Below are 72089 nucleotides of genomic sequence, written 5' to 3'. Positions count from 1 at the left end.
CTCTACCACTTGTAGTTTTTCCCCTCCACAAGATATATCCACATTTGGCCTATTCTTCTTCCTTGTTGTGACAATTATTTCACTTTTCTTTGCAGAGAAATGCATTCCATATTGTACTGCCGTTGCCTCCCATACATCTAACTGCTCTTGCACCTCCTTCTCGCAATTTCCCCATAACATCAGGTCATCGGCAAAAAGCACTGCTTTCATTTTATGATCTCCAATTGCATCTGATACTTGCTGTAGGATTTCATCCATAACAATAATAAACAATAAAGACGAAAGTGCACTTTCCTGTCGCAGCCCATTTTCCAGTACGTTCCCTCCCCACTTTCACACAACTCTCACTTCCCTCATACATTTTTCTGACTTTTCGTGTTATCTCTTCATCTATCCCTTTTGCGTTCAGCACATCCCAGAGCTTGTCCCTATAGATACTGTCATACGCCTTCTCAATATCTAAAAAGGCCATGATTAAGTCCTTCCCGTGCTCATAGTGCCTTTCCTGCAGTTGCCTTACCGCAAATATGAGGTCCGTTGTTGATCTTCCCGGTCTGAAACCATACTGCTGGTAAACGTAATGGGCAGCGGTTCTTCATCGGCTTCTTCATCGTACAACACCAATACTTTTTTAACTAAAGTACGACCATAAGGAGTATCATTTGAAAATTTGTGACTTGATTGAGGAGCTTTGGTAGTGAGAACGAATGATGTTAGCTTCGATAGAACGTCATCCACAGACGTAGCTTGGAGAGTGCGCCAGAGTATTTTGTCCGGACCTTTGCTCTTCACGTTGAACTATAATCACCTGCACATTAACTGTTATCTTTCCCTTTCTGCGGATTGTGTCGTATCTGTAACGGGGTACTGTCTGAAAAATGATGCACAAATATTGCCAGACCTGAAAATCTCGAAGTTCTCCACAGTAGGAAATTTCCTTTAAATATTCAGAAATATAAAACGCATGTAAAAATTTATAGGGATTTGAAATGGAAAGCAGATAACAGACTTCGATTTACTGTGTATGGATGCCGACCGGAGACATCTTTAGATTGTTAGAATGGTGTTGTGGACGCTGTAAAGCGTCTTTCGGTGCCAGTAAAACACACTTAGTAAGTTAATATTTATTCATTCAAATTTACAGTTCTGTGTCTTCTCGTTAGTCTCGGCTGACGTCTCGTGCCTGTGAGACAAAGGAGTTCAAAACTGGTTCAAATGGCTCTGACCACTATGGGACTTAACTGCTAAGGTCATCAGTCCCCTAGAACTTAGAACTACTTAAACCTAACTAACTTAAGGACATCACTCACACCCATGCCCGAGGCATGATTCGAATCTGCGACCGTAGCGGTCAAGCAGCTCCAGACTGTAGCGCCTAGAACCGCTCGGCCACTCCGGCCAGCGACAAAGGAGTTCCGTTGACTCCTGTTGTCGACTCGGCTGGCAAGGCTGCTGCTCCAGAGGTTTGGTCGGTCTCGAGGACTTCCGGATGGCAGGCGAAGCCGTAGCGCGAGATTACAGACCCACACTGTGTTAGAGCGTCCTCGATCCCGCTCTAGAAAATGACAGTGACTTGCGGTAGCCCATCAGGATGTACCATGCTGTCGGAAGCCGCGTAGTCGGATGATCCTGGTCCCACTGTACAGGTATGCCCTGGAACCCGGAAGTGCTTGCAGTGGTGATCAGGAACAGGGCCACTGGATGGCTCTTTCACCCAGCAGTGATGTTAATGTTAGTGCAACAAGCACTGCGAGATGTACCGGTGTTTGATGACCCTCAATCTTTGCATCAGCGATGTAGTAAGCGGCCAATGCGAAATTCCACGATTGGCAGATCGTGCTTACTTGGATCTTGTCATCTCGGGAATAGCAAACAGGTGTTCACCAGAAGTGCTGGAACGTCTAATACGTGGATGTCACTACACCGCAATAATCGTTGAATCGGGTGCTTCCGTACGAACGCCATCATTCCTAAAAGCCAGCTGAATTCAGAGTTGGAGAACGAGGCTATTTATACAGACTGGCGAGGAACAATGACGTGAGGCTCTTTTCTAACCCAATGTGATCTGCTTCTTTACTAGTGGACAGCGGTCCTTGTTCCGCTGTTTTCCGAAAGGTGTTGCACCATCCGAGGTATAGCTTGTTGCACCACGTCTCTCTCTCACTCTCTCTCTCTCTCTCTCTCTCTCTCTCTCTCTCTCTCTCTCTATCTATCTATCTCTCTCTCTCTCTGAGTGGACAGGGAAAAGTGTGTGCTCGTGTCCGCAACTGACTTAGTCTCCTACATAGCTATGTTACCCCTTCTGCCAGGTGTCGGGTGTGCCTGTGGTAACGTGAACTTAAGAAAATTTTTAATTTCTTCCCCTTTTCTTCCCTGCAGTGGAACAATTGGTACAATACTGGGAAAATGCAGTCAGCCTGCAAAGAAGGATATCGTTCGATTGTGTAGGACCAGTACCGAATCTGATCCGCTGGAACGCTGGAAAATCTGAAACGGAAGACAGTTGAAAATAGACATCAACTGTCTCTACGAAAACCAAGAATTAATATTGAGGTATGTTGGAATATTATGCAGTCTCCAATGTAGCGCACCCATAGGATCAGAGGACACAATATTACACTATCAGCAGCAGTAGACCGGCATTTCCAACAGTCACTCGTCGAAGGTGCTATGCTGCGAAGTGTAGCGCATTTCAAAGCCGTTTGCAGACGAAGATTTTCAGTGGTGAACCCCAGCAGCAACACATTGTTGCCCAATGCTATTGACTTTGATATGTGTATTACTTAGTAAACCTCCTAATTAGGGATGTGGATCTTGAGACATAACGGATACGCACTGCCCTGATGTGAACAGCTAGCGCATACAAAACATCGGTTCTCGGACAACTACACAACCACGTTGAAAACAACAGCTGTTCATAAGAAATCTATAACTGACGAGATTCTAGAAGACTTAATCAACACCACACGAGTGATATTCTAAGACTATATAGGATACTGTACAATGAAATGAAACAACCACTTTTTTTTGTTTTACATTTCTGTTTTGAAAGTTCTGTAATTCCAAATGGTATCTAATAACTGATTTCGTGCAATATATTAAATTTTATAAAATTTATGATTCCATTTGTGTACTGGTTAGTCAAGCTTACCCAATACATGTTCCCAATATTTTACATTTACAAATGAAGCCATAATTAAGAAAATTTAGGTTAGGATTGTTATCTTTCAGTATTTTATAAAATATGATGTATATCCTATGCAAAAGTCTTTTTTTGTTGTATACGCCAGTGTCAGCATAAAATAAGCGAGGTTTTTTGGACAGTTACTCATAAAATTGTTAAACTTTTAATTGTCAATTTAATAAATTTGCACTGTAGCTTTGTTGACTTGGGCACAGTTTCGAGACGCAACCACTCTATTGTACGTCTGTGCAACAATCTAATTGTTGTAATACAGTATTGTGACTATGTAGCCCGTTATGTGGAGTGAGCTCCCACTAAGAAGAAGTGGTGCAGTTTGTCATAAATAAGCCAATTCAAAACGATTTGGTACCTGGATTATTTCATGGAATTCACACAACTTGATCCAGTTAGCAGATGAAATGGACCGAGGCAACGACTATTTCAACAGCAACAACAGCAGCGGCGGGAAGAAGCAGATTACTCCGAGTTACACCGAACTAAGATACGTATAAGAAATAAACTGAACTATATATGTGTCACTGCACAACTAATTACTAAACTGTAATGTTTTGGAAACTGTTCTATTAGTAAACATTTACATTTGTCTCAAAGTAAGTCCTTGAGTGGTGGAGGCCAGTGTGATCAGTAAGCAACACCCCAATGATCACACGTTTCCTGAATGTCTATGGAACACAAGAATAATTTTTGAGCTTTTTGTGGTTAAATCAAATAATCTCTCTTCGATGTTAAAAATTTCGCCCCTGAAAAATTTCACTGCCTCCCCACGTAACGTAACAAAGAAGTTTCGTTACAACCACAGTCAAGTCCAGCAACACACCACCTTCAATAATACTGGAAAATATAGCACCAGGTGTTTATAATTTATATGCAGCTACTTACAGGGGTGCAGTTTCGACTGTAATTATCGTGTGGCAGCGAAACTTGGTAGATATTCTAATGCGTTAATGTAGAATCGACTTTTGCTAGAAAAAAATTAGTTTCAGTTTTGGCCACCAGGTGTAGATCTAGCTCTGTGACCTTAAAAAGGATGTTTAGAAGTGTTTCCATATGCACTGGTAAGCCAAAACGTTACGACCACTGTCTATAGCGACTTTAGATGTCACCTGGTGGCATTGCGGGCAGGTGACGCGGTAACGGAAGTATGTTAGCGAAGCAGACACGGACGGGGGATCACTCTAACGAAGATGTGGGTTGCAAATGAGGAAATCCATTGATAGAAGCGACTCTGACAAAGGACAGATTATTATTACGCAGAGCATGTGAACGAGTATCTCGAAAACGGCGTAGCTCGTTGAATGCTCGTGTGCTACTATCGTGTACATCCTTGAAAAGAGTTAGAAGGACAGCGAAACTACCACTAGGCGCCAAATGGTTGGATATCCACAACTCTTCACAGAACTTGGGATTCGGAGAATTGTCTCTCCTTTAAAGAAGGGTGCATAGTGAACTGTAGCATTTCTGCCAAAAGAACACAACGCTGGTGCACACACAAGTGTTTCGGAGCACACCATTCATCGTACACTGTTGAACATGGTGCTCTTGAGCAGACTTGCCCTAAGTGTTCACATGTTGAGCCAATGACATCGTCAATTACGATTTCAGGGGGCATGAAACCATCGGGATTCGACCGTCGATCAAAAGAAATGTATTGGCTCTTCGGGTAAATCGCATTTTTGCTACACCAGATCGATGGTAGCCTCCACTAACGCTGTCATCGAGGTGCAATGTGGCTCGAAACGTGCAGCGCGCCACGGACACAGGTGGTTGGGAGCACTATTATGCTATGGAAAACGTCCTCCTGCACTTGTATGTGAAATGTGGTAGTAATCGAAGGCACGCTAACAGCAGCGAACCACTAGCATCACTTCATGCTTGACGTCTTCCCCGAGGGAAATGTCGTATTTCAACAGTATACTTGCCATGTCTGGGAGCCAGAACCATGCTACAGTGGTTTGAGGAGCATTATAGTGAATTCACGTTGCTGTCTCAGAGACCAAATTCACCTAATATAAATCCTATCAGGCGCCATCACCGCGTAAGCAAATCAGCGGCCCGTTATTTACGCGAATTTCATGACCTGTGCGTGTACATCTAAAGCCACATACCTCCAGAAGCCTACCAACAAACTGTCGGTTCCCAGATACGCAGAATCAGTGATGTATTTCGTTCCAAAGACGGGAAAACAAGCTATTAAGCAGGTGCTCATAACGTTTTGGCTGATCGGTGTATAATGTAATAGGAACAGGACAAAGACAGAAAATATCAAACAAGTGAGAAAAGCTTGATGTTGATTTTATTTCTAACTGACATTTACGTAATTTGTTTAATACGAACACCGGAGACGTCGACGAAATGCTGTGCATTCGTCTCTGCTCCGCTTAGAGGCTTTCCGTACACTGTCATGTGTCCACAATGTCTCAAGCCGGCATTCAAATGCTCAAATGTGTGTGAATACCTAGCGGACCAAACTGCTAAGGTCATCGGTCGCTAGACTTACATACTACTTAAACTAACTTATTCTAAGAACAACACACACACCCATGCTAGAGGGACGACTCGAACCTCCAGCGGGAGGGGCCGCGCAATCCATGCAAGGCGCCTCAAACCGCACAGCCACTACGCGCGGCAGTCGGCATTCAATCTACCACTGAGCAGAGGATTAATGTTTTGGCTCCTCATTTACTCTATTCTTGTCGATCTGTAATATTAAGTTGTATCCTGTATGTTTAGTTATAAGCGGTACGTCTCCTTGTGTGTCTGGTGAAACCACTAGCATGCAGTAAGGTGTTGAACATCCCCACTTTCTCAGAGAACGTGAAGTTCAGATGCTTGTCTGCTATGTAAAGCGAGATAGACGGCGAAGTGTGGCGAATCTGACAACAGAGTAAGATGGATGATCAACAAAGACAGAATCCTTTTTTACCTGTAGCTTCTGTGATAGTTTTCTATTTCGACCATGAATATTTGAAAGAAGAGCGTTTCTATACTACTGGCCATTAAAATTACTACACCACGAAGATGACGTGCTACAGACGCGAAATTTAGCCGACAGGAAGAAGATTGTGATTGCAAATGATTAGCTTTTCAGAGCATTCACACAAGGTTGGCGCCGATGGCGACACCTACAACGTGCTCACATGAGGACAGTTTCCAACCGATTTCTCATACACAAACAGCAGTTGACCGTCTTTGCCTGGTGAACCGTTGTTATGATGACTCGTGTAAGGAGGAGAAATGCCTACCATCACGATTCCGACTTTGATAAAGTTCGGATTGTAGCCTATCGCGTTTGCGGTTTATCGTATCGCGACATTGCTGCTCGCGTTGGTCTAGATCCAATGACTGTTAGCAGAATATGGAATCGGTGGGTTCAGGAGGGTAATAAGGAACGCCGTGCTGGATCCCAATGGCCTCGTATCACTAGCAGTCGAGATGACAGGCATCTTAACCGCATGGCTGTAACGGATCGTGCAGCAACATCTCGATCCCTGAGTCAACAGATGGGGACGTTTGCAAGACAACAACCATCTGCACCAACAATTCCACGACGTTTGCAGCAGCATGGACTATCAGCTCGGAGACCATGGCTGCGGTTAACCTTGACGCTGCATCACAGACAGGAGCACCTGCGATGGTGCACTCAGCGACGAACCTGGGTGCACGAATGGCAAAACGTCATTTTTTCGGATGAATCCAGGTTCTGTTTACAGCATCATGATGGTCGCATCCGTGTTTGGCGACATCACGGTGAACGCACGTTGGAAGCTTGTATTCGTCATCGCCATACTGGCGTATCACCCGGCGTGATGGTATGGGGTGCCATTGGTTACACGTCTCGGTCACCTCTTGTTCGCACTGACGGCACTTTGAACATTGGACGTTACATTTCAGATGTGTTACGACCCGCGGCTCTACCCTTCATTCGATCTGTGCGAAACCTTACATTTCAGTAGGATAATGGACAACCGCATGTTGCAGGTCCTATACTGGCCTTTCTGGATACAGAAAATGATAGACTGCTGCCCTGGCCAGCACATCCTCCAGATCTCGCACCAATTGAAAACGTCTGGTCAATGGTGACCGAGCAACTGGCTCGCCACAATACGCCAGGCACTACTGTTGATGAACTCTGGTATCGTGTTGAAGTTACATGGGCAGCTGTACCTGTACACGCCATCTAAACTGTGTTTGACTCAATGCTGTTATTACGGGCAGAGGTGGTTGTTCTGTGTACTGATTTCTCAGGATGTATGCACCCAAATTACGTGAAAATGTAATCACATGTCAGTTCTAGTATAAGATATTTGTCCAATTGATACCCGTTTATCATCTGCATTTCTTCTTGGTGCAGCAATTTTAATGGCCAGTAGTGTATGTATACTGTCCACAGCACTCTAATATTAGCAGGTTTATAGTAATGCTTTATTTTTTATATACTCATTGCATTTCACGTACCAATTAATGGAGGTGACATGAGAGGAGCAGTATGGCGCAATAAAATTCTGTTTTCGTTCAAACAATTTTCCACTGAAAGTTAAAAGCTGCGGCAAGCATGCGGCGAAGATGCGCTACTCATGTAGTGTTGTTTGGATGGATCAAAGACTTCAAAGACGGTGAGCTTGTCTGTGGTAAGCAAGGTGGGTCTGGAGCTGGAGTTTCGGCTACCGCTGTGACTAAAATAAACATGAGCATAGGTGCTGTGATAGTCCGTGAGGATCAGCGGGCAACATTACGTAGCTTCAGTGAAGTGTTGAGAATTTCATATGACAGGGTCTTTACAATTATGCACAATCAGCTCCATATGACTCGCGTTTGTACCTTTGGGTGCCACATCTGTTGATTGCCGAACAAAAGGCTGTGGGAATGGAGACAAGCCATGCGCTGCTACGACCCTAACCACATGGAATGTATGCGCTTCTGGAATAGATTATCGCCGGTGATGAGTCATGGATCATTATGATCCTGAAGGAAAACAAGCCAGCACAGTGTGGAAATCGCTACGTTGTCCAACACTAAATAAGGTGAATGTTGTTCTATCTGCAGGCAAATTGATGGTGGCTCTGAGCACTACGCGACTTAACTTCTGAGGTCATCAGTCGCCTAGAACTTAGAACTAATTAAACCTAACTAACATAATGACATCACACACATCCATTCCCAAGGCAGGATTCGAACCTGCGACGTAGCGGTCGCTCGGCTCCGGACTGCAGCGCCTAGAACCGCACGGCCACTCCGGCCGACGAAATTGATGGTGGCCACATGTTTCGACTGTCTTCGAATGACAGTTCCCTCTCACACTAGCTTTGCAGCAGTATGCTACACGTCAGTATTGGCTAAACTGAGGAAGCACGTTGTAAGGAATCGAGCAGAGCTCTCTGGTGGCCTCACCATGACAACGTGCGGCCTCACATCGTAAAAAAATCATACATTTTGTAGCTCAATTCAGCATTATCTGTGTACCGCATGGGCATTGTAGCCCCTATCTTGTATCCTGTGATTGATTTTTTGTTCTCATCTCTAAAGGTAAAGCTTCAGCTCATTCGATTAGAGAACTCTGAAGCAGTGCTCAAGAAAAAGGATTCTCAAGGCTCTAAGAATGAGCGGCCTGCACCATGTGTTCGAAGACGGACGGAGACGCAGTTAAAGTGCATTCAGTTAGGAGGGGAGTGCTTTGAAAAAGATCATGTAAAGAGTGAAGTGGAGTAATAAACAATTGTGGAGAAAAATGCTCAGTCATTGTTGATCAGACCTCGTCCAACGCCTGCTCTGGCAAAACTCTAACGGAGCACACTTGCATGGATACATGGGTGAACATTGTGAGGTAATGAGCGAGTTGTGGCGTCCTGAAAATACTCTAAGTTCGGAGTTGACGTGGCCGCACAAGACGCTCGGCAAGCCGGGGCTCGTCAGCAACCGCGAGGTGCCGAACGTCAGCCGGAGCAAGAGGGGCAGTCCCAGCGCGTGGTCCTGGCCGACCGCGTAGCTGGGAATTCCATGTTAATGCTGTGTCGAGGACTGTGCTTTGTGTCGATGAAGGAGATTTGTATGCTGCGAGTGCCAAAGATGGCGGACTTTGTGAAATCATAATGGCAGACATTGACAGTTCATGTAGAAATTAATAATACCCAGAGGAATCATGATACCTTAAAAAGAAACATTACCATTATTTGCACGACGATTCTGATGGTACAATCAGATTTTGAATATCTTTATTAGTTCAAAGTTTAGTATCTGATTGTAAATTATACAAGTAACACCCAGCAACGAATTTACAAAATCTAAACGGTTCATCCGATTTTGTAGACAACGTGTCTTTAGAAAGGTAGTAGTGTAAACCTAAATTGGTATGAATTACAGGCATGTAACTTGAATAGTACATGAGTTATTGGAGGTAAAAGTGGCCGATTACTATTGATCGTGTCAGGCCATAAGTACCCAACAGTTACACAAAATACGGTAGCAGCATGCTTATAAATATATTTATTCGTCTATGTCTTTGTTTGTATCCTATATATAATATTCACGAAGAAATTGGTCAAATGTTTACTGCGTTTTAGAAAGCACAGAGACATTAGGCTACTGGCATACTTTTGTTTCTACTCCTTTGATAAATGTTTATTTAATTTGTTTATGTAATTAATAACGTGTGTTAGAGCGTGTTTATGGTCCAGCTGTAGGAATATTTATTAAATTTCAAGTAATTTAAGTTTAAATCCAGTATTTCATATGTGTTTTAATATGTTTGTGAGTGTACATTGGCTTGGAGACATGTCGGGAGCGCTCTAGCCAATCACAGCGCTCGTTACTACGGTACGCGACTACCAAAGAAAGGCGAGCCTGTATGGAAGTGGGGGAGGAGCATCGGGTGGCACAGGACACGGGGCAGTGCTGGACAGCAAGGCGCGACGGACGGTCGCACAGGACAGAGGGTGCGCTGGACGGGAGGCCGCGAAGGGACGGTCGCGGGATGTACTTGGAGAGTGTTGAGCAGTTTGCGTGTGGTCGTGGGAGATAGAAGTATTTCGTAGTGCCGACTTGTGCACTTGTGAGATTTCCGTGGCTTCTGCAGTGAAGGCGTGGTATGCATTTAGAAGTGAATATCTCGCGAGCTATGTTGTCGTTCATAACTAATTACGTGAAGTAGGAATCTATTGTTTACCTGTTATACAACTTATATTTTATTTATTTGCTGGACCGTCACCGCCAATAAGTGTTTTGCAGTAATAAACAGCATTCTTAAAGGTACTTCTGCTATTGTACTCATCATTTAAAGTTGTTAGAAACAGTACCTGCAGATTTTATTTAATTGAAATAGTTCATTTATAAATTTCTGTGTTACATTCAAAATTCACAATCGCCCAGTGACAGGAACAGTCCACCATTCGATTCATATGTATATTCATATTGTATACTGTAGACTCAGCAGTATTTGGCTTGTAATGCAGTAACTACGTATCCCAGCCCCTAGACAACGAAACCAGCCTAAACTTTTAACATTTCAACTCTGTGTTTGAGGGTACGCAATTGAGGGCCACCACCTCATTTGTAATTGAAAGCCCGCAACATGGGTCTCCCGGTGTCCTCCCATGTGGGCCGAACGACATCTTCAGTTACACTGGGAACGACATCATAGGTCTGGAGCGTGGATCAGCATAAACATGGCACGTTATCAGAGGAAACACATTTCTTGCTACACCAGGTTGATGGACGTGTCGAGAAGCGCTGTGATTCAGGCTGCTCGAAATGTACAAGGCGGCACGGACGCATGTCGATGGGGACAGCTTTGTGGTACGCTGGACTTCAACGTGGGCTTCCAGCGAACGTGTGGGGGTAATCGAAGGCACCATGGCAGCTGCGGACCATGCACATCCCTTAGAGCATGACGTCTTCCTGAACGGTAATGGGATCTTTCAGCAGGATAACTGTCCGTGTCACAAGACCAGAAACGTGCTATGATAGTTTGAGCAGAATGAAAGTGAAATCAGATTTATATTTTGGGCACCATATTTGCCTGATTTTAAAGCAATAGAACGATTCTGGGACGCTGTCAGGCACTAGCTCCCCGCCAACAAAATGCCTGCCCGTAATTTATAGTAACTATGTGACCTGAGCGTACACTTGCAGGTTCCTCATATCATCGGAAAATTGCCAAGGACTTATCGAATGCATCTCACACAGTGTCATTGCTTATTTTATTCCAGAGGTGGAATAACACGCTATCAGGAAGATGGCCTTAAGTGTTGGGCTCATAAATATAGGTGTAAAAAAATAACAATTACGTTTTGGATACAGACAAAACAGTCTCGGTTGCGCAAGACAGATTTATTTAATCTTCACCTGTGGCGCGTTTTGCCTGTTTTAGGCATCATCAGGCAATCTGGGGAAATTAAAAACTGCTATATGTATAAATTGCTCTTATAGACAATAATAAACGAATAAATTAAAAATAACAGAAGGAAAACAAGCATGGATTGGACTTTACAGCACAGGGCAACATGTTTGTTTCAGGGTTGGTAAATTTCAACTCATAAATTCTTGGACCATGGAGGAGCTTACCGAATAAAAACTATTTCTGATCGTGACCGAGGCGTCGAACGTAATTAAAAGTCCCTAGGACTGGAAGGTCACAGCCAGATGGACACAGTCGATGCTTAATTACATCACCGGAAAAATTCTTCCTACTCGAACCCAGGTATCAAACGTGATCAAAACTCCTACAGAACTGGAAGGAAACAACAAGACAGCCACTGTCCATGATTGTTTATATCACCTAGAAGCACACTAAACAAGGTAATGACAGTTGTTGTTGTTGTTGTGGTCTTCAGTCCTGAGACTGGTTTGATGCAGCTCTCCATGCTACTCTATCCTGTGCAAGCTTCTTCATCTCCCAGTACCTACTGCAATCTACATCCTTCTGAATCTGCTTAGTGTATTCATCTCTTGGTCTCCCTCTACGATTTTTACCCTCCACGCTGCCCTCCAATACTAAATTGGTGATCCCTTGATGCCTCAGAACATGTCCTACCAACCGATCCCGTCTTCTGGTCAAGTTGTGCCGCAAACTTCTCCCCAATCCTGTTCAATACTTCCTCATTAGTTGTTTGATCTACCCATCTAATCTTCAGCATTCTTCTGTAGCACCACATTTCGAATGCTTCTATTGTCTCCTTGTCCAAACTACACTCCTGGAAATTGAAATAAGAACACCGTGAATTCATTGTCCCAGGAAGGGGAAACTTTATTGACACATTCCTGGGGTCAGATACATCACATGATCACACTGACAGAACCACAGGCACATAGACACAGGCAACAGAGCATGCACAATGTCGGCACTAGTACAGTGTATATCCACCTTTCGCAGCAATGCAGGCTGCTATTCTCCCATGGAGACGATCGTAGAGATGCTGGATGTGGTCCTGTGGAACGGCTTGCCATGCCATTTCCACCTGGCGCCTCAGTTGGACCAGCGTTCGTGCTGGACGTGCAGACCGCGTGGGACGACGCTTCATCCAGTCCCAAACATGCTCAATGGGGGACAGATCCGGAGATCTTGCTGGCCAGGGTAGTTGACTTACACCTTCTAGAGCACGTTGGGTGGCACGGGATACATGCGGACGTGCATTGTCCTGTTGGAACAGCAAGTTCCCTTGCCGGTCTAGGAATGGTAGAACGATGGGTTCGATGACGGTTTGGATGTACCGTGCACTATTCAGTGTCCCCTCGACGATCACCAGTGGTGTACGGCCAGTGTAGGAGATCGCTCCCCACACCATGATGCCGGGTGTTGGCCCTGTGTGCCTCGGTCGTATGCAGTCCTGATTGTGGCGCTCACCTGCACGGCGCCAAACACGCATACGACCATCATTGGCACCAAGGCAGAAGCGACTCTCATCGCTGAAGACGACACGTCTCCATTCGTCCCTCCATTCACGCCTGTCGCGACACCACTGGAGGCGGGCTGCACGATGTTGGGGCGTGATCGGAAGACGGCCTAACGGTGTGCGGGACCGTAGCCCAGCTTCATGGAGACGGTTGCGAATGGTCCTCGCCGATACCCCAGGAGCAACAGTCCCTAATTTGCTGGGAAGTGGCGGTGCGGTCCCCTACGGCACTGCGTAGGATCCTACGGTCTTCGTGTGCATCCGTGCGTCGCTGCGGTCCGGTCCCAGGTCGACGGGCACGTGCACCTTCCGCCGACCACTGGCGACAACATTGATGTACTGTGGAGACCTCACGCCCCACGTGTTGAGCAATTCGGCGGTACGTCCACCCGGCCTCCCGCATGCCCACTATACGCCCTCGCTCAAAGTCCGTCAACTGCACATACGGTTCACGTCCACGCTGTCGCGGCATGCTACCAGTGTTAAAGACTGCGATGGAGCTCCGTATGCCACGGCAAACTGGCTGACACTGACGGCGGCGGTGCACAAATGCTGCGCAGCTAGCGCCATTCGACGGCCAACACCGCGGTTCCTGGTGTGTCCGCTGTGCCGTGCGTGTGATCATTGCTTGTACAGCCCTCTCGCAGTGTCCGGAGCAAGTATGGTGGGTCTGACACACCGGTGTCAATGTGTTCTTTTTTCCATTTCCAGGAGTGTATTTATCGTCCATGTTTCACTTCCACACATGGCTACACTCCATACAAATACTTTCAGAAATGAATTCCTGACACTTAAATCTATACTCGATGTTAACAAATTTCTCTTCTTCAGAAAAGCTTTCCTGGCCATTGCCAGTCTACATTTTATATCCTCTCTACTTCGACCATAATCAGTTATTTTGCTCCCAAATTGCAAAACTCCTTTACTACTTTAAGTGTCTCATTTCCTAATATAATTCCCTCAGCATCACCCGACTTAATTCGACTACATTCCATTATCCTCGTTTTGCTTTTGTTGATGTTCATCTTATATCCTCCTTTCAAGACACTGTCCATTCCATTCAACTGCTCTTCCAAGTCCTTTGCTGTCTCTGACAGAATTACAATGTCATCGGCGAACCTCAAAGTTTTTATTTCTTCTCCATAGATTTTAATACCTACTCCGAATTTTTCTTTTGTTTCCTTTACTGCTTGCTCAATATACAGATTGAACAACATCGGGAAGAGGCTACAACCCTGTCTTACTCCCTTCCCAACCACTGCTTCCGTTTCATGTCCCTCGACTCTTCTAACTGCCATCTGGTTTCTGTACAAATTGTAAATAGCCTTTCGCTTCCTGTATTTTACCCCTGCCACCTTTAGAATTTGAAAGAGAGTATTCCAGTCAACATTGTCAAAAGCTTTCTCTAAGTCTACAAATGCTAGAAACGTAGGTTTGCCTTTCCTTAATCTTTCTTCTAAGACAAGTCGTAAGGTCAGTATTGCCTTACGTGTTCCAGTGTTTCTAAGGAATCCAAACTGATCTTCCCCGAGGAAGGCTTCTACTAGTTTCTCCATTCGTCTGTAAAGAATTCGTGTTAGTATTTTGCAGCTGTGACTTATTAAACTGATAGTTCGGTAATTTTCACATCTGTCAACACCTGCTTTCTTTGGGATTGGAATTATTATATTCTTCTTGAAGTCTGAGGGTATTTCGCCTGTTTCATACATCTTGCTCACCAGATGGTAGAGTTTTGTCAGGACTGGCTCTCCCAAGGCCGTCAGTAGTTCCAATGGAATGTTGTCTACTCCGGGGGCCTTGTTTCGACTCAGGTCTTTCAGTTCTCTGTCATACTCTTCACGCAGTATCGTATCTCCCATTTCATCTTCATCTACATCCTCTTCCATTTCCATAATATTGTCCTCAAGTACATCGCCCTTGTATAGACCCTCTATATACTCCTTCCACCTTTCTGCTTTCCCTTCTTTGCTTAGAACTGGGTTTCCATCTGAGCTCTTAGTATTCATACAAGTCGTTCTCTTATCTCCAAAGGTCTCTTTAATTTTTCTGTAGGCAGTATCTATCTTACCCCTAGTGAGATAAGCCTCTACATCCTTACATTTGTCCTCTATCCACCCCTGCTTATCCATTTTGCACTTCCTGTCGATCTCATTTTTGAGACGTTTGTATTCCTTTTTGCCTGCTCCATTTACTGCATTTTTATATTTTCTCCTGTCATCAATTAAATTCAATATTTCTTCTGTTACCCAAGGATTTCTACCAGCCCTCTTCTTTTTACCTATTTGATCCTCTGCTGCCTTCACTACTTCATCCCTCAAAGCTACCCATTCTTCTTCTACTGTATTTCTTTTCCCCATTCCTGTCAATTGCTGCCTTATGCTCTCCCTGAAACTCTGTACAACCTCTGGTTTAGTCAGTTTATCCAGGTCCCATCTCCTTAAATTCCCACCTTTTTGCAGTTTCTTCAGTTTTAATCTACAGGTCATAACCAATAGATTGTGGTCAGGGTCCACATATGCCCCTGGAAATGTCTTACAATTTAAAACCTGGTTCCTAAATCTCTGTCTTACCATTATATAATCTATCTGATACCTTTTAGTATCTCCAGGGTTCTTCCATGTATACAACCTTCTTTCATGGTTCTTAAACCAAGTGTTAGCTATGATCATGTTGTGCTCTGTGCAAAATTCTACCAGGCGGCTTCCTCTTTCATTTCTTAGCCCCAATCCATATTCACCTACTACGTTTCCTTCTCTCCCTTTTCCTACACTCGAATTCCAGTTACCCATGACTATTAAATTTTCGTCTCCCTTCACTATCTGAATAATTTCTTTTATTTCATCATACATTTCTTCAATTTCTTCGTCATCTGCAGAGCTAGTTGGCATATAAACTTGTACTACTGTAGTAGGTGTGGGCTTCGTATCTATCTTGGCCACAATAATGCGTTCACTATGCTGTTTGTAGTAGCTTACCCGCATTCCTATTTTCCTATTCATTTTTAAAACTACTCCTGCATTACTTCTATTTGATTTTGTGTTTATAACCCTGTAGTCACCTGACCAGAAGTCTTGTTCCTCCTGCCACCGAACTTCACTAATTCCCACTATACCTAACTTCAACCTATCCATTTCCCTTTTTAAATTTTCTAACCTACCTGCCCGATTAAGGGATCTGACATTCCACCCTCCGATCCGTAGAACGCCAGTTTTCTTTCTCCTGATAACGACATCCTCCTGAGTAGTCCCCGCCCGGACATCCGAATGGGGGACTATTTTACCTCCGGAATATTTTACCCAAGAGGACGCCATCATCATTTAATCATACAGTGAAGCTGCATGCCCTCGGGAAAAACTACGGCTGTAGTTTCCCATTACTTTCAGCCGTTCGCAGTACCAGCACAGCAAGGCCGTTTTGGTTATTGTTACAAGGCCAGATCAGTCAATCATCCAGACTGTTGCCCTTGCAACTACTGAAAAGGCTGCTGCCCCTCTTCAGGAACCACACGTTTGTCTGGCCTCTCAACAGATACCCCTCCGTTGTGGTTGCACCTACGGTACGGCTATCTGTATCGCTGAGGCACGCAAGCCTCCCCACCAACGGCAAGGTCCATGGTTCATGGACAGTGGACAGTGGGAAAAAGAAAGCCGCTAACGCGTACAAGTGATGCTTGGCAAATTCAGTGAGCAGAAAAGCCCACGAGTGCAAAATACACCCATATAATGGATAGGCTAATAAACCGTTGGCAAATGAATGGACAATAACAATAGAAAAACAGCTAAAATTGTTTAAAAAATATGACTGAACGAAGCCGTAAGCAAAAAATGTTCAAATTTGTGTGAAATCTTATGCGACTTAACTGCTAAGGTCATTAGTCCCTAAGCTTACACACTACTTAACCTAAATTATCCTAAGAACAAACACACACACACCCATGCCCGAGGGAGGACTCGAACCTCCCCCGGGACCAGCCGCAGAAGCCGTAAGCATCTATATCTGCATCTACATCTACATCCATACTCCGCAAGCCACCTGACGGTGTGTGGCAGAGGGTACTTTAAGTACCTCTACCGGCTCTCCCTTCTATTCCAGTCTCGTATTGCTCGTGGAAAGAAAGATTGTCCGTATGCCTCTGTGTGGGCTCAAATCTCTCTGATTTTATCCTCATGGTCTCTTCGCGAGATATGCGTAGGAGGGAGAAATATTCTGCTTGATTCCTCGGTGAAGGTATGTTCTCGAAACTTCAACAAAATCCCGTACCGAGCTACTGAGCGTTTCTCCTGCAGAGTCTTCCAGTGGAGTTTATCAGCTCCGTAACGCTTTCGCGATTATTAAATGATCCTGTAACGAAGAGCGCTGCTCTCCGTTGGATCTTCTCTATCTCTTCTATCAACCCTATCTGGTACGGATCCCACACTGGTGAGCAATATTCAAGCACTGGGCCAACAAGTGTACTATAACCTACTTCCATTGATTTCGGATAGCATTTTCTCAGGATTCTTCCAATGAATCTCAGTCTGGCATCTGCTTTATCGACAATCAACTTTATATGATCATTCCATTTTAAATCACTCCTAATGCCTACTCCCAGATAATTTATGGAATTAGCTGCTCCAGTTGCTGACCTGCTATATTGTAGCTAAATGATAAAGGATCTTTCTTTCTATGTATTCGTAGCACATTGCACTTGTCTACATTGAGATTCAATTGCCATTCCCTGCACCATGCGTCAATTCGTTGCAGATCCTCCTGCATTTCAGTACAGCAAAGTTAAACCGTCAAGCTGGCTGTAACAATGATAACATACCCATGAAGAAACCGCCCCATGAACTCAAATATGGTCTGTTTACAACAATGTGAGCACGCGCTGTAATGGCGGCAACTAGGCTGCCAAGCTTTAGTGAGAAAAGGCTCATAAGGTGGCGCGCTAAAATTTAACTAGTGATTTCTAAGACTTAAATAAAACATTCAATAAGGAATATAGGCGGCAACCACCATTTAAAGATACACATCATCATGCCAAAACATGTTTGATGTTCCGAACAGACAATTATTGAACTGCATGAAGAAAACGTAAATTAGTTACAAAATACGGCGTGCTCATACTTTATGCAACATGTAAACGTCACTATAGATATTTGAATTTAGGTTATGACATGCTCTATATGCCTGGCGTCATTGGCGATGATTTGGTGCAGACGAATAGCGACATTCTGCATGACCCGCTGAGGTGCCGGAACATCGATGCTGTTGATGACCTCTTGAATGGCTGTTTTCAGCTCAGCAGTAGTTTTGCGGTTATTGCTGTGCACCTTGCCTTTAATATAGCCCTACAAAAAGGAGTCACATATGTTCAGATCCTGAGAATATGGCGGCCAATCGAGGCCCAGGCCCGTGGCCTCTGTGTTCGCCAGACCCAGAATGCGATCCCCAAAAGTACTCCTCCAGGACATCAGTCTCCTGCATCGATGGGGTGGTGCTACGTCTTGCATGAACCACATCGTGTCAAAATCTGAGTCGCTTTGGATAATGGGGATGTTATCGTCTTACGAAATCTTCACTTACTGTTCAGTAGCCACCTTGCCATCAAGGAATACCGCACCGATTATTCGGCGACTGGACATTGCACGCCACACAGTCACCCGTTGAGGGTAAAGTGAGTTTTCGATCACGAAATGTGGTTTCTCAGCCCCCTAATTGCGTCAGTTTTGCTTACTGACGAACCCATCTAAATGAAAGTGGGTTTTGTCGCTAAACCAAACCATACTAATTCCCATCATGCCCCGCGGCCAACAGTGCAGTTTTAACGTCCTAACGCAAACCATTCAGAAGTTATGCCGGTTTTATTTCATATCGTTCGATAATTTTCACCCTGTAGATTCGGACATTTGAAAAAGATATGCTTAGAAATTTCAAACGCTTCCAATAAATTCAGTTTCTTGCCTTTGTTGGCCTTATTAAGAATTTGAAGGTTTTTTAAAACGTTTTGTTTCACTTACCAGATTTGTGTATCGTGCGGTATAGTGCCAATATCAGGCATGATGTTTCAGTTTATTACTTCTTGAATATTAACTCTATTCGTAACACATTCTGTAGATAGCATCCACACATACCACAGAATGTATCTGCAAAATATCTTAATATATCTGTGGCCGAGCGGTTCTAGGCGCTTCAGTCTGGAACCGCGAGACCGCTACGGTTGCAGGTACGAATACTGCCTCAGGCGTGGATGTGTGTGATATCCTTAGGTTAGTTGGATTTAAGTAGTTCTAGGTTCTAGGGGACTGATGACCTCAGATGTTAAGTCCCATGGTGCTCAGAGCCATTTGAACCATTTTATTTGTCACAGTAGGAGGAAGCGATCGTAAGCAGATAATAATCAAATGCAGTATTATAAAAATTTTAAAAAATGTGATGACCAGTTTCGGTGTTTAATTGACCCTCTTCAGATCTGAGAACAGTCAAACGAAAGAAAAAACTGCCTTAAGTAACAAAGTTGCGTAAATATTCTACTGGCTTACTTTTAGCAAGTTTCAAAGGAAAATAACAAATCACATGTAGTATTATTAACGCACTCGCAATGTACAACAGGGTTTCATCGTCCACAATATTCTTATTTTAAACCTTCAAGTAAAACGTGCTATGTACATCCTAAAACAAACGTAAGGTCAAATCGATTATGTACTGACAAACAAATAACAATAAGAAATAATTATTTAGAGGAAAGCCTGGTTCGTTGAACGCACAACGCTTCAGTACAATTTTAATTTAATTAGTTTCTGTTTTTCTTAAAAAAAAAAGAAAAGGAAAAGAAAAAAAATCTTTTCTCAGGCTTGTCGCTTATATATCAAACGCCAACTACGGCATTTTCTGTAACTGATAACTCGTCATTTGTATTGTTGTTGCTGTGACTACGTGAGGGTTATGTGTCACACAGTGTACATATATCATTGCTGTTTGAACGATATTGTACATATATTTTACGTTTTACTATTAGTTCCAAGTTTACGTTAAATGGTATGTATCACTACAAATATTTTACTATTTCGAATAATCATTTTACTCTTATGAACGGTTAAATAAAAGCAAACATTTGTGACTTGCGTCTTCATTTTCATTGTCAAATCTCTACTTGCCGTTACTCACAGTATCGACAATAACTACATGGGCTTTTTAATGCATAAAAATTATTACGGCAGTGAAAATGCTTTTTGTTTCAAATGCTGTCACATATAGCTCGGTATGTTCAACGAAGTAGTCTTCCTCTAAATAATTAGTTTTTACACTTATTTGCTTTGCCGGTACATAATATTCCCCCTTACGTTCCGCTTGGGCTGTACACAGCACATTTTACCTGAAGGTTTAAAATGAAAATGGTATGGAGGATGCAACGATGTTGTATACTGCGAAGGCATTTATAGTACTACATATGGTGTATTAATTCCCTGTAAAAAAAAAAAAAAATTCAAAGCTAACTCACTAGTAATTTTTACATAAATTTGTTAGCTAGGCAATTTTTCTTTTGTTTTGTCTGTTGTCCATATCTGAAGATGGTAGTTAAGTTACCAAATTGGTCATCATTTTGCAAAAAATTTTTAATGTTAAATGTTATTGAGACATTAAGTAGAAAATTTTTGAAAATGTTTCGTCCAACATTCTGGTGGTTATACCGATTATTAAAATACTAGCACTTCAAACTTGCTATGGCTTAGAAAGTTTTATAGAAAGTTCTCAAATTTTTTTATTCTTACATTTTATTAACAAAATTATATCGTTGTATGATACATAGGCTCGTTTGCATGCTTGCATTCAACATTCTGACGGGTACTCCGGTTATTAATATGTACAAGCATTTCGTATTTGCTGTGCCTTATCTCGCGCTGACACAAACCTGTTTTCTTGCAATGTTAATAACTGAAACATGTTTTCTAGAGAAATGTATCCCAGAAATTTCATCACCCTACATTAATTACGTTTTGGAGCTGCAATTTTTTTCCGTCAGTGTGCGCCCGGAAAAATGACGCCAAAGACATTGTGATGCGATAAAAACTAGGTTTTCTTAACACGGGAATTGTATTCTTTAAAGAATCGTGGGTTGGGGGAAGGGGGTGGAGTGGGTGTTATTGGCGTTCTAGCTATTCAGATCGCGTCTTATTAGAATTGCAGAGCCATGGCAGCACATCATAGGAGTGCTGTCCACTAAGATATTTCTTTCTGGCGGCAGTACATTACTGGATGAGTGCAGAAAGGCACAGTCGTTGATTTCCCTCGAGAGGAAGTAATTCTTCTGGTGAACCACGTGACGGGGGTTGTAAAAAAGCAAACGCCAGACGCTCATCCAGGGGCCTGCGGTAGCCTTCCCCGTGTGTGGTTGGGCGGGGCTTCTGCCGAAGTTCTTTTATATTCGGTACACGGCTTCCTCGCTCAAAAATTAAATGCGCTACATATTCACTAAGGCAATATAACGAAGAACTCTTCTGGGATGGAGCACGGTTCTTCCTGCAGACAGTAGTCTGCAAAACGCTCTTGCATTTCATTTTATATTCTAATATCGTCGTATAACACCAAATCGTAATTAAAGGGTGCACTTGTCGTTCCTTTAACGAAGTAATAAACATGTTTTCGATGTCTATACGCAGACTGAACCGACGATTGAAAATTTGTACCAAGGTTGGGATTCGAACCCTGGTCTTCTGCTCACTAGGTAGATGTGCCAACTACTACGCCATGCTGGCAAAGTAGCTTTGCACACCTGCACGGACTATCCTAACGCACCTCAATCCTCAATCCAAATTCCCATTCACGCTTCAACCCACTTGTTATTCCCCCCTAGACCCGAAAAGCACTGCAGTGACTCTCAAACTGTACTGAAATGATGTCATCAGTCGTGTGACTGATTTCATGCTTCCCGCCACGAAACTGCTGTCCTGTGGCAATCTCTTCATCTCAAAGCGAGATCATCAACGTCTATGACTGTTATAAAATATTAAGGGAGGATATTTTCTCATAAAGTGTAACAGGATACAAGCTGCTGAGTATCTGAACAGTCAAGGTCAAATATTCAATGCTGAGTGCGAAGATGTGGAGCACAAACAGATAAAACTCGGGAGCATTGTTCAATACCCCTCATACAAGCATGTCCAGAGCAGGATTTTAAGGGATGGGAAAGATCCGCCATCGTTTAATACTATTAGGAAAACTGCTACGTAAACAAAGAAGGCTCCATTACAGATTTATGAGAAGTAAAAATGTAGTTGACAAAAGTTGAATGCGGCGAAAACTGGCGTACGGGGGGCAATGAGGGAAGCTCCAGTTGGTCTGACTCAAACCTCAAAGACATTTTGGTATTACGTAAAATCTGTACGAGAATCCACATGGTCTATCCAGTATCTCAGTAACCATATTGGCTTCAAGTCAGAAGATGACAGAGAGAAGGCCGAAATACTGAATTCGGCCTTCCAAAACCGTTTCGGCGCAGAAGATAGTAACAAAGTCCCCCCTTTCAATCATCATACGAAATTCGAAATTTCAGATATTGAGATAGCTGATCGTGCAATAGAAAAAAAATTACAATCGCCTTGTAGTGGAAAGGCATCAAAGGCCAGATGAGGTATTTGTAAGATTGTACACAGATTATGCGAAAGAACGTGCTGTTTTTGTACCAGCAGTTTATCGTATATCACTGGAGCAATGAATGGTACATAGCGACTGGAAAAAAGGGCAGGTCTTCCCATTTTCAGGAAGGGTCATAGAACAGATACACATAAATCGGCCTATATCGCTGACATCAATTTGTCGTAGAATTATGGAACTTGTTATACGCTCACGTATTATGATGTTTGCGGAGAACGAGAATCTGCTCTACAAAAACCAGCATCGGTTCTTCCAAAAGGAAGCAAGCTATCTCCGTTTCTCTGTGAGGTCCATAGCGCTGGAGACATCGGGGCTCAGGTTGATACAGTGTTCCTTGGCTTCAGGAAGGTATTTGACACCGTGCCATGCTGCCGATTAGTGAAAAAAATCTGAGCTTCCGGAATAACGAACCAGATTTTCGAATGGATTCAAGACTTCCTTGCAGACAGAGCTCAACAAATGGTTCAAATGGCTCTGAGCCCTATGGGACTCAACTGCTGAGGTCATTAGTCCCCTAGAACTTAGAACTAGTTAAACCTAACTAACCTAAGGACATCACAAACATCCATGCCCGAGGCAGGATTCGAACCTGCGACCGTAGCGGGCATGCGGTTCCAGACTGCAGCGCCTTTAACCGCACGGCCACTTCGGCCGGCGGAGCTCAACACGTCACTCTTAACGGAATGATGTGGGTAGATGTAAAGGTGGTTTCAGGAGTACCCTAAGGCAGTGTGATAGAATCTTTATGTTTATATAAAAGACGTAGGAGAAAGCGTCGGAAGCTCTTTAAAGCTTTTCGCAGAAGGTGCGATTGTCCACAAATGGCTCTGAGCACTATGGGACTTAACATCTGAGGTCATCAGTCCCCTAGAACTTAGAACTACTTAAACCTAACTAACCTAAGGACATCACACACATCCATGCCCGAGACAGGTTTCGAACCTGCGACCGTAGCAGTCTCGCGGTTCCGGACTGAAGCGCCTAAACCGCTCGGCCACCGCGGCCGGCCGCGATTGTCTGCAGGAAGGTATCAACGCTGGAAAACTGTAGCGGTTTTCAGGATGACCTGCAGAGGAGTAGTGGATGGTGCAGACTCTGGAAATTGATCTTTAACGTAAATCATGATTATTCGTACGGTACACATAAGTCGTATATTTGTAGTACGTAACTAATATTATCGCATAGAACAAAAATAAATCGACTAAATATTAACATCTAGGTTTCTAATCCATTCATTGCTGTGGTACTGGCATTCGTAAATTTGTTCCCTGTGCCCACATAGCATCGTAGGACACACTCGTCTCTTAAATGTCTGATAAGATGGTTGCAGTGTACCACAATCACATCTCGCAGACTCCACAATATCCCATTTATAGAGTGACACAACATTCAGGGCGGATTATATTTAATTTTTGCTAAAGTTTCCTATCAACTTTGACGCCCACAATATCACACTTATATTTCTCGAACCATTCCCTATCTTGATAATTTCCTGTGTGTTGGCAGTTCTTGTTCCAGAGATTTCTTATTCTGGTGTTAATTGAAGCTGGCTGTTCAGCATACAGTAGTGGCGGGCGTCTCCAACGATGTATGTTTCTTCGTAGGACAGGTACGTCGTAATGAACGGCTAGTTCCTTATTCTCTTGTATGTTGTGGTAATCTCTAAACAAGGTCTCAGTTCTGTGAATATGTTGTGGGTAGGTTTTACGTTGCAGAGAAATCCAGAAGGCAGGAGTTGGTCTCATGGTACCTGAAATCAAGTGCATCGTGTTGTTGATCTGCGCATCGATGAGACTGATATGACAGCTATTACACGACACCGAAGTACGATAATCTGAGGCCGAGAAAACCAGAGCAAGAGCCAATGCATGCAAAGTCTATTTTGAAGCTTCCCACGTTGTACCACACAACCTCTGAATGATATTGTTGCGAGTTTTTATATTAGCTGATGTGTTTTCCAGATGTTTTCTATAAGATAGAATGTGGTTGGGTGTGATACCAAGATACTTGGGGCTCTTCTTGTGACGAAAAATGTTCCCACCAAATCGCACCGTGCGCTCAGTGTTAGTTTCTTTCTAGTTAAGGTGAAACGCACAAAAATTGCTTTTACTGATACTGCGCTTCTTCAGTCTTCATTTTTTTTTAATATGAGCTAAGGGCCACTAACAAGGGAAATTCCACATTTCACCGCCCTCAGATTTAGTGATAAGAGGATCCAGTCAAACACTGAACATAGATCAAGCATGAAAACAGAAAGAAGCTGTACTGAACTGTGAAAATAAAGCGAAATAAAAACAGTGAACGATCATAACTCAAAAATTGTAACACTGAGCGAAGCAGACAAGCGAGGGCGTTGGACTACAAAGGGGGCGAGCCGTGTTCATAGCTCCCTCGTTTCTTTTTTTTATTTTTTTTTTTTTATTTGCTGTTCGCTGTATTCAAATATGTATCTATGTCATGGTGTAATGCCCGTTTGGAACACCGAGTTGCAAGGATGGAACCTAACGAAATTTGATTCTGCACGACTACTCTATAAGCAGGTGAAAGGCAATCATTTGATGAGAAGGCGACCGAAAAACGCGTCTGGTGTGCCATATGATAGAACGTAATTTGTACACCTGATGATTGAGTGAGATATACCTCCTTCTGTAAAGTCCCCTTAGAAAAATTACTGAATTACTGTGCTGATAAACATCTTATGTTATTTGATTTTCAAATAGCTGAGCAAAACTGAACGTACTCAGACATTCACTGAAGTGACACACAATATTTTTAGCGCAACGCTATCTGACTTTCAGTAACCCCTACAAAAGAATGGCCCTGACTAACAATAACCTATACCTTTCATGAATTCTTACCTCACAAAAATCTTCGTTACTCGACCTACTGCAATACAGCGAGCGCCAATACTGCCAGCTAAATAAAAGGTTCTAACTACTGAAGGCACTAACTACTGATAGGCATAGTTAGCAAATGAAAGATTTTGGTAGAGAACAAGCAATGTATTTACGTCCAGATCATCCCCTCTCAAAACTCCGCCATCTCTCTCCCCACATCCACCACTGCTGGCGGCTCACCTCCAACTGCGCAACGCTACGCGCTGTTAACATCCAGCGCCCAACACTACAATAGCAAACAACAATGCAAACCAGCCACAGACTGCACACAGCACAGCCAGTGATTTTCATACAGAGCGCTACGTGGCGTTACCAATATAAAAACCTAAACAGCCAACTTACACTTGCCCGATGTAGATGGATGTGTGAATGTGAAATCACTACCAAGAAAATGATGAAAACATAATGGTTCCTCACATAAGCCACAACAAATGAACACAGTAGTTTCACAGTAACACAGGTTCTCTGTCTCTGTCAAAACATATATTTATAACGGTTTTGAAATTCCGTTCCATTTTACAAGTTTTGACTCTTGAATTCCTTTGTTGTAACATAATTCACATCCTTTCATTTGCTGTTTTCATTTCTCTTCTCAGTATTCATAAAATTTACTTGCTTCGGTAATGTATTCTTACCACACGACTTGTATTCTATAACTAGCACACAGTATGACAACTGCCAAGGCTACAGGAAGAGAACAAACATTTCAGTGACCGGAGGGACAGTTCAAAAAATTGTGGAAAAAAGGGAGAATTTCGAACTCGGCTCGTCCGCTCCGCAGTCCACCACCGTGAGCACTTAACCACGACGGCGTCGCTCGTGTGCTTCGCTCAATGTCGCAGTGCATAAGATTCAATCGTTCACTGTATCTATTTTGCTTTTTATCACAGTTCAGTACACCTTCTTTCTGTTGTCATGCTTGATGTGTGTTCAGTGTTTGACGCGATATCCACTGGGCCATCTTACCACTAAATCTCAGTGGTTCTGCGATGGTGAGGTTCTCTTCTAAGTGCTGTTAACATCCAACTGCCCAACACTACAGTAGCGAACAACAATGCAAACCAGCCACAGACTGCACACAGCACAGCCAGTGATTTTCATACAGAGCGCTATGTGGCGTTGTTGTTGTTGTCATCTTCAGTCCTGAGACTGGTTTGATGCAGCTCTCCATGCTGCTGTATCCTGTGCAAGCTTCTTCATCTCCCAGTACCTACTGCAACCTACATCCTTCTGAATCTGCTTAGTGTATTCATCTCTTGGTCTCCCTCTACGATTTTTACCCTCCACGCTGCCCTCCAATACTAAATTGGTGATCCCTTGATGCCTCAGAACATGTCCTACCAACCGATCACTTCTTCTTGTCATGTTGTGCCACAAACTTCTCTTCTCCCCAATCCTATTCAATACTTCCTCATTAGTTATGTGATCTACCCATCTAATCTTCAGCATTCTTCTGTAGCCCCACATTTCGAAAGCTTCTATTCTCTTCTTGTCCAAACTACTTATCGTCCAGGTTTCAAATCCATACATGGCTTCACTCCATACAAATACTTTTAGAAATGACTTCCTGACACTTAAATCTATACTCGATGTTAACAAATTTCTCTTCTTCAGAAACGTTTTCCATGCCATTGCTAGTCTACATTTTATATCTTCTCTCCTTCGACCATCATCAGTTATTTTGCTCCCCAAATAGCAAAACTCATTTACTACTTTAAGTGTCTCATTTCCTAATCTAAATCCCTCAGCATCACCCGACTTAATTCGACTACATTCCATTATCCTCGTTTTGCTTTTGTTGATGTTCATCTTATATCCTCCTTTCAAGACACTATCCATTGCCTTCAACTGCTCTTCAAAGTCCGTTGCTGTCTCTGACAGACTTACAATGTCATTGGGGAACCTTAAAGTTTTTATTTCTTCTCCATGGATTTTAATACCTATTCCGAATTTTTCTTTTGTTTCCTTCACTGCTTGCTCAATATACAGATTGAATAACATCGAGGATAGGCTACAACCCTGTCTCACTCCATTCCCAACCACTGTTTCCGTTTCATGTCCCTCGACTCTTCTAACTGCCATCTGGTTTCTATACAAATTGTTAATAGCCTTTTGCTCCCTGTATTTTACCCCTGCCACTCTCAGAATTTAAAGAGATTATTCCAGTCAACATTGTCAAAAGTTTTCTCCTAGCCTACAAATGCTAGAAACGTAGGTTTGCATTTTCTTAATCTAGCTTCTAACATAACTCGTAGGGTCAGAATTGCCTCACGTGTTCCCCATATTTCTACAGAATCCAAACTGATCTCCCCTGAGGATGGCTTCTACTAGTTTCTCCATTCGTCTGTGCAGAATTCGCGTTAGTATTTTGCAGATGTGACTTATTAAACTGATAGTTCGGTAATTTTCACATCTGTCAACGGCAGCGTTCTTTGGGATTCGGATTATTATATTCCTCTGGACGTCTGGGGTATTTCGCCTGTCGCATACATTTTGCTCACCAGATGGTAGAGTTTTGTCACGACTGGCTCTCCCAAGGCTGTCAGTAGTTTTAATGGAATGTTGTCTACTCCCGGGGCCTTGTTTCGACTTAAGTCTTTCAGTGCTCTATCGAATTCTTCACGCAGTATCATATCTCCCACTTCATCTTCATCTGCATCCTCTTCCATTTCCATAATATTGTCCTCAAGAACATCGCCCTTGTATAGTCCCTCTATATACTCCTTCCACCTTTCTGCTCTCCCTTCTTTGCTTAGAACTGGGTTTGCATCTCCGCTCTTGATATTCATACAAGTGGTTCTCTTTTCTCCAAAGGTCTCTTTAATTTTCCTGTACACAGTATCTATCTTACCTCTAGTGAAGTAAGCCTCTAAATCCTTACATTTGTCCTCTAGCCATCGCTGCTTAGCCATTTTGCACTACCTGTCGATCTCATTTTTGAGACGCTTGTACTCCTTTTTGCCTGCTTCATTTACTGCATTCATCAATTAAATTGAGTATTTCTTCTATCACCCAAGGACTTCTACTAGCCCTCGTCTTTTTACCTACTTGATCCTCTGCTCCCTTCACCACTTCATCCGTCAAAGCTATCCATTCTTCTTCCACTGTATATCTTTCCCCCACTCTTGTCAATTCTTCCCTTATGCTCTCCCTGAAACTCTGTACAACCTCTGGTTCTTTCAGTTTATCCAGGTCCCATCTCCTCAAATTCCACCTTTTTGCAGTCTCGTCAGTGAATGTAAGTAAATTAATTAAAATTTGTTAGTAAACAAAGGATAGTTATTTTTAAGAAATTGCAGTGTGAACAAGAGTAAATTAATTAATATATATTGGTTAACAAAAGTAATTTTTTTTAAAAAAATCATATTGTGAATGTAACTAAATAAATAATATGCATTTGTTAACAAAACTAAGATATTTAAAAAATTATATTGTGAATGCAAGTAAATAAATAAAATTATAATAGTTAACAAAAGTAAATTATAAAAATTTTACTACATGATTGTAACGTAATAAAATGGATTAGGTACAACAAAAGCACATTATTTTAAAAATTTTAGGTTGTGAACTCTATATCATGAAATGCTTTGTTTCTATTTTTAAGTTTCTTCATTCCTTTATATTTCAATTTCATTTGTCCTTTTTTGATTATTTCAAAATCAAAATCATTAATTAATTTAGGAAATGTATTTGGTAAAATAACTTTAAGATCATTATTAAGTTCTAGTTAAAGTTACTCCTCATATCTAGTATTTAAATATTCACAGTTCATAATATTTTGTAAAACATTTATCTCTAGCCCATTTACTTTTTTAATTTCTTTAGAAATACTTATATTGTTCACTATCTTGATTAAAGTACCAGGTGATCAAAAAGTCAGTATAAATTTGAAAACTGAATAAATCATGGAATAATGTAGATAGAGAGGTACAAACTGACACACATGATAGGAATGACATGGGGTTTTATTAGAACGGATATAATACAAAAGTTCAAAAAATATCCGACAGATGGCACTTTATATGATCAGTATAGCAATAATTAGGATAACAAAGTAAGACAAAGCAAAGATGATGTATTTTACAGGAAATGCTCAATATTATAAGGAAATTATTTCTATATTAAAATTAATTTAAAAAATTATATATAAATTTTTTTCTATAAAATGGAAACTTTGTACTAAGATCAAATGAAAACACAAAGATTTTTGTGTACAAAAAGTACAATGCAATTTCTAAAATAAAAGATGATAGAAATAAAATGAAAGATGGAGTATTATAGTATACAACGGAAATATTAAAGTAAACAATGGAAGTATGAAAGTAACCAATGGAAGAATTAAAGTAAACAATGAAAGTATTAAAGAAAACAATGGAAGTATTAAAGTAAAAGATGAAATAATTAAATCAAAAGACGTTCAAATTCAAATATTGATGGATATATTTGACACTTATTTAAAACTTTTTGTTAAACCAAATAGTAAACTAATTCTTTTAAAAAGTGATTGCTAAAATTTAATTGATTGTCAAACTAAATAGTAAACTAGTTCTTTATAATGGTTCTTTACCTTTTTTATCCAACTGTTATTTGGATTATCAAAACCTAACCATTTAATATAAACTTTATTAAAGTTCTTTCTTAAAAAATTTTCAACTATGCATAAATCTAGATATTATGTTTTCTGTAGTCCTTGTTCTTAAAAATTTCCTTTTATATCCTTTAATTTATCTGTCCTTTGGTAAAATAAATAACATTTTCAATTTCAAATATTTCTATTAACAAATTTTTCAAAAAGACCTTTAAGTTTACTAATTCTAACATTATCACATTTTTTTTAATTTAGCATTTTCATTAGATGTAATGTTACTTTTTTAAATTTTTTTTTCGTTAACTTCTATTGGTTTCATTTTTATTAAGTTTTGTGTTATTGTATTCATGAATTAGATTTCTACTACTTTAACCATTTAAAATTTGCTTCTAAAGGAAATTTCTTCCACATTTTTCCTTTAAGTATTCTATTAAATCCTTCAACCACAGATGCTTTTCATTCTGAATAATTGAATAATGATTAATGTTATATCTTCATTAAATCTTGAAAATCTTTGTTATGAAATTCTGTGCCATTATCTGTTTGTCAATTATTTGATTTTCTAACTATTGAAATTTTTTGTAAAAGCATATACTATATTGTCGGCTTTTAAACTGTAATAAGAACAGCAAATGCATATTTTGAAAACATCAATTATTTTTTATGAATGTTTATAACATTTGTTTATTTTTGAAATTCCTTTTAATTTACCTGAAACTATTTTAACTAGATCAGCTTGCCATCAATCATCTATACCAAGAGAAACAATTGTTTTAAAATTTTTTCTAATGGTTTTCTGTAATTAATTAATTATATTTTTATGAATATTTGTAAACTGTCACTGTTTACAACATTTTTTAATGAATTTGCTGTTTTTAGGTTTACAAATTGTACAAACACATTCGATTCCTTCTCTTCCACTTTTAGCTGTTACTCTATGTGGATAATGTGTTTCTGTAAATTTTTTACACTTTAAACAATAAATATCACATTTCAGAAGTAAACGTGAATTGTGAGTATTCATTTAAATAGATAAAAATGTATTAAATTTTAAATTATTTCACCAAATACAATTATATTTACATCTACAGGAACAGTTTTAACATAATCTTTCAGTTTTTCAGTTATAAAATTTGATTTGAGTACTATTATTGATGATTATTATTATTTATTTGATATAGCTTATTAGTTACACTTACAGTTATATCAAAGTTTAAATCTCTATTTATATTTTTTCTAAAACATAAATTTTTTAAGTATGAAATAACATTCAAATGTATACATTTTATGTTCACTAACTGTTACAAATTTTCATTAATTCATTTGTTTATCACATTTTTTCTTTAAAATCACTCATATCTTTGAAGTTTTTAATTGCATAGTATGTGTCTTCTATAAAAAATGTTTCTAAATCTTTATTGGTATAGCAATTATTGAATTGTGTTATAATGTATGCTAAATTTTGTTTAAAACTTTCATTATTCTGTTTTATTTGTTCATCGAAGTCTTAACTTTCATTATTCTGTTTTAATTGTTCATCAGAGTCTTTTGGAGTAACATAATTACTTAATTGTGTTGTATACATTGTTTTGGAGCATATTGTTTTCCTAAGATTTGTTTGTTAACTACATCTGTTGCTTCAATTGGATCTTTTACATTAACAAGTCTACTATTTTTTAATTATTTTTAATTATTTCAAAAATAGAATTAAATTCGTTTTGGAATTGTTTAATTGCATTAGTTATCTACGGATCTGTTGATGACAAAAGTTGTTTAATAATATTTTCAATTATTTCAATTTTTTCTAATTTGAATGTAAGTGTATTAAGTATGTGTTCAGTTTGTTTAGGTAGGTGTATCTCATTTCCAAAAGTGTCCATTTTTTAAGTCTAAAATATTATTGAAATTATAATCAAGCCTGATTTGCATACATACTTTCATTTCAGCTAAATGAAGTTCTTTATCAGCTATATGTCTTTTTTTCTAAATATCTATTGTTTCTATAAGGAATATCATGTTTTTACAAGCATCATCTAAGGGATTTATACCTTTATCACCTTTAGCTAATTTTTCTTCTAATTTTGTACCAGGACCACAAAATTTATAAGCTTGCATGTCAAATGGTAATTTCCTAATTAAAGTCTTTACTGATCCTTTTCTATATTTATCACTATTCCAAAATGTATGTGGAAGACAATTAAAAAATCTCAATAATTTTTGAATTCCTTTTGGATTATCAATTATAAAATCACTAAATTTATTTGTTAACATGTGTGCAATATTAAAGTTTTCATTATGATAATTTTTATTTTCAGCTAGTACTTCACCATGAATTATTGCTAATCTATCGATTAACTGCCATGTAGCCAAACATATTCAATTGCTATATCTGTATATTTTTTAACATAACCTTGACGTATTTTTTGTTTTTCAGGTTATCTGATATCTCTATCATCTATAGTTCTTCTTAAGTTTGGAAAACAATCATTGATTATTGATTTATTAAGTATTTATATTTGTTACCTGTATTTGATCTTATTTTATTTGGATTATTATCAGAATATAATGCTCCAGAATTTAATAATATATTTGATAATTTTATAAAACTTCACCATTAAACTTTTCATTTAAATCATCTATAGTAATTTGGTTTTCAGTTAAAAGTCTCATTAATCCATCTGCACCTTTATATGTTATTTACCAGTTGTTAATTATCACCATTAAATTCTACAGGTAAATTACCAATGTATTTAAACACATTAACAGGTTTTAAACCAAATACTTTATCTTTACTGTGATTTGTATACTTAACATTCTTTCACTAATATTTATATTATAAGTTTCATTTATCTTTTTACATTCTTTTTCTTCTTGGTATCTATTAAATTTATTTAAATTATGTTACACTTAATGAGTAATCATATTTTCCAGGAATATCATCAGAACGATCTGTTAATTTTTAAATTCCTGATAAATCTTCAATATCTTCTAAATGTGTGTTAGCTTCCAATTTTCTTCAAGTGCTTTTAAAACATTATCACCTAAACCTTCAATAACTTGTTTACTTTTTCAATAGCATCAATAACAAGTTGATCTTCTTTTTTATATTTCTAATATTCTGTTCTTGGTTGTTTTTTTGAAGCTAAAATTGTTTTTTTTTAATCATTCAGATTTCTTTTTATTTTGTTTAGCTTGTTTAACAAATTTTTTATAATACTTTGCAAACATTTATTAATGAAGAAAAAACATTAATTATGTATATGTTCATATTTATGTTTATATTTATGTATATATTAATGTTTATGTTTAATGTTAAGGTTAATGTGTAAGTTAATGTTAATGTTAAGATTAATTTGTAATGTTTAATGTTTTGTTTAATGATTATGTTTTTAAGGACTGTTGTATTTTATTTCTAAACTTACATTCATTTTGTTTTCTAGACATATCTGTTGTTAAAAAACCTAATTCATCATTCCAACATTTACTACACATTTGTTTGAAATCTCCAACAGCAAATTCATGTTAAATATTATTTAAATTTGGATCATCTTGTCTAAAATATTTAAAAAATTTAAATTCTCTGTGTAATGTTTTGATATTATTGAAAAAGATTGAGCTAAATAAGAGCAATCTATACCTTTGTGACTCTAGTAAAATTATTTCTAACAATATCTTGATTTTCTAGAATAAAGTCATCAAATACAACAACTGAATTATCTTGACATTGAAATAATGGAATAATTATTTCATTATTTTCAATATAACTAACATTTTGTGTAGTAATTTTATCTTAAATTTTTTTACAACTTTTATAAATTCTTGATATTTTGGATGTTCTAAACTTTTTGAATAAACATACAAATATTTAATTTTGTTCCAATTTAACCATCCTGTAGCTAAAATATAACTATCAATATTCTTTTTCCACAACCACTTGGTCCAATTATTGTTCATCTTGTTGATTTTGCTAAAAGTCTACCAAGTTTGTTTTTTAACATACTTTCTGAAATTCTTACTTGTGGTACCCAATCTGTCTTGTTAATTTATTAATAGTTTTTCATTTATTAACATTTTTCATTTATTAATAATTTTATTCATTAACTAATAATTTTATTCATTTACTAATAATTTTTTCATTTATTTATAATTTGAAATTTATTAATAATTTTTTGGATAGTAAATGAGTAGGTTATTTTAACTTAGGGAGAAATCTTCTATACTTTGAAAACGATTAACTGTTCCAATACATTATAAATATACTAATGTTTCATTAGTTGATTTTTATTCAACTTTTTAAATACCAAATATTACTAAAAATAATAATAAACTTTATTGTGATGGAGAAACAATAGAAATTCCTGTAGGTCAATATAGTTCAAAAAATTTATAAAAATATATACATTTTAGAAAGCCTAATATACACATTAAAGCAGATGAAATTTTAATCTGAATTGTTATTGAAATTGATGTGAAATTGTATATGGATATAGCAGATAGTTTTGGAAGTTTACTTGATGTTAATAATCAAGTTGTTCAAGCTGATGAACAAATTCTAGATAAAGTTGCTCCTAAAATAATTCCTCTTGAATTAATCAATATAAATTTTAATATTGCTGATGAAATGTATGTAAATCATAATGATCATTTTCATAAAGAAACTAATATTATTGCTTCATTTTAAGAGGATATAGAACTTGGTGGACCAATAATTTATGAAACAAATTATCCTGCAAATGTTCCTATTTTAAATACAATTCAAGATTTAGAAGTTACTATAACTGATGAAAATAATGATTTAATGGTGCTAGTGTAACAGTTATTTTTGAAATATCTGAATAAATTTTTTCCTTTAGAAATAAGTTATTGCTAAACCAATCATGAATAAAATTGAAAGTTATGTTTTGTTCATTTCCTGTTAAAGAAAAAAGTAATAGTAATTTAAACAAAGATACAGAAATTGGAAAAAAATATTGGTGGTGGTTGGCTTCATCCAAATCATGCAGAATTATATATTAATTATAGTATTATTGGAAATAATGGTACAGAGTATCCAATTTATGATGGAAAACGAAATAAAAATGAATTAATAATTATGTAACTAAATTGTTTGACTTCATAACAATAGTAAAAAGGAAATAATAAATTTCCTTTTATTTCATTGACAGTTTTACTACATTTAACTTCATCAATTAGTGACAAAATAAGTTTAGAAGGACTTATTCTTAATACAGAAAAAAATAGTAAAAGAAATAAGGTACTTTATCCTTTGTCAATGCTTTGTGTATTTTTTAAAAACTATTTTTAAAAATTATGTTTGAAGGAAACTTAACTGAAATTATTACATGTAGTTCATCTTCTGAAGATGCAATTTTATGTTGGTCTGATAAAAACGATGCTGGTGTTGTATTAAAATATACACTTCCAAAGGAAGGAAAAATTATTATAGAATCTATGGAAATTCGTGTACCAATTGTTAAATATGAACTTGAACAATGTGAAAATATATTTAAAAACCTTAAAATTTTGATTTCTTTTCATGAACTTTCAACAGAATAAATTTCTGGATTATCTGGTAAAAACAATTTTGAAACAGATATAAAGAATTACTATAACTCTACAGAATTTGTTATGCCATATTATGTTTTAGTTGTATTTCAGAGAAATTGTAAAAATAATCAATTAGTTGATTCATCATTATTTGATCATATGAAACTACAGAACATATATTTAAAAAATAGTTTTTCCTCAAGAAATGCGAAATATTAATCCACCAAACAATTTTCTAGAAGCATATGATACATTTCTTGATTTCAAAAGAATTACTTTACTAAAATCAGATATTGATATTAATTCATTTAGTTTTATAACTAATTATCCAAAATATTTAATCAATATGACATGTAGAAAGAATTTTATAACTACACAAAAAAAGGAAACTTTGTGTAACTTTTAATGATAAATTCCAAATGATACACTTGCTTATGGTAAAAAGAATAATAGATATGATGCACAAATTATATTACTTACTGAAAATTTTTAATTATTAATTATAAATATTTGCTTCTACATAAATGAATGAAAAACTTAAAAAATTTTCAAAATTGTTAACTTCAATCTTATATACAATTCTCAAACATTTTAAGAAAGCTAGAAAAAAATATGAAAATTTTGATATAATTTATCTTTGTTAACTAATTTATTTTATTACTTACATTGACAATGTAATTTTTTAAAATAATGTATTTTGTTAAGTAATACATTTTAATTTACTTACATTCACAATGTAAAATATTCTAAATAATGCATCTTCGCCAGAAGATGGTGAGAATTATACTCATCGAAACGTCGCGGATTTTCGATGCAGCTACCCGGATGGAAGCCCGAGAAGACATCATCAGGCTAATGTCCTATCTAGCTGTAAGTAAAATTAGGAAGTGCACAGATTTATGGTGGTCGTATGGTTGATCCAAGGGAGCAAAAGTGTATGGTGCTTCAAGATCAACAGCGTCGAAGATTTACACCCCATACAGGGAAAGCGGAAAAGCATGATCCACTAAGTCACAAAGCGGAAGAAAGTTACAGACGGTGGTTGAAGAGGATTATGACGGATATAAGGGGACGACAGTCGTAAAAAAACAGTGCAGAACTGGATTATGAACTCGCGAACCCTTCAGCACCAAAACAACATGAAGAGGAACTCAGGAAGCAGGGAACTGTACGGTGAACCGGAATTTCAGAACAACTCATCGGTGATGCAATGTCTTTAACAGGAAAATGTGTCGCTGAAGACATAAAACCTGGACTATGGGGGAATGGAAGAAGGTCATTTATTCGAATGAGTCCTGTTGCACCCTGTTTACAACTTTTGGCTGAGTTTATGTCCCAAGAGTGATACATGGGAGGGATTTGGTGATGATTTGGGCAGCCATATCTCGGTACTTCATAGGTCCCATGATTACTCTGCAAGGTCGCATCACTGCCAATAGTTATGTGACCATTTTGGCTGATTGCGTCAGTCCCATGGTACGATGTTTATTCACCTTAGGTGATGCTGTATTCCAAGACGAGAAGCCGCTGGCCACACAGCTCAAGCCGTCCAGGACTGGTTTTGTGAGCACCAGCATGAACCGTCGCATCGCACCTTCCACCTGTCACCGCAGCCACCATATCTCAATATTATTGTTACCTTGTAGTGTACTTTAGAAATAAGGATTCATGATCGTTATCCACCTCGATTATCGTTCCCTGAACGTGCCACTATTTTGCTGGGAGAATCATATAAGGTTTCCTTGACAACTACACAGGCACTGTGGTTATGTGTTCCGAAGCGACTGGAAGCTGTTTTGAATGCCAACCGGTTTGTTATACCTGTTAAGGATGGTAATGTGTTGTGTTTTTGGCGTATCTATATTTTTGTCCAAAACCTGTAATCCACTCAAGAAAGAAGTAAATTACAAAACACTTATACAGCCGTTTCTTGAGCATTGCTCGACGGTCTGCGTCTCACAGCAGGTAAAGTTAATAGAGAAGATAGAATTCGTCCAAGGAGGAGCGGCACATTTCCTCACGGGATCGTCTAATAAGCGCAAGAGCACTGCGGAAATGCTCATTAAAGTCGAGTGGCAGACACTACCAGAGAGGGGCATCACAAAGTCCTGTTGAAATTACGAGAGCGTACGTTCCAAGAAGTGTCAGCCGACTTTTTACTTTCTCCTATGCACATCTCACGAAATGTACCCGATAAGAAAATGGAACAAATGATAGCTTACTGGAAGGCTTACCTACAGTCATCCTTCGCGCACTTCATTCGTGAATGAACAGGAAAAAAAGAGACATGATAAGGTAGCGAAATAAATTCCTCTTCATCTTAGATCATAATGTGGTTTGAGCGATTGTTTCAAATCTGCGGTGGTTGCGAATCAGCAACTAATCTGTTGGTTTAACACACGATTAATTTTATAATTACACTGCCTTCAAAGTAGGGAAGCGCCCAGAAAAATATGGTCTGATGCCGATGTAAGTTCATGCAAGTCCACATCGTTCGCGGATATGTAAAGGATTAGAGCCTCAGCTCTCTGGACAGGTGCAATTAGACTCCATTAATGTTGTTCATATTTAGTTTTATTACGAGACCTTGGTGTCAGCCCCACTAGCTGAACGGTCAGCGCGTTGCACTGCCACGCAAGGGGCCCAGGTTCGATTCCCAGCTGGGATGGGAGATTTTCTCCCCTCAGGGACTGGGTGTTGTGTTGTCCCGTTAATCATTTCATCCCTACTGTCGACGCGCCAGTCGCCCTATGTGACTTTGTACTCAATAAGAATGTGAAGTTTTATTTAGTTTCCTTCTCCTCCCCTTACTCCCTTCCTAGGTGCCTCACTTTTCTCGTCAGCTAGTGTATGCTTGGCTATAACGGGAGTGTGCCCTTAGCATAACCGAAAGCAAATGCGATTACGACCGCAAAATATCAAAAGTTTTTGTGCCTGTCGTAGTTAGCTGGCCCTCGTCGTGGCATGGAGGTTGTAACATGTGGCTATCAATATCCTCTGGTAGGGGATAAGCAGGCTCCTACTCGGCACTGATGTAATCATGGGCTAAGAAATAACATGGGCTGTTGCGAGTGACGTGTCAAAACCATTTTAGCCAATACACAGTATATGTGAGCGTTCTGTTAATTTGTGTTGTCGAATTTTGCCTGCTAGCTGACGCTCTATGCAGCTACATGGCAGATGTGACAAACGCGTTTTTGACGTTCTGATGCATTTTAGCATTAAGAAAAAGATATTACTTAAAGGAGGTCGTCCAGAGTTGTAGAGTTATTTGGCTTTATTAGTGAGATGAATCTTGCTGCGACCACCTTCGTGTTGCTGAAATCCGACCTTCTCCTTCAGGATTCCGAACAGTTTTTAGAAGGACTTTATCGATCAACAGATACCATGCAGTCGTTTATTTCACTCTTAATGCTCTCACCGAAACATCCGCTTAATACAGTTACCGTCAGTGTAGACGTGCTTTCCTCTTTTTGGAAACAGTGGCCACATTGAAACTGACAATATCCTGCCTTGAAACCTGAGTCGAAAATGAAGCATTACGCTGTGTTACAATTTTGCAGCTGTCTGCGAATTTCAGTGGGGTTGAAACTGTTATTGGTCTTAGCCGAACGGTTCTTTGGAACTATGCGAACTAACGTCATTGCGGCAGTCGGCAATACTTTTCCAGCTACCTATGGACTGCTTTCCACGACCCGCCGTGTAGTTGCAATTTTCCTGAATGGGGCAGTTGATCTGACACATTATTTTTGATACAATTTAAAAAGATGTGCATGAATTTCTCCACGGTTACGGGCCTCGTTCAAGGGGTTCACTCAACAGGCAAAAAAAAAGTAAAGGCTATTAACTGTTTCCTATTGTTTCTTAAGTTTGTGGGATAGGCGTAGTTAGGCGCCAACGCCTGAAATGGGGCAGATGTTTTTGTTTTTTAAGGGGTCAAAGGCGCGCTAGCACACAGACAATTTGTTTTTTGGAGGTTCCTTTATAATAAAGAACGTGGGAGAGGAAAAAAATACGGTTAGCGTTTTTGCCTTCAGTCTAGAAGGATCCACGTTCGATTTCCTGTAACTCCTCCGATTTTTTTCTAATGTCAAGAGGTCTGGCAGGGGGTCCACTCAGCCCGTGTGAGGCCAAATATAAAACTGCTTGAATTAAGAAGCGATGCATCATCAGGGTACGTCTATTGGCAATTAGCAGCTGGAGGGGTTGGCGGCGTGCTGATCACATGTCCCACTATCATAGATCGGTCCTTGTACCGACTTATGGGGAGCAGTCGGCCAGCAGGAATAGGCCTAAGGTATAATTTGTCTGTGGTTGACGTTCATCGTTATTGCTTACGTTACACACATGACGGAACTTCAAAAAAAGTAAGTTACACATTATTACAGCATTTATTGCAGCCTCCACTATACTCCGAAGTGACGCAGATGCACGACGCTGTTTATCAACATAATCAATAATTATCTATAAACTGCAACAGTTGTGTTACTAAATGTGACACTTCTGTCACTCAATGTACCTGGGTTTTCTCTTTTGATGCTGTCAATTGTCAGGATGAGCATTCTAAAGCATTCTGTCAGGGTGAAAATATTAAATAAATTAACTTTTCTCTCTTAACAACATGTGGGCAGGGTGGGTTCTTCCTTGGCTCGGGTATGAGGTCGAATGAAACATCATTTTTACGTAAGATAACTTTTATTGAAGATTTGTACAACTGCATCTTACGGGATGTTCTGGTTCGGAGAGCGGCAGCTGTGTCGTTTGTGAAGTCTTCTGCTGCGGCAGCGGCTGCGGCGGCGGCGGCGGCGGCGGCGTCTGATTACGCGTTGCGGTGTGTATCTCGTGTCGCCGTCTCGCCTAGTTGACTGGAGACGCGCAGCGCGAGGTGGCCCATTTAATTATTGCGAGCGAAGTCGTGCATCGGATGGTGATACCTTGGATGTGGCGTCCCAGTGTTTCTCTTCTCTAAGCGGCCGCGTGTGTTGTGCGTCGACCAGCGGAGCGGCGCGGCGGGGTAAGGCCAGTGTCCCGAACTCGAACCTCGGACTCCCGCTTGCCAGTCTTCGGCTGTCAGGTCTTCATCCCAGCTCACAGCTGACTGCTGAGGTGAGGCCGTCTCCTTCCCGTCCTCACGAGTCACCCGGGTACGTAAAAATCATACTTCAAATACCTTTTGTCTTCTGGCGCGGCGGCTGCTGCTTGCTATTCCATTACAGCGGCGGACTTGGTTCGTCTGTGCATGATGCAGACTCTTCTTGCATGATGGTCTTCTGCGCCGAAACTGACTGAAAACTACTGCTACTCTTCTTTTCTTCCTTCGTCTCTCGTCTTCGTCTCCGTCCCCGTCTTCGTCTTCGTCTTCGTCCCCGTCTTCATCTGTCGGGCCCACCGCGTCTCACGTATTTATTCACTTCAGTTCACTGGAGGTGAACGACTTCACGGCCATTGCCTCTTCTGTCACGTTGAAAAGCTTCTTGAAGAATCTTCTTGACGTCGGTCATTGGCTCTTGGAATATAGGCGGGGGTCTCTGATCGCATGTGACGACTGAGAAACACGTGAGCCGGTCATTGCCTCTTCCGTCACGTTGAAAAGCTTCTCGAAGAATCTTCTTAACGTCGGTCATTGGCTCTTGGAATGTAGGCAAGGGCCTTTGCTCACATGCGACAACTGAGAAACACGTGAGCCGGTCGGGCGATGCCCTGACGGCTGAATCGACAGCGCCCGCTTATGTGGAACTTGCTGACTTCACGGTCATTGTCTCTTCTGTTCTGCTGTTCTGCCCACTGAATGCGAGTATGTAACTCTCTAAACTAAACCAAGTTTTCCATTTATATTCTAATTTCTAGTTCACTTTGATTTCACTAATTTATTTACCTAAGTACCACTCAACAAAACGACAGTTGGATCGATCTACTATCCCTTCCTCGACGGTAGAAATGCGCTCCTTGATCACGGCGTCATTCCAGAATCGCCGTGTGGACGTCTTTGGGAAAACTCTGAACCCTCCCCCCCCACCCTCCCCTCTCCCCAGATGTTCTTTCAGTTTCTCGAAATGACCGCGTGGTCGATCAACGCCACTGACGTCTGTGCGGCGTTAGTCAAATTGACGCCACCATCTCACTAGGGGCTGGTCGCGACCTTGCCTTCAGTCCACATGCCGCCAAAATTCCATGGCCAAACAGTGCACAATTTAAAAGTTTTGTACACAAGGATCTTACTGTCTCACATACTTAAGCTTCGAAGTACATTTCCAGTTGCTGGGCAGTTTCACTCGCACACTATGATGCACCTGTTACCCATGCCGCTGCAGAACTGTATGTACAGGAATTGCTGAACACATACTCTCATCTGACAAAGCGGCACTCATCTTGCGGAGTGGTCTTAGTGCGGACATGTGTAACTTACATTCTGAAGTATAGATAGTGAAAAGTGACCACAGAGGTGCTTCCTCCCCATTATAACAACAGACGTCACCGTCTTCTAAGTACATCGTGTTCTCAGTTATGAGACTTAACAGGCATCACTGCTAACACAGAACGGGTTTCTGAATCTTGAAAACGAGAGCTGAGATGTATGTAAAAGGGCTTTCGTTTTTCATTTTCTTTTTGCATTCACAGTTACATTAAATTTTTAGGTGTTCTGTTGAAACAAGTTCCTTTCATCAGCTCGCTTCACCATTCTTTTTCAGATACCACATATAAGGATTGAAGAGAGATCAGGCTCAAGGAGGCCTTATAATTGTGTCAGAAGTATCAAACCTCTGTCGAGATGGTGTGATCCGTTTAGCAGCAGTTTATAGTGCATTTTATGGCTGTTTTTTTAGCCAGAAAAATGATACAACCAGATATCTACGGAAAACTTTTGCCATTGAAGACAGAGGGTAGTAAGGAGTAGGGTAATGTGAACTCGAATGGTGACCAGGCAATGTTGCTTTTCAAGTTCACAGACATCACAGTTCTCCCTTCTAGGCTCTTTGTACACGTGTTCAGGTTGCAGGCCTCTGTCTTATAGGCCCACCAAACATTCAGTTTCCTGAAATTTTTGAGTTTCAAGTTTACTGGTCCTGCATCTCTTTATTTTACAATTTGCACGACGCGTTTCGAGAAATAATTCCCATTTTCAAGTGCGTTTTTATGATGTGTGTTAAGCCATTTCTTTTGATGTTGTCAGTGTGTGTGAGTCTGCTTCATTTTGTTGACTTTAGAAAATTTAAAAGTCAACAAAATGAAGCAGACTCACACACACTGACAACATCAAAAGAAATGGCTTAACACACATCATAAAAACGCACTTGAAAATGGGAATTATTTCTCGAAACGCGTCGTGCAAATAGTAAAATAAAGAAAATCGTTACTGGTAGCAGAAGATTTATTTATTTATAAACAAACCTATTCATCTCTTGGTCTCCCTCTACGGCCAGCCGGGGTGGCCGTGCGGTTCTAGGCGCTACAGTCTGGGCCGAGCGACCACTACGGTCCCAGGTTCGAATCCTGCCTCGGGCATGGATGTGTGTGATGTCCTTAGGTTAGTTAGGTTTAATTAGTTCTAAGTTCTAGGCGACTGATGACCTTAGCAGTTAAGTCGCATAGTGCTCAGAGCCATTTGAAGCCCTTTCTCCCTCTACGATTTTTACGCTCCACGCTGCCCTCCAGTATTAAATTGGTGATCCCTTGATGCCTCAGAACATGTCCCACCAACCGATCCCTTCTTCTAGTCAAGTTGTGACACAAACTCCTCTTCTCCCCAGTTCTATTCAATACCTCCTCATTAGATATGCGATCTACCCATCTAATCTTCAGCATTCTTCTGTAGCACCACATTTCGAAAGCTTCTATTCTCTTCTTGTCTAAACTATTTACCGTCCATGTTTCACTTCCATACATGGCTACACTCTATACAAATACTTTCAGAAACAACTTCCTGACACTTAAATCAACACTCAATGTTAACAAATTTCTCTTCCTCAGCAACGATTTCCTTCCCATTGCCAGTCTACATTTTATATCCTCTCTACTTCAACCATCATCAGTTATTTTGCTCGCCAAATAGCAAAACTACTTTACTACTTTAAGTGTCTCATTTCCTAATCTAATTCCCTTAGCACCCCCCGACTTAATTCGACTACATTCCATTATCCTCGTTTTGCTTTTGTTGATGTTCATCTTATACCCTCCTTTCAAGACACTGTCCATTCCGTTCATCTGCTCTTCCAAGTCCTTTGCTGTCTCTGACACAATTACAATGTCATCGGCGAACCTCAAAGTTTTTATTTCTTCTGCATAGATTTTAATACCTACTCCGAACTTTTCTTTTGTTTCCTTTACTGCTTGCTCAACATACAGATTGAATAGCATCGGGGAGAGGCTACAACCCTGTGTCACTCCGTTACCAACCACTGCTTCCGTTTCATGTCCATCAACTCTTATAACTGCAATCTGCTTTCTGTACAAATTGTAAGTAGCCTTTCGCTCCCCGCCACCTTCAGAATTTGAAAGAGAGTATTCCAGTCTACATTGTCAAAAGCTTTCTCTAAGCCTACAAATGCTAGAAACGAAGGTATGCCTTTCCTTAAAATTTCTTCTAAGATAAGTAGTAAGGTCAGTATTAACCCGTGTGTTCCAATATTTCTACGGAATCCAAATTGATCTTCCCCGAGGTCGGCTTCTACCAGTTTTTCCATTCGTTTGTAAAGAACTCACGTTAGTATTTTGCATCTGTGACTTATTAAACTGATAGTTCGGTAATTTTCACATCTGTCAACACCTGCTTTCTTTGGAATTGGAATTATTATATTCTTCTTGAAGTCTGAGGGAATTTCGCCTATCTCATAATTCTTGCTCACCAGATGGTAGAGTTTTGTCAAGACTGGCTCTCCCAAGGCTGTCAGTAGTTCTAATGGAATGTTGTCTACTCCGGGGGTCTTGTTTCGACTTAGGTCTTTCAGTGCTTTGTCAAACTCTCCTCGTAGTATCATATCTCCCATTTCATTTTCATCTACATCCTCTTCCATTTCCATAATATTGTCCTCAAGAACATCGCCCTTGTATATACCCTCTATATACTCCTTCCACCTTTCTGCTTTCCCTTCTTTGCTTAGAACTGGGTTTCCATCTGAACTCTTGATATTCATACAATTGGTTCTATTTTCTCCAAAGGTCTCTTTAATTTTCCGGTAGGCAGTATCTATCTTACCCCTAGTGAGATAAGCCTCTACATCCTAACATTTGTCCTCTAGCCATCCCTGCTTAGCCATTTTGCACTTCCTGTCGATCTCATTTTTGAGACGTTGGTATTCCTATTTGCCTGCTTCACTTACTGCATTTTTATATTTTCTCCTTTCACCAACTAAATTCTGTATCTCTTCTGTTACCCAAGGATTTCTACCAGCCCTCGTCTTTTTACCTACTTGATCCTCTGCTGTCTTCACTATTTCATTCCTCAAAGCTGCCCATTCTTCTTCTACTGTATTTCTTTCCCCCATTCCTGTCAATTGTTCCCTTATGCTCTTCCTGAAACTCTGTACAACCTCTGGTTCTTTCAGTTTATCCTGGTCCCATTTCCTTAAATTCCCACCTTTTTGCAGTTTCTTCAGTTTTAATCTACAGTTCAAAACCAATAGATTGTGGTCAGAGTCCACATCTGCCCCTGGAAATGTCTTACAATTTAAAACCTGGCTCCTAAAGCTCTGTCTTACCATTATATAATCTATCTGAAAGGCGCCAATAAGGCGTTCACTATGCTGTTTGTAGTAGCTTACCCGCACTCCTATTTTTTTATTCATTATTAAACCGACTCCAGCATTAGCCCTATTTGATTTTGTATTTATAACCCTGTATTCACCTGACGAAAAGTCTTGTTCCTCCTGCCACCGTACTTCACTAATTCCCACTACATCTAACTTTAACCTATCCATTTCCCTTTTAAAATTTTCTAACCTAACTGCCCGATTAAGGGATCTGACATTCCACGCTCCGATCCATAGAACGCCAGTTTTCTATCTCCTGATAACGACGTCCTCTTGAGTAGTCCCCACCCGGAGATCCGAATGGGGGACTATTTTATGTCCGGAATATTTTACCCAAGAGGAAGCCATCATCATTTAATCGTACAGTAAAGCTGCATGCCGTCGGGAAAAATTACGGTTGTAGCTTCCCCTTGCTTTCAGCCATTCGCAGTACCACAACAGCAAGGCCGTTTATGTTAGTGTTACAGGACCAGATCAGGCAATCATCCAGACTGTTACCCCTGCAACTACTAAAAAGGCTACTGCCCATCTTCAGGAACCACACGTTTGTCTGGCCTCTCAACACATACCCCTCTGTTGTGGTTGCACCTACGGTACGGCTATCTGTGTCGTTGAGGCACGCAAGCCTGCATGCAGCGCACGTTTGTCTATCAATTATTCATATGAATTTGAAACGCATCCCTGTTGGTTTTTGAACATTTTTGAACACATTCTAAGTCGATTTCTGAACGAACCATAGGTTGATTCTTTGAATGTGTAAGTGGTGTTTCTGCCAGGGGACAAGAAATAAAAAACTTTCCTGTAGACAAAAGGGGACAGGGCTATACGTACTGAGCCGAATAAAGACGAACTCGTGGATACCAATTGCTCTTAGTTATACGCTTGACGATGTGTGAATAACAAGCATTGTTATATCTATTATCGAAATCCACCACCAACAGGAATAAGAGGTAAGAAAGATTACATATTATCTTCAAGGTGTATCCAAGAAGATGAAGTTTTGACAAAAGATTTTTCCCAGATCGCTACACTACTAAGGGCCAGTCATCCAGTCCCCGTTTAGCAGCCACGGAAGTTCTGTTCTCGGAATAGTGCAGAAAACGCGTTGTACGAACACGTAGTGACACCTGACCGGAGGATAAACGCGGGGTAACTAAACCGCTCATTCTGGCAGGATTAGTGAAGTCAACCGGAAAATAAGTTTTGACAACGGCAGGAATAGTTACAGAATTAGTGATGACAAGAGTGATTATTAGAAAGAAGAATGAGAAGAAACGGGGACATCACACAGATTATATGGAAGAATATGACTATTCCAAATTTACATAAGAATATCGTACTGCTACTACTACTACTACTAATACTACTACTTCTTTTCGATCTCATGCTTGAGAAAGTGGAGCATATAAATGAAATTTGAAACTATTTCCTAACATAAAACTTTTTGCTTGTAGAGGCCTAATAGGCATTTGGTACTGGTAGTTCGTAAATTATAGTCTGTTGTGTTAATTATGTAAATGAGATAGATGAAAACGATAATTTGTGCCAAAACAGTCTCTCTTATTTGACATGTGTTTAGCGTGTTACCGCAATATTAGAAAGGCCTATTTCGCTCTATCTAGCAGAGCGTGACAAAATAGAAGTAATCAAATCGTGAAACCACACCAGTCTTGGGTACTATTCGTACTAATAGCTTTTTCAGTATTAGATGACGACATTTTGACTTTTCATGTAGCAAAACGTTTGACGAACTTTCATGAGGTAATAGATTCTTTTGCAGAAATGAAAACACGGCGTGTAAAGCTGTAGCAAGATTAGAGAGAATACAAAAATGTTAGGACCTAAGGATTGGAGAAATGCGTACTGTCGTGCATGTCTCTTCTCATTACTGGTTTATGTTTCCTGTATTTAATTTTATGTCACACAAAAGAGAAAGTTATTAGCTAATACGCAATAAAGAGTGCAAATTTTCGGAAGAGTTCTTATTCTCCCGGTCACAAATAATTCCACCCAGTACTGATTGTAAGTTTTTTAAAGAGGGGTAGGATGTCAGACCAACTAACTGGAAGCAGCAGAGGCACCACAGGGCATTTAAATTTCGCCTGTCCTGCATGTACGTTTGATGGCTTCCGTCACAAAATATACACTCCTGAATTCCAGAGAGCGAAATACAGTGACGTGCGATAGAAGAATGCAGTGTGATGAGGCGTGCCACTACATTGTGGCACACTTAAGACCAAAAGACATGTATTACTTTTCCTCGAACATATATATTTTATACATCAATTTCTTCAGAAAGATGTGCGCTAGGAAATGAACATGTTTTTGAATGACCGATTTTTTAAAATTTTTTTGACGTCCTATTCCAAACGCTCGAGTGCGAGGGGGGGGGTTCGGAAATAGCATAGACTGGGGGCTAGATAATAGTTCCCTTTTTTATGTCAACTTAGTCATTTTGACTTGTGGGCGGCCGTTGTGACCGAGCGGTTCTAGGCGCTTCAGTCTAGCACCGCGCGACCGCTATGGTTGCAGGTTCGAATCCTGCCTCGGGCATGGATGTGTGTGATGTCCTTAGGTTAGTTAGGTTTGAGTAGTTCTAAGTTCTAGGGGACTGATGACCTCTGATATTAATTCCCATAGTGCTCAGAGCCACTTGAACGATTTTTTTTTTTTTTACTTAAATTTCGAAGTGTACCGGGTGGCGCAAAGGAGCGCCACTGAAAATTTCAAGGTATTAGACATCCATATAGCTGCCAATCATAGCCACTGTGTATGAAATACATTCCTGCGACATCAGCGTCAGGCAAAACTTCGCAATCAGCCAAGGGATATTTGGATGTATTTCTGGAGCTGTGCATTGCAACAGTTGTGGTCCAGCACACTGCAGTGCTGCGTCCTTCCGTCTGTGTCAGACTGGATTGTCAATGGTGTAGCACAGCTGACTTGTACCCACTGTTCCAGTGGTATCTAGAAGCTTTACTTTGTCATTCGGATGGTTAAAACATTGTGTCCTCAAGTACATCCCTGGCTGTCATGAAAGCAGTGATGTGTCTACGGCAAATTTGTAATTTTTCTTGAGACGTGCTATGAAAGGGACAGAACATTTAAACTTTTTGCCTGGTTTGTTTTGCCTCTTCCATTGCCGATAATTTCAGGTGCCAGAATGGACAAATTTTCCTTCATTCCTTTCTATTTCAAATTGGGATCGAATGTGTTGTATTATTTTAATTTCTTTGCTTGCTTTATTTCCTCGAATGGATGTTCACTACGTCTTTCTTTTCCCACATAATCAAACGAGCTGTCGCTCGCAACTTTACGTGGAGATGATGACGAACGTCATAAATACGTTCCAGACGGTCTTCCGAAAATTTTGTTAAAATACTGACAATATTGGCTTTCTTCTCTAGTGAAGGTTCATAGTCACCAGAACTGTTAGCTTCTCTTTGAGAAAAACTGTTTCCAACACTGCCACTAGCACTACGATCTTGAACACTATAAATCGCGTCATCGTGTATAAAGCGTTTTCTTCGTCCACTATCCTATCCAATGTAACTTCAGCTGAGCGTTCAAATGAATATTCATGTTTCTGAATAATCAGATCCACCGAAAACATTGTTCATGTGTCATCATCCTCTCCTACACCATCTTCTGTTGGAAACGACTTCTTCATTTGGATTCCACAATATTTAAAACGTTCCAAGCATTAATGGTTTCGTTCATTTTCGCTGTATATGTATGACAGTATGTAACACCATAATTAATACTGTAAATATTTTGTACTGACTAATTCTGTTCAATGTCAAATACATATTTTTCACTATGTAATGTCTTTGACCTATTGCAATGAAGTGGAAAGTTGTGTAAAATGCTTTCTTTTTACTATTCAAAATCTTTGTATTAATTGAAGGAAAATGTTATATAATTATGTGGCTTTTGTGTCGGCATGTTGTACTGTTTCTCCTGGGTGGACTTGGGTTAAAAAATATAAACTAAACAATACGATAAATTTTATAAATAATTGACAAGTACGCCAAAGAAGAAGAGATAGAACTACAATGGACATGTTATTACATGGACTCTTGCGCTTCTATTATTGAACCATCTTTCCTTTGTCATTCGCTTATCTTATCTGCTTGGATTCGGACCTAAGAGGACGTCCTTGTGTAAAGCTCATCTTGCTGTACCAGCTTATATTATAAGTTGTACTTAAAACCTGAAAAATACGATGGTTATTTTGTCAAAAGATTTTGTGTATGTGGTCAATTAATTGATCGCCTGATACCTAGACTGTCTTAAGTAGATATGGGCCTTAACAAAGAATTTTCGTTGTTAGGCGCCATCTTAGATAAATGTTCAACATTTTTCTTTTAGCCTATCTACGAGACGTGCCGTCGGTTAGGATAATTATCTTTATTTCAGATCCCACGAGACCGGAGGCAGCTACTAATGATTTAACAATTTTATTTACAGATTTTCTTTATATAACGAGATAACATCCCAGGCAGAAAAGGTCTGGTCACAGGATTCCAGTTCCATTATCGGATTTCATTTGCAGATGCTCTTCTTCTTGTCTTATATTGGGGAATCGAGACGAAACCACGATAAGTTACGCATTACAGTAATGTACATCAAACAGACTTGGTAAATATTCTCTGGTGCAATAAGCACACGACTTCTGACGAGCCTGGTGTTGGACAGATAGGAAAAGGACAATTAATTATAGACGATTACGTAATTACCCTGAGAACTAAGCTAGTTTACTGAGTGCTTATACACGTCGGGCTAAATTAAACAACATATTATTGTTAATCATGGATTTATGAAAAGTTATTCCTACAAATAAGACATTATATTAGATTTATTAAGACATTCCCATCAATCAGGTAGTGTCAGAATGGCCAGATTCGATTAGACATCTCATAAGTGCTTGATGCTGTAGTGCACTGTCTATATATCACCACAGCGGCATGAGTTGCAGCCACATAACCAGCGGGCGAGCGAGTGAAGTCGTTAATGTAAGAATTCAAAAAGGCGAAAGCAGCGTTGTGCTGAGCTCAATCAGCAGACTGAGTAGTATTGCACAAGCTCGTTCAACATGGAGCGCAGGCAGATTTTCACACCGCAGCGGTATTTTAGGATACGTGATGGTAGCAGTGTACATACACAAGAAGCACGCCACTATTGATTAAAAATACTGGACTTTTCTCAGTCTTACAGATCCAAAAGGGCGAAGGAGAAGTGCCGTTCATGGTCATCACATGGAACTGCTACTAGGAGTCCCCAGTTCGTGGCCACAGCGTGGTAACTGCTCTATGTTCCAAGGTACTCCTGGACTTGGTGTCGATGCACTGTAGGCCATCCCAGGTCCAATTCAGCAGAACTTCTGACTCGTGCCATGGGAGTAGTGGTTCACTTCCTGCGTACGCCAGCTGTCTTCCGCCATCGCTGTGGGATTCTCCTGCCATGACACAGCCGAGTCACCGCTCAGAGCCACAGCAGATATGGCATCATCGTCGAGTGTGCAAGATGCTGGTGCGCTAGGCTTGCTGCCGTCTTACATAACGAGTCCACCATTGCACAGTGGAGACTCCATGTACGAATGCAGCCACACAGCCAGTCCAGCAGAACTCAGTGGCCAGCTGCCACTGACCCGGTGTACGATGCAGCACAGGTGATTCAATAAAGGATTCGTTAACTTTGCATCTGTCTTTCTCTGAAGCCTCCTGGGCTTTCCCCTCACCTCCGCCATCCGATCATGCCACAATGGTTCACAGCCACCCCTTCCTTCACCGGGGGCGCTATAATACTATCTTGATGGCCACTCTTACAGTCTCTGATGTACAGTTTACTCAAGTTCCCCACAGTTACAAGCAGCAGAAATTGATGTACCCCACACTTACTTCATTTAGTTGGTCCTTTCATGGCCTGTCTTTATTCTGTTCAGCTATGGATAAGCATTTCGTTGAAGTTTCATTGCCGTAGTTTTATTGTCAGATCTGTGATACGTAAGTGGTTGATATTTATCAATTTTTCTTCCATTCTTCACTAACATCAAATACTGGGTGTGATATACTGGTCTACAGGACTTCAGCCAACTTCGTAGTAGATTGTTTGTGCTCAAGCACATGATGAGGTTTTGTGGCAGTGGAAATTCTTCTATGCTCTCGAAGCTTCATGTTCTCGTATTAGCTCAGGTGATGAAATGTTGCCAAGCAGAAGTAACCATGTTGTCGGGGCAGGTGTTAAGGTACCAGTTACTATCCTCTTGGTTTCATCCAGTAACACATCCAGTTTTTTTAATGTGTGCACTTAAACTATGATATTTGTGGCCGTGGAAATTCTTCCTGCCGCGCCCATTTTGGCGGCGCTTATCAATTCTTAATAGAAACGTCATCTAACGACGCTACAGAGCGTCTAGCTTATTAGTGCCGGCGCCTGAATACGTATTTTTATATACAGGATGATTCCGTGGTGATGTTACAAAATTTAAGGAGTAATGGAGAAGGAAAAATGTATGAATTTCAGGTATGGGACACTGGTCCGAGAACGAACCAGTCTAGAGCTACAAGCGAAAATCGTTCTAATACCCCTGCAGTGGAATAAATGAGCCGGTACTGTTGTTACTAAGATTGTACTGTACGCAATTTTCAGGTGGAAGTGTCGGCCAAAACAAGAAAAAAAGTCTAGAAACATGGGTTCTAAGATTCATATCTTAAGAGCTAAGAGGACATCTTCTATAGAGACGTGTTCCACCCTACAGAAGATGAACAAGTGCTCATAACTCATCTATGCATTTTAGAGCGCATGTTTAGTGGGCATTTTGTTCTTGTTTTGATCCATACTACCGCCTCTGAAAGTTTCCTACCCTGCAGTCTTAACAACAATAGTATTAGTACCTGTATTGCACTCTCAGAGTTATCAGAACGATTTTTGCTTATAACTTACGACTCGTTCGCTTCGGATCAGCATCCCTCTTTCTCACGCATTTCAATGCTTATGACGACGTATTTTCTGAATTGTGTACCGTACAGCGATAGAATTTTTCAGATACATTCGGTAACATAAGTAGATACTGTATGAAAATTGTGTTACGAATAGAGCTGGTAGTGAAGACGTTAACTTTATTAGAAGTCGCTGTGCGCTCCCATTCTCAAATACTGGTTATGTAAAATCCGAGCATTTGCACGCTATCAGTTATGCTTCTCCAAGATAAATACAGTAAGACAAACACACTTGTCTTATAAAATTTTAACCTTAGATTATACCTCTTAAATGAGTTATATATGACAGAATTTAAATTTTTAGATTGGTGATTAAATTTTTATTTCCGCTGGAAGTCGTTAGATTAGCAAACTGCAAGTTGTATCAAGTTCAGGGTTCCGCGTACTTGAATAGTCCATTAGTGTGATAATACAGATTTCTCGAATTTCTTCGTTCTTGTAATTTCATGAGACATATGTGAGAGGAACTAATACGTTATCCGACTCTTCCTAGAACGTACTGTCTCAGAATTTCAATATTAAATGTCTGTGTGGTGCTCAACGCATCTCTTGCAGAGTTTGCTACGGGGGTTTCTCCAGTATCTCCATAACTGAGTCGCGCCAACTAATCCCGTGACGAAACACATCATTCTTCTTTCGATTTTGTCTCTCTCTTCTATTGAGGTACTAGGTAAGGGTACAAGACACATGAGCAGTACTGAAAAATCGGCTGAACAAGTGTTTTACAAGCCTCTTCCTTCGTGGACGGACATTTCCTTGAGATTCTACCGATAAATCTCAGTCTGGCATCAACTTTTCCCGCTATTTGTTTCATGTGCTCATTACGCTTAAGGTCGGTCCAGATGGTTACACCTAGATATTTTACGGTAGATACTGTTTCCAGCAAATTATCATCAGTGGTGTGTTTGGAGATTCGTCAATTTCTTCTCCTATGTGTGAGCAATGTGTTACATTTAATGTCACACACTGGCTGACTCGTTTCTTCTGTATTACTTTGAAGACAGAAATACTTCCTAACGAACTGAAAAAAGAAATTTCGGCTACGTTAAAACCTGAAAATCGCCGGATCTCCCTCAGAATTTTTGGTCAATTTCCTTACTAGTTGCACATACAAGCTCTAGGAGAGACTTACTTGCAATAGAATTGGTGGGTATATTTTAGAACACATTCCAATAGAACAAGCGGGATTTAGGCTTAACCACAGCTGCAACGACGAGGCACTAGTGCTGACACCATCCACAGAGGCCAGTTCCCCAGACAAATTAAAAACATCTGTCGCCTTTATCGAGCTTACGGCAGCATATGACGCCGTCTTCTGGGAAGTATTGAAAAGAGTTAAATGCCGAACAGCAGGATCACATTTTGATAACATGAGTAATGGATAATTCCAGTTTAGTTTGGTAAGGATAGGAGCTCAATAAGGAAACGAAATAATGGCCTGCCACAAGGCTCAGTTTTCGCACTGTTCTGTTCAGTCTTTGTGTTGTGACCTTTCAAAAACACCATCAAGAAAATTCTGCTATGCAGGCAGTATCGCTCTGGACTGTCAGTCGGAAGACCTTGGTCAGTCAGAGGAGACACTAACAGAGTACATAGAAGAGAACCTCACCATCGCAGAACCCCTGAGATTTAGTGGTAAGATGGCCCAGTGGATATCCCGTCAAACACTGAACACAGATCAAGCAAGACAACAGGAAAAAGATGTACTGAACTGTGATAAAAAGCAAAATAGATACAGTGAACGATTGAAGCTTATGCACTGCAACATTGAGCGAAGCACACGAGCGACGCCGTCGTGGTTAAGTGCTCACGGTGGTGGACTGCGAAGCTGACGAGCCGGGTTCGAAATTCCCCCTTTTTTCCACAATTTTATGAACTGTCCCTCCAGTCACTGAAATGTTTGTTCTCTTCCTGTAGCCTTGGCAGTTGCCATACTGTGTGCTAGTTACAGAATACAAGTCGTGTGGTAAGAATACATTACCGAAGCAAGTAAATTTTATGAATACCGAGAGGCGAAATGAAAACAGCAAATGAAAGGATGTGAACTATGTTACAACAAAGGAATTCAAGAGTCAAAACTTGTAAAACGGAACAGAATTTCAAAACCGTAACAAATATATGTTTTGACAGAGACAGAGAACCTGTGTTACTGTGAAACTATTGTGTTCATTTGTTGCGGCTTATGTGAGGAACTACTATGTTTTCATCATTTTCTTGGTAGTGATTTCACATTCACACGATCATCTACATCGGGCAAGTGTAAGTTGGCTGTTTAGGTTTTTATATTGGTAACGCCACGTAGCGCTCTGTATGAAAATCACTGGCTGTGCTGTGTGCAGTCTGTGGCTGGTTTGCATTGTTGTTTGCTACTGTAGTATTGGGCGCTGGATGTTAACAGCGCGTAGCGTTGCGCAGTTGGAGGTGAGCCGCCAGCAGTGGTGGATGTGGGGAGAGAGATGGCGGAGTTTTGAGAGCGGATGATCTGGACGTGTGTCCATCAGAGACAGTAAATTTGTAAGACTGGATGTCATGAACTGATATATATATATATATATATATATATATATATATTATGACTTTTGAACACTATTAAGGTAAATACATTGCTAGTTCTCTATCAAAATCTTTCATTGCTAACTATGCCTATCAGTAGTTAGTGCCTTCAGTAGTTAGAATCTTTTATTTAGCTGGCATTATTGGCGCTCGCTGTATTCGAGTAGTTCGAGTAACGAAGATTTTTGTGAGGTAAGAATTCATGAAAGGTATAGGTTATTGTTAGTCAGGGTCATTCTTTTGTAGGGTTTACTGAAAGTCAGATTGCATTGCTCTAAAACATTGTGTCACTTCAGTGAATGTCTGAGTACGTTCAGTTTTGCTCAGCTGTTTGAAAATCAAACAACATAAGATGTTTATCAGCACAGTAATTCAATAATTTTTCTAAGGGGACGTTTCATATGTCGACCCTTAGCCGAGGATACCACACTGGAATCTTCTGATTTTTTCTTGTAGTTTCTGTAATTAGTGTAGCTATTGTTTATTGCTAGCACGTAATTATAGAGTGCATTTCCTTGGTAGTTGTAGTTTTTCATTGTTCTACAGTAAAACAGTTGTGGCATGCATGTAGATTTGCACCTAGTATTTTGCAGCTGCGCTTGCAATTAACTAGATATTATTTTCAGTGCTATGTTAATGTGTTATCTTATTTTACTCTTCCAATTGTGCTTTTCTGTGTTATCGTGTGCAACATTGTGACAATTATGGCGTGTGAAAAACGTAATACTAGGCTCCAAAGTAAACTGAGAAATACAGCGAGGACGAAAGCAGTGTGTTAGCGCCACCGTGTAATGAATTAACTGATGTTCAACATAGTAATTTGGTAATTGTGCATAGGGAAATGGAGCGGGCTGCAAACAATGGTGTAGATAGTGAAACAATTAGTGAACAGGGAAGCATTATCGATCGATCGGTCGGCAACAGCTCGCCTCAGGAATCCGAAATGACAGGACACAATCTCGCATATACTGTAGATTCAGGTTTCGGGTCCTCACCGTTTTCTCAGATAAGTCAAGAGACATTTTCTGCTTGTCAAAATGTGAATGTTGCCGGTGAAAATGCACTGCCAAAAAGCATAGAGAAACAGATTCCAGACACTAATACATTATTATTGCAGTTAATGCAACAAATGAAACAAAATCATAGACAAACACAGCAAAAGTTAGACACAATGGAACAAAATCAGAGACAAACACAGCAACAGCTTCAAAAGTTAGACTCAATGGAACAAACGCTTGAACAAACACGTGAAGGTTTAAGTGCTGAGTTACTTAAAATCCAATCGAAATGTCAAAAAGTCTGTAATGACGTAAAAACACAAATTTGTGAGCATTTTCAACCTATTTTTTCGCGTCATGAAAATGCATTACAGAATCACGAAGCAGCCATAAAAGAACTGCAAACTATTGTTCATGAAAATCACGACACCTTGCAAGCAAAAATTGACTATCTACCGATTCGGTTACGCAACTTGCAAAAACTCAGGAAAACTTAAAGGACACAATGTTATTGTGTGTGTACATTCCTGCTTGTTACTTGCACGATTACGTAACGACTATAAGGCTTACATACTTAGAACATATACTGCTAATGAGATTTTAATGCAACATTTTGGTTTACTTGAAAATACATTCTGGATTTAAAGTACTTTCTGACAGATACCAGATGACACAGTGGTTAGTTTATTTGACAGTTATACAATTATATCACGACGCTACTAATGAGTGACACAATTTATATTATTGCTTTTGTGACGTATCTGCTTTATATCTGCACAGTTTTTCTGAATTCTTCTGGAAAGTAAAACATGTTTTAGTAGTAACTTTTGTGGTATAGCTATAATGAGACAGCCTTTTTCGTAGCACAATACGTTACAGTGTAGTACTTTCTTGATCACGGTACTGTACGTAATAACTACGATATCTGTACGCATAGCATTTCGCTTTTGGTTATTACGAGGTAAGTAAATTGACTTCCACAGAACTTTGCTTATGGACGACGATAATTACGACACTTGGCACATTTTTTACCCTTAAGTGATGACAGAGATTATGTTACAATAAGACGCACAATATAGCGCGGCTGTACACGTACTTGAGTGATTAGTTTTGTACTTAAAACATTTATTTTTAAAGATTTTTGAATTACAAAGAAAGTTTTCCGTGATACATTTCATTCCATTTCTGTAATCTGTAACACCTGAGGGTATAATTCCATTAATCCTCAGAGGGGTACACATTTACTTTGTGTACCACGCGTGTGGCAAGCACAAGGAGCCCAGCTAATATGGGATTTGCTTATACAACTTTACACATCAGTACCATATTTCTCTAACACATAATTAAACAGCTATCTGATTATTTAACTGAGAGAGACAAACACGTTTTTTTTTTACTACGTCAACGACAGATGTTTACGTAATTACACAGTTTGATAACTTCACACTTATGAAATTGTATTTTGTCTGTACTTTGTGAACTGTTCATATTTTTTCGGAACCATTGTTATATTATGAGAGCTTTGAATGATGTATTTGGTATGGGATCATGATTTTCTAAGTACGTTTGAGGTAGATGACTATTGAAATGAGCAGAGAATTTTTTTTAGGTTTTGAAATTATTGCTGAAAGCTACGACGTTTTTGAGATTTGGCTGAGTTTTTATCATGTTATTATTACGATGACAATGTGCATTATGCTGTTGAGGTATGATTATGATCAATAAGCTGATGCTATATGAGGAATCTGATTATGCTACGTATGTATTATGATGAAATATTGAAGTGTCGACGCAAGATTGACGTGTCGACGAATATGTATATGTGTAATAAGGTAAGGAATAATGATTAGTGGTTAGGGACTTTGATTTATGAAAAAGGATGTTGGAAACCAAGAATCGTACTTTAAGAGTTATGAAATGTGTGTAAATGCGTGAATGTATCACAATGCTGGCGAAAATTTTTGAACACTGTTATATTTATAGGGTTTGTTTCTACACATTTGTAACGCAAATTTTCAAACTGTGAAAATTTTTATTTGAGAGTGTCACTGTAGCAGAAACTGCTGTCGTAAATATTTCGGTAAGAAAGCTAAGTGACCTTGATGTAATGGATTGTGGGCATCCAGCTGTTCCAGCCACCTGGAGAAACAGCCATTAGGTGAAAAAAAATGAGGCCATTATCCTCACTATTGACATTTCTTTGTAGAAAGCATCGCCAATATGACACGCTCAAACTTGAAAACATATGATTACACTGTGGAGCTCTTAATTTATGATATTTACTAAAATGCCTAATGAAATGATGAGAAACATTTTACATCTATTGTCTTTCTAGTTGAGAGATTTTTTTAATGCCTTTGGAGATGCCATTTGCCTAGTGAATGACGTTTTTGTATACATATATATTTGCTCATTTCGTTTAATATGTAGTTTATAGCTGCACTGCAGCATTGGGTAAAATAAAATTTAATAGATGTACTAATATAGATATTTTATGCCTACAGATCCAGTAAATAATAATTTTATGATCTACTTCCAAAAAAATGAGGAAGCACAAAAAGACATTTCCCTCCACAGGAATTGTATACATAATTTTTGTCAATGACTGGGTAACGTGATTTGTAGAGTAAGTCAAGGTGATGCATCACTCTAGTTTTAAGATGTGACATAGTTATTAGATATTCCCTATCTTTACTGTAATATTTTTTCTGCTCTAGCTTCGTCATGTTTAGATATAAGTTATTGCATTTGCTGCTGCTGTTTGCCAGGCATAGTGCTACTGAATTTCACTTTGTATTACTCTGTTAAGCCAGCTTTACTACTGATTTATTTTTCTTGTTTGCTGCACATTGTCTTATATTAGTTGTAATGTTGCATTTGCTTTGCTAATTTAGATATACTGCTGCTTGCTTTGCCAATTTGCATTTTTTTGTCATTGCTGTTTGTGTTAATTGTTTTGTACTGCTGCATTGCCTCATCCCTTAGTTTAGCATCTGAGCTCAGTAGATTTAAGTTAGCTTAAGAGGGGGTAGACGATATAAGAGAGTGAGTTGTGTGGAATTGGAAGAAAGGCATTGGCAAGGTATTTAAAAAAAGTGTAAGAGGAAACATCTATGAAATGAAGTTTTGGGTTGGACTGCAGTGCCAAATGTCACACTGAAAACAAACCCTGACCTGTCCTTTGTGTTATTCTACTATGTGTCTGTGTACCTTGTGTATTTGTGTTCTTCCTGTCTTTATGTGTTTATCTGATGAGACTTATGTTGTAGAATTTTTCTAATAGTCAGCTACATTCACTATGATGAGGAATACTAGTGTCCTCAAAAATAATTTGCATTTATAATATGTTATTTACTTTGTAAAGATGTTAAGACATTATTTATTCTGTTTTGTTTTAATGCTCACGTGTGAAGTTGATGTTTCGAAAGTTATTCTGACCTCTTATATATTTACTTATGACATAATTCCTGTAACACTGATGTATCTACTACAAATGTTATCTATATTGTTATGTTCTTTAATGATGTATTTTGTACCTTTGTAATTGTATTCTTATGTTGTAAATTTATAATTGTACAGACACCAGTTCTTCAAATTAAGTTACATTTCACTGCACACGTTTCTGTTGGTCATAGTATATGCACAATACATGAGAAGTTGGGACGGTTAGTGTTTGTACCTGTGTCGATAATTTAGCAAGGGACTGAATAACAGCATTGCTGGTTCTAAGGACAGTTCCAAAAACATTGTGAGTGCACAAGTGGTGGTTTATGGACTTGCTATATTATCCGCAAGACTCTTCGATGGTGAGTGTGCACCTGCACAGTCACAACAGATGGCTGCTGGCCGTCTCTACTAGGACTGCCGTGGGTCTGCACCTTTGATGGCCCACCAATACCGTTATCTCTACAAGGACTGCAGTAGGTCTGCACCTCTGGTGGCCCACCAATACCATTATCTCTACAAGGATTGCAGTGGGTCTGCACCTCTGGTGGCCCACCAATACTGTAATCTCTACTAGGACTACAGTGGGACTGCTCTGTGAAGACCTACCAATATTCTTCAAAACTTCAACTGACTCTGCTGTGGGTTTGCTCTATTGTGGCCCATTACCTGTCTGTATGTCAAGAGTCAGCACTGTCTTTCCGTTGGAAGTACAACACTTCTTCTTCAAGACTGCATGGAAATCCACTACTTCCCTGTGCATTTTCTTTTACTGCACAGACTTTGCGAAAAAAAAAACACTGAAATTTTAGTGTGATGAATGATCAGCACTGTCTCTATGGACTGTGAGAAAATTTTAGCTTTTGACCAACATTGTATCAATAAGTATGTGCATTTGATATCTTTGTTATTGTAATTATCAAAAATTTTTTCAAATCTGTATTGTCCACTGCCCAAAACTATTTGTAAAAATTTTTTGTGGGGAGCATGGGGGCTATGTAAGTAGGCTGTTTAGGTTTTTATATTGGTAATGCCCCCCCCCCCTCCGTGAACCATGGGCCTTGCTGTTGGTGGAGAGGCTTGCGTGCCTCAGCGGTACAGATGGCCGTACCGTAGGTGCAACCTCAATTGAGGGGTATCTGTTGAGAGGCCAGACAAACGTGTGGTTCCTGAAGAGGGGCAGCAGCCTTTTCAGTAGTTGCAAGGGCAACAGTCTGGATGATTGACTGATCTGGTCTTGTAACAATAACCAAAACGGCCTTGCTGTGCTGGTACTGTGAATGGCTGAAAGCAAGCGGAAACTACGTCTGTAATTTTTCCCGACGGCATGCAGCTTCACTGTATGGTTAAATGATCATGGTGTCCTCTTGGGTAAAATATTCCAGAGGTAAAATAGTCCCCCATTCAGATCTCCAGGCAGGGACTACTCAAGACGATGTCGTTATCAGGAGAAAGAAAACTGGCGTTCTACGGATCGGAGCGTGAAATGTCAGAGCCCTTAAATGGGCAGATAGGTTAGAAAATTTAAATAGGGATATGGATAGGTTAAAGTTAGATATAGTGGGAATTAGTGAAGTTCGGTGGCAGGAGGAACAAGACTTCTGGTCAGGTGACTACAGGGTTACAAACACAAAATCAAATAGGGATAATGCAGGAGTAGGTTTAACGATGGACAGGAAAATAGGAATGCGGGTAAGCGACTACAAACAGCATAGTTAACGCATTATTATGGCCAAGATAGACACGAAGCTCATGACAACTACAGTAGTACAAGTTTATATGCCAACTAGCTCTGCAGATGACGAAGAAATTGAAGAAATGTATGATGAAATAAAAGAAGTTATTCAGATAGTGAAGGGTGACGAAAATTTAATATTCGGTAATAGGGAAAGGAAGTGAAGGAAACATAGTAGGAGAGTATGGATTGGGGCTAAGAAATGAAAGAGGAAGCCGCTTGGTAGAATTCTGCACAGAGCACAACTTAATCATAGCCAACACTTGGTTCAACAACCATAAAAGAAGGCTGTATACATGGAAGAAGCCTGGAGATACTGACATGTTTCAGATAGATTATATAATCTTAAGACAGAGATTTAGGAACCAGGATTCAAATTTTAAGACATTTCCAGGGGCGGATGTGGACTCTGACCACAATCTATTAGTTATGATCTGTAGATTAAAACTGAAGAAACTGCAAAAAAGTGGGAATTTAGGGAGATGGGACCTGGATAAATTGAAAGAACCAGAGGTTGTATAGAGTTTCAGGGAGAGCACAAGGGAACAATTGACAGGAATGGGGGAAAGAAATACAGTAGAAGAAGAATGGGTAGCTTAGAGGAATGAAGCAGTGAAGGCAGCAGAGGATCAAGTAGGTAAAAAGAAGAGGGCTAGTAGAAATCCTTGGGTAACAGAAGAAATACTGAATTTAATTGATGAAAGGAGAAAATATAAAAATGCAGTAAATGAAGCAGGCAAAAAGTAATACAATCGTCTCAAAAATGAGATCGACAGAAAGTGCCAAATGGATAAGCAGGGATGGATAGAGAACAAATGTAAGGATGTAGAGGCTTATCACACTAGGGGTAAGATAGATACAGCCTACAGGAAAATTAAAGATACCTTTGGAGATAAGAGAACCACTTGTATGAACATCAAGAGCTCAGATGGAAACCCGGTTCTAAGCAAAGAAGGGAAAGCAGAAAGGTGGAAGGAGTATATAGAGGGTCTATAAAGGGGTGATGTACTTAAGGACAATATTATGGAAATGGAAGAGGATGAAGATGAAATGGGAGATACGAGACTGCGTGAAGAGTTTCACAGAGCACTGAAAGATGTGAGTTGAAACAAGGCCCCCGGAGTAGACAACATTCCATTGGAACTACTGACGGCCTTGGCAGAGCCAGTCCTGACAAAACTCTACCATCTGGTGAGCAAAATGTATGAGACTGGCGAAATACCCTCAGACTTCGAGAGGAATATAATAATTCAAATCCCAAAGAACGCAGGCATTGACAGATGTGAAAATTACCGAACTATCAGTTTAATAAGTCACGGCTGCAAAATACTAACGCGAATTCTGCACAGACGAATGGAAAAACTAGTAGAAGCCATCCTCGGGGGAGATCAGTTTGGATTCTGTAGAAATATAGGGAACACATGAGGCAATACTAACCCTACGACTTATCTTACAAGCTAGATTAAGAAAAGGCAAACCTATGTTTCTAGCATTTGTAGACTTGGAGAAAGCTTTTGACAATGTTGACTGGAATAATCTCTTTCAAATTAATTAAATAAACCCATTAGAAAGAATTTTAAAACAATTGTTTCTCTTGGTATAGATGATTGATGGCAAGCTGATCTAGTTGAAATGGATTCAGGTAAATTAAAAGGAATTTCAAAAATAAACAAATGTTATAAATATTCATCAAAAATAATTGATGTTTTTCAAAATTGGCATTTGCTGTTCCTATTAAAGTTAAAAAGTTAACAATATAGGATATGCTTTTCAAAAAATTTTAATAGTTAGAAAATCAAATAATTGACAAACAGATAATGGCACAGAATTTCATAACAAAGATTTTCAAGATTTAATGAAGATATAACATTAATCATTATTCAACTTTTCAGAATTAAAAGCATCTGTTGATGAAGGATTTAATAGAACACTTAAAGGAAAAATGTGGAAGAAATTTCCTTTACAAGCAAATTTTAGATGGTTAAACTAGTTGAAATGTAATTCATGAATACAATAACACAAAACTTAATAAAAATTAAACCAATAGAAGTTGACGAAAAAAATTAAAAATAAGTAACATTACATCTAATGAAAATGCTACATTTAAAAAAACGTGATAATGTTAGAATTACTAAACTTAAAGGTCTTTTTGAAAAATGTTATACAGCTAATTTGTCAATAGAAATACTTGAAATTGAAAATATTATTTATTTTACCAAAGGACATATAAATTAACGGATATAAAAGGAAATTTTTAAGAACAAGGACTACAGAAAACATAATACCTAGATGCATTTTAAGAAAGAAAGGTAATAAAGTTTATATTAAATGATAAGGTTTTAGTAATGCACCTAACAGTTGGATAAAAAAGATAAAGTAACTTTATAATGAACTAGTTTACTATTTAGTTTGGCAATCAATTAAATTTTAAGCAATTAGTTTTTAAAAGAATTAGTTTACTATTTAGTTTAACAAAAAGTTAGTTTTTAAATAAGTATCCAATATATCCATCAATATTTGAATTTCATCGTCTCTTGATTTAATTATCTCAACTTTTACTTTAATGCTTCCATTGTTTACTTTAATACTTCCATTGTTTACTTTAATACTTCCATTGTTTACTTTAATATTCCCATTGTTTACTTTAGTACTTCCATCTTTCATTTTAATTCTATCATCTTTTATTTTAGTAATTGCTTTGTACATTTTCTTCTATGTTTGTAGTGTTTGTATACAAAAATCTTTGTGTTTTCATTTGATCTTAGTACAAAGTTTCCTTTTTATAGAAAAAATTTATATATAATTTTTTTTATTAATTTGAATATAGAAATAATTTTCTTATAATATTGAGCATTTCCTGTAAAGAACACCATCTTTGCTTTGTCTTACTTTGTTATTAATTATTGCTATACTGATCATATAAAGTGCCATCTGTCGGATATTTTTTGAACTTTTGTATTTTTTCAGTTCTAATAAAACCCTATGTAATTCCAAGAACGTGTGTCAGTTTGTACCTCTCTATCTACATTATTCCGTGATTTATTCGGTTTTGAAATTTATACTGACTTTTTGATCACCTGGTACTTTAATCAAGAATATGAACAATATAAGTATTTCTAAAGAAGTTAAAAAAGTAAATGAGCTAGAGATAAATGCTTTATAAAATATTATGAACTGTGAATATTTAAATATAGATATGAGGAACAACTTTATCTAGAACTTAATAATGATTTTAAAGTTAGTTTACCAAATACATTTCTTAAATTAATTAATGATTTTGTTTTTGAAATAATTAAAAAAGGACAAATGAAATTGAAATATAAAGGAATGAAGAAACTTAAAAATAGAAACAAAGAATTTCATGATATAGTGTTCACAATCTAAAATTTTTAAAATTATGTACTTTTGTTGTAACTAATCCATTTTATTATGTTACAATCATGTAGTAAAATTTTTATAATTTACTTTTGTTAACTATTAAAATTTTATTTATTATTTACATTCACAATATAATTTTTTTTAAATATCTTAGTTTTGTTAACAAATACATATTATTTATTTAGTTACATTCACAATATGATTTTCAAAAGAATTTACTTTTGTTAAGTAATACATATTAATTAATTTACTCTTGTTCACACTGCAATTTCTTAAAAATAACTTACCTTTGTTTACTAACAAATTTTAATTAATTTACTTACATTCACTGACGAAACTGCAAAAAGGTGGGAATTTGAGTGGATGGGACCTGGATCAACTGAAAGAACCAGAGGTTGTAGAGAGTTTCAGAAAAAGCATAAAGGAACAATTGACAAGAATGGGGGAAAGAAATACAGTAGAAGAAGTATGGATACCTTTGATGGATGAAGTGGTGAAGGCAGCAGAGGATCAAGTAGGTAAAAAGACGAGGGCTAGTAGAAATCCTTGGGTGACAGAAGAAATACTCAATTTAATTGATGAATGCAGTAAATGAAGTTGGCAAAAAGGAATACAAACGTCTCAAAAATGAGATTGACAGGAAGCGCAAAAAGGCTAAGCAGGGATGGCTAGAGGACAAATGTAAGGATGTAGAGGCTTACTTCACTAGGGGTAAGATAGATACTACGTACTGGGAAATTAAACAGACCTTTGGAGAAAAGAGAACCACTTGTATGTATATCAAGAGCTCAGATGGAAACCCAGTTCTAAGCAAAGAAGGGAAAGCAGAAAGGTGGAAGCAGTATATAGAGGCACTATACAAGGGCGATGTTCTTGAGGACAATATTATGGAAATGGAAGAGTATGCAGATGAAGATGAAATGGTAGATATGATACTGCGTGAAGAATTCGATAGAGCACTGAAAGACTTAAGTCGAAACAAGGCCCCAGGAGTAGACAACATTCCATTAAAACTACTGACAGCCTTGGGAGAGCAAGTCCTGACAAAACTCTACCATCTGGTGAGCAAAATGTATGAGACTGGCGAAATACCCCAGACTTCAAGATGAATACAATAATTCAAATCCCAAAGAACACAGGCATTGCCAGATGTGAAAATTACCGAACTATCAGTTTTATAAGTCACGGCTGCAAAATACTAATGCAAATTCTGCACAGACGAATGGAAAAACTAGTAGAAGCCATCCTCGGGGGAGATCAGTTTGGATTCTGTAGAAATATGGGGAACACGTGAGGCAATACTGACCCTATGACTTATCTTAGAATCTAGATTAAGAAAAGGCAAACCTACATTTCTAGCATTTGTAGACTTGGAGAAAGCTTTTGACAATGTTGACTGGAATAATATCTTTCAAATTCTGAAGGTGGCAGGGGGAATATACAGGGAGCGAAAGGCTATTAACAATTTGTATAGAAACCAGATGGCTGTTAGAAGAGTCGAGGGACATGAAACGGAAGCAGTGGTGGGGAAGGGAGTGAGACAGTGTTGTAGCCTCTCCCCAATGTTATTCAATCTGTATGTTGAGCAAGCAGTAAAGGAAACAAAAGAAAAATTCAGATAAGTATTAAAATCCATGGCGAATAAATAAAAACTTTAAGGTTCGTCGATGACATTGTAATTCTGTCAGAGACAGCAAAGGACTTGGAAGAGCAGTTGAATGGAATGGATAGTGTCTTGAAAGGAGGATATAAGATGAACATCAACAAAAGCATAACAAGGATAACGGAATGTAGTCGAATTAAGTCGGGCGATGCTGAGGGAAATAGATTAGGAAATGAGACACTTAAAGTAGTAAAGGAGTTTTGCTATTTGGGGAAAAAAGTAACTGATGATTGTCGAAGTAGAGAGGATATAAAATGAAGACTGGCAATGGCAAGGAAAGCGTTTCTGAAGAAGAGAAATTTGTTAACATCGAGTATAGATTTAAACGTCAGGAAATCGTTTCTGAAAGTATTTGTATGGAGTGTAGCCATGTAAGGAAGTGAAACACGGACAATAAATAGTTTTGACAAGAAGAGAATAGAAGCCTTCAAAATGTGGTGCTACGGAAGAATGTTGAAGATTAGATGGATAGATCATGTAACTAATGAGGAAGTATTGAATAGGATTGGGGAGAAGAGAAGTTTGTGGCACAACATGACAAGAAGAAGGGATCGGTTAGTAGGACATGTTCTGAGGCATTAAGGGATCACCAATTTAGTATTGGAGGGCTGCATGGAGGGTAAAAATCGTAGAGGGAGACCAAGAGATGAATACACTAAACAGATTCAGAAGGATGTATGCTGCAGTACGTATTGGGAGATGAAGAAGCTTGCACAGGATAGAGTAGCATGGAGAGCTGCATCAAACCAGTCTCAGGACTGAAGACCACAACAACAACAACATTCAGAGTGTAAAATTTTGAAAAAAACTTACGTTTGTTAAATAATACGTGTTATTGTGTTTAAATCATGTTCTAAATGATTTAAATGAAGTTAGAAATATCATATATTATAATTAGTTGTATTATTCTAAAAATTAAGTATTTAGTTAACGTTGTAAAATGGGTTTAGTTAATTAAGTGTACAGAATTTTAAAAAAATCTGTTGTTTTACTTATAAAATACAGAATTTATTTTAATATTGAGCTAGTGAGCTAGAACTGGTAAAATATATCTACTGGAGTGGCTCAGGGCTCACATTCAGAATGTGTTGCGCAGTGCATGTCTTCAGTTCAACTACACTCGTAACTGGAGCACTGAACACAACGTTTACGATCAGGTGAGTGGACCGACAGGCTTTAGGGAAATGACGACTGATAATTCTAGTATTTCCAAAATGAACCTGCACTGGCCGCTTCAGTGATTGTGCAATGGCTGAAGGAGCACCATTTTGCATGAAAATTATCCTACCCACACATCTGGGATGTTGAAAGTCAAGTATGCGAAATGACTGTCATAGCATTTACCAACGATGATACAGGTTACAGAATGCGCAGCACTCATCTCCTCGAAAAAATATGGTCCTACGATAAACGATATTGTGAACTTACACCATACAGTCATCTTCGCAGAATGAGGTTGTCCCAGTCGATCAGAATGAAGTGGTACAGATTGTGTGTGTCTGTGTGTGTGTGTGTGTGACTATTCCGTTCTACATATTCTGCAGTTCTTCATACTGACATGTCCTTGGTGATGACAGTGGGGTTACTCTGTCCACAGAAAATTTCATGGCCATTCGTTCCCCACTTCCATGCTTGCAAGAAATTCCAGAGGTGACATTCTTCTTGCTCGCAGATCAACAGGAAGCAACTTCTGAACATGAGTGATTTTATATGGATAGAAATGCAGGATGTTTCGTAAGATTTTGTGCACTGTGCTGAAAGGCATGTCCAATGTTCGGACAATACCCTGTGCACTGCATGTTTGCACACCACCGCTCGACCCCTCCTGCAATGCTGTGGCCACATCTCGACAGACATCGGAACAACTGCTTTCCTCCCTCTGCCCCATTGCAGTCAAAAGAACCTGTCTTTTTTAATTCTGTAATCATTTTCTCCAGGCCCTTATCAGACATCGGTCCAATGATTTTTCTGGTATCCTTGGGTGTGTTCTGCGCGGCTACTGGCACACATTCACCACTCGTTTAAGAAAGCCTTATCAGCAGCTCACCATCCTTCACAGAGGCAGTCATGTTGGGTGTCTCGGACGCAAACTGAGGAACAGCCGTGTGCCCGACCATCTCTTGTGCACATATTCTGATGCTTACAGCGCTATCTCTTGGTAAAATTTTAGTTACCTTTTTTCCATTACGTTTCCCCTCTGCCTCAATAATATGCTTTTCAAACTTGACATCCTTCTGAGAACTCTCTTCGTACACTGTTTTGAAACTGGAACTTTAATTATAGACACCCTGTATGTATTGAAAGTATCAAACCAAAATTGATTCCTTTTTTACTTGTGAAGATATCAGTGATAAGATCGTTCCAAATTAATTATTGAACAAACCTGCATCTGACTGCGTTTGTGAACTTCTTTCTTGCACTCCTGCATTTTGCCAGAAATGCAACATGTATTTGACTCAGCAATCAAGTTTAAGAGAACAATGCCATTTGTGTAATGGCATTAAGATGGTACTGAAAAATTCACTTTTGGCCCTGATATTTACTTAATGAAATTATATCTTAACTTGAATAATGCCAGTTGTGCAATGGTTTAAAATTAGTTATTGGAAATAACTTTGCTCTGACAACATTAGTTATACCAAAATCGATTTCAAACCATGAACTGTACATATATATTGCATAGATGCCTCATTTTCTTTACGTTCTTTCATTGGTGGGTAACTTTACTCTACCACTCACTTTCATATTCAATACAAGCAAAGGATATGGATTATGATTCAGCTTGTTAGATTTAAAGACAATGTTGATCTGAATATATGTATTGCTAAAATTTCAAGTCATACACAAAACCTACCATTTCCAACATCTTTGTGGCACGAATCACTCTTACAAAAAATTTTACAAAACGCTTACTGCGTCAAACTTTGGACATACAAATCCTAACTCTGAACATTATCTAACAAAAACCATTTTGAAATCATTATATCTCTCATTTACGTGCAAAAGTTTGGTCAAGGTAACTGCGCAGGAAGCGTGACCTACCTTAAAGCTGTCACCACACGTCTGTTTTCTCCAGGCACCTAGCTGTGACTCACCGGTTTTTTACTGAGTGCGCCCGGCTCTCTTAACCATCAAAGATCCTCCTACTCATTCCACCTAGCGGTCGTCAACTACCTACTTTATTTTCTGGATCTACCCTCATCAGACCTTAGGACATACCTTTCAGTATTCACACGAAACATTAGTTAGGATTTTATCCTGTCGATTTCACCAAAAACCTACGGAGCGGAGCCAACTGCGCACACAGAGTTTTTTCTGTTACCAGTGATTCATCGTCAATAGCGAAATAGAGTAGTAACACATATCTCCCCTCTATTTAAGTGTTGCATTCATCTAACTTTTCGATGTACTCCCAGTGCTCACATCAGTCGTCGATTCTGTGCAGGTCTTCGTGCATTTCGCTGCAATTTTTTGTTGTTGCGGCTTTCCTATACACAAATGGCTCTGAGCACTATGGGACGTAACATCTGAGGTCATCAGTCCCATAGAACTTAGAACTACTTAAACCTAACTAATCTAAGGACATCTCACACATCAATGCCCGAGGCCGGATTCGAACCTGCGATGGTAGCGGTCGTTCGGTTCCAGACTGAAGCACCTAGAACCACTTGGCCACAGCGGCCGGCTCCTATAGCCAAAAGATATTTGTCTCCCTCACAGGATATGTTACAGTGAGATCGAAGTTCTCTTCTGCTGGAACGGTCTTTCCTGCCCTGCTGTAGATCGATTCGTAGTGCAGACGACGTTTGATGAAGACGAACGAGACCTGTGCGCCAGAGAATCTATCGATTCGTCCGCTCCACTGCAGTGGCTAATTACGTGCTGATACAGAAAACGGCCAACAACGAAGAGGTCGTTTGTCATTTCTGGAAAGCGGCAGCTTCCGGTCCAACGTTGCGGGCGATCAGTAAATGTTTATTTTCTCTGTTAAAATATATAGCTGATACGTCTGAAAAATACTTCTGCTTTAGATATTGCACTGGTGCGGAAACTTGCTACAGCTGCTAATCTCTGTACCACTAATCAGTGGTACTTTGAACTACTTTTAGATGTAGTACGAAATGGTCTGCCAAATGGTGATGACGCTATTTGGGTGACATATTGTCATGAGAGATGCAGCAACTTCGTGATTTTTAAAATAGTTATTGTAGAAAATGTTAACTGCAAACTATTAAAAACGATAACTTAGTGATCATTCTCAAATCTAAAAAATGAGAATCATCAATAAGAATCTGTTTCAGTACAACTGATCAAAACTATTGGGACATCCTTGTGTAATGCGAAACTGACCATCAGACGTCACAAGAAGCGGACAGGCCGGAATAAAAGAGACGGCAAGTAACAACAATCGGTCAGTAGATAACCAATGACTTAGGTACTTGGTTCGATCTCCGCCACCGCTTAAATTCTGAATAAAAATCATCAGCAATGGCGCCCAAAGACTTCCACCATAAGAAGCCACCGTCGTTCTACCAAAGGCCATGTCAAAGAGGATGAAGGAGCCGACAGAGACTCACGGCACTCTCTTGACCTTGAGGTGGGAAACTGCCTCTAAAAAGCGGAAGACTCAGCAATCATCAACGGCACGAGGATGTAGAAAGTAATGGACAACACTGCATTAAAGGCATTAAAGGACATGTGGGCTATAATGGAAAAATGATCTTTCCATTGGGAAAAGATTCTGGACTAGTCCCTCGTTCGAATCTCTGCGAGGGGACTACCAAGAGAAGGTGATCATGAGAAAAAGATTGAATTACCAATGAAAGGACAGCGTTCTAAGATTCGGGGAATGGGAAGTCAGAACCCTGAAAAGGGAAACGCTACGGCTGAGTCTAGATATAATGGAGGTCGATGGGGTGAAATGGAAAGAAGACAGGGTTTCTGGTCAGATGGGTATAGTGTAACAGAAGCAGAAAATCGTTTAACGGATGTAGGATTTATTATGAGTAGGAAGGTAAGGTAGAGAGTGAGTTATAGTCAAGATGTAATGTGTGAAATGTAAGTCACTTAGGAATGGAATAAATAAGAAACGCTGCGAAGCTAAAGCGAAATAGTCTCATGAAAAATGTGAAACACTCGAAAAAAAAGTGGTTGTCGGAAGGACTGACGCAGCATATAGAAAAGCCAAAACAAGTTGGGCTCATGTTAAAAAGCAACAGGGTTAACAGAGAGTGCAATGGGAAATCCGCTGTTACATGTAGAGGAGGGAGCGGATATCTCTATGAGTGGAAGGACATGATGACGTGATAGAAGAAGAAACAGGAGTCGAGAAGTGATTGGGGACCGAGTATTATAAACAGAATTTAAAATAAACGGACTTAAAACTACATAAGCTAGAAGGACTAGATAAAATTCCATCGGAATTCCTAAAATAATTGGGGGAAGTGCCAACAAAACGACTATTCACGTTGGTGTGTAGAATGTATGAGGCTGGTGACATAGCATTCGAACTATCGAAGAAAGATCATCTATCCAATGCCGAAGACTGCAAGAGTGCGAGAATTTTCGCACAGTCAACTTCTCATGCATGCAAGTTGCTGACAATAATGATATACTGAAGAATGGAACAGAAAATTGAGGTTCTGCTAGATGACCATCAGTTAGGCCTTAAGAAAGGTAGGGGACCGGAGAGGCAGTTCTGACGTTGCGTCTGATAGTGGAAGGAAAACTGATGAAAAATCGAGACACGTTCAAAGGATTTGTCGATCTGGAAAAAGCAGCCTCGGCGGCCACTGACAATGGTCGTGTGTGTGTGTG

Source organism: Schistocerca serialis, chromosome 8 (assembly GCF_023864345.2).
Source record: "Schistocerca serialis cubense isolate TAMUIC-IGC-003099 chromosome 8, iqSchSeri2.2, whole genome shotgun sequence".
Classification (NCBI taxonomy): domain Eukaryota; kingdom Metazoa; phylum Arthropoda; class Insecta; order Orthoptera; family Acrididae; genus Schistocerca; species Schistocerca serialis.
Note: the sequence above shows the minus strand (reverse complement) of the source record.